Source organism: Drosophila bipectinata, chromosome 2L (assembly GCF_030179905.1).
Source record: "Drosophila bipectinata strain 14024-0381.07 chromosome 2L, DbipHiC1v2, whole genome shotgun sequence".
In the NCBI taxonomy this organism is placed as follows: domain Eukaryota; kingdom Metazoa; phylum Arthropoda; class Insecta; order Diptera; family Drosophilidae; genus Drosophila; species Drosophila bipectinata.
The window spans coordinates 644,190-706,931 of record NC_091736.1 but is presented as its reverse complement, the minus strand read 5'-3'; the positions used below and the strand labels follow the sequence as shown (position 1 = coordinate 706,931).

General features: G+C 50.7%; 7 protein-coding genes across 7 annotated transcripts; 3 read left to right on the top strand and 4 right to left on the bottom strand.

Moving 5' to 3' along the window:
• The first annotated feature begins 2,455 nt into the window (after window positions 1-2,455).
• On the top strand, window positions 2,456-5,960 carry Gs1 (Glutamine synthetase 1). The gene is made up of 2 exons (XM_017250099.3): window positions 2,456-2,753; window positions 4,436-5,960. The coding sequence occupies exon 2, from the start codon at window positions 4,443-4,445 to the stop codon at window positions 5,643-5,645; it is 1,203 nt and encodes a 400-aa protein (XP_017105588.1). The 5' UTR covers window positions 2,456-2,753; window positions 4,436-4,442; the 3' UTR covers window positions 5,646-5,960.
• A 3,473-nt stretch (window positions 5,961-9,433) lies between these two features.
• Window positions 9,434-10,088, bottom strand: ovm (oven mitt). Its single transcript, XM_017249793.3, has 2 exons — window positions 10,002-10,088; window positions 9,434-9,946 (listed from the first exon to the last, which is right to left on the bottom strand). The coding sequence occupies exons 1-2, from the start codon at window positions 10,086-10,088 to the stop codon at window positions 9,446-9,448; spliced, it is 588 nt and encodes a 195-aa protein (XP_017105282.3). The 3' UTR covers window positions 9,434-9,445.
• Window positions 10,089-10,199: 111 nt separating this feature from the next.
• Window positions 10,200-11,978, bottom strand: LOC108131407 (uncharacterized). The gene is made up of 3 exons (XM_070276934.1): window positions 11,038-11,978; window positions 10,454-10,667; window positions 10,200-10,398 (listed from the first exon to the last, which is right to left on the bottom strand). The coding sequence occupies exons 1-3, from the start codon at window positions 11,849-11,851 to the stop codon at window positions 10,206-10,208; spliced, it is 1,221 nt and encodes a 406-aa protein (XP_070133035.1). The 5' UTR covers window positions 11,852-11,978; the 3' UTR covers window positions 10,200-10,205.
• Window positions 11,979-12,125: 147 nt separating this feature from the next.
• On the bottom strand, window positions 12,126-13,600 carry LOC108131406 (uncharacterized). The gene is made up of 3 exons (XM_017250278.3): window positions 12,716-13,600; window positions 12,444-12,657; window positions 12,126-12,390 (listed from the first exon to the last, which is right to left on the bottom strand). Exons 1-3 carry the CDS (start codon window positions 13,530-13,532, stop codon window positions 12,180-12,182), a joined length of 1,242 nt encoding a protein of 413 aa, XP_017105767.2. The 5' UTR covers window positions 13,533-13,600; the 3' UTR covers window positions 12,126-12,179.
• A 1,083-nt stretch (window positions 13,601-14,683) lies between these two features.
• On the top strand, window positions 14,684-15,596 carry LOC108131368 (RNA-binding protein 7). Its single transcript, XM_017250228.3, has one exon. The coding sequence runs from the start codon at window positions 14,767-14,769 to the stop codon at window positions 15,511-15,513; it is 747 nt and encodes a 248-aa protein (XP_017105717.2). The 5' UTR covers window positions 14,684-14,766; the 3' UTR covers window positions 15,514-15,596.
• LOC108131367 (TOG array regulator of axonemal microtubules protein 1) lies at window positions 15,561-24,651 on the bottom strand. The gene is made up of 9 exons (XM_070276912.1): window positions 22,660-24,651; window positions 20,426-20,773; window positions 19,883-20,373; window positions 19,674-19,755; window positions 19,573-19,615; window positions 19,323-19,497; window positions 19,093-19,256; window positions 18,945-19,038; window positions 15,561-17,201 (listed from the first exon to the last, which is right to left on the bottom strand). Exons 1-9 carry the CDS (start codon window positions 24,616-24,618, stop codon window positions 15,650-15,652), a joined length of 4,908 nt encoding a protein of 1,635 aa, XP_070133013.1. The 5' UTR covers window positions 24,619-24,651; the 3' UTR covers window positions 15,561-15,649.
• A 647-nt stretch (window positions 24,652-25,298) lies between these two features.
• ssp3 (short spindle 3) lies at window positions 25,299-50,633 on the top strand. The gene is made up of 11 exons (XM_017250171.3): window positions 25,299-25,968; window positions 26,179-28,455; window positions 28,515-29,958; window positions 30,032-30,289; window positions 30,354-30,477; window positions 31,915-32,054; window positions 46,795-46,940; window positions 47,014-47,106; window positions 47,369-47,460; window positions 49,638-49,964; window positions 50,031-50,633. Exons 1-11 carry the CDS (start codon window positions 25,797-25,799, stop codon window positions 50,139-50,141), a joined length of 5,184 nt encoding a protein of 1,727 aa, XP_017105660.2. The 5' UTR covers window positions 25,299-25,796; the 3' UTR covers window positions 50,142-50,633.
• The last annotated feature ends 12,109 nt before the right edge of the window (window positions 50,634-62,742 follow it).

Below are 62,742 nucleotides of genomic sequence, written 5' to 3'. Positions count from 1 at the left end.
AGTGTAGATAACACATAGTTCGATTCGCACGCTTGGCGGTTCAGGGACATGGGGCCTAAGGTGCCTGGCAGATGACCCCTTCGGGTTGAACTACCCGTGCAGGCAATGACTCATTAGTTCTATCGCTCGGCTCCAATCTACGGCTGATACGGTCTCCATTCCAGTTGATAAACCCAGGTGTACTTTGGTACCCGCGGGTATTCAGCAATAAAAGCATTAATTGGACTCCCAGTCGGCATGGTGGGACTGTGGAGGGGGCTGGCTCGATAAAAAGTATTTTCAGAGTAAACTCATTTGTGGCTTCACTGCCGGTCCTGTCAGTCCTCCAGCCAGCGGCGCTTTAATGGCCAACTTGTGGGACTGCGGGAGAGTGTCGCCAACTCCCCGAACCTAATGGGGCATGAGGTCATTTCCAGCGCCTTGTTTGCTGGGGCGTGGGTGTCCCTACAATTTGGCACCGAAAACAGAGTTCCCGGCCCATAAATTAGCCCGATGGCTGTGGTCTGGACGATAATTCACAGTCGCGTTGTGCTAACTGCCGAGTAATCAAAACCTGAGGCACCGAAAGTGCTGTCAGAAGCAGCCACTGCACTTGGAGTGTAAACGAGACCGTTGCAAAACTAAGCAAAGCCAAACCGGTTTATTGATTCGCCAACTTCCCAATGAAAACGCGATGGAAGCCCCACTTCGGTTCAATTTTTCCACTTATGCAAAACCCACGGACACCCTCGCCGACTACGCTGACTCAGGCGGGGAAATTTCCGTAGCTTTTCCACCGCCCACCTCCTGGCTATTGGGTATTCGAAGCACGAAGATGTCAACAAACCGGTTGCAGTTCTGCCAGGTGCCAGGTTCACCTGTTGCGCCCGCCACCGAGTGATTTCATTGCCCAACTATGTCCGAGTACGAATCCGCGGCAGTACTCCGCAGTGGTGGTGTAACTCACAGGTTATTGTTTTCCAAAAACTGCCGCCAACTGTACTTGTCCATGGTGGAGCTCCGGGCTTGATGTAACCAGCAACAAGTGGCCTTCGCGAGCTCGGGAAGGAGGCAACTGTTTGGCCAGTCGCGGTGTCAACGGGTCGGGTCGGTCGGTCGCTCGGAAACAATGGAGCCGAGTGTGGCAACTGGCGTTTTAGAGGTCTGGTCCGTGCTGCACGGGGCAGGGCCAAAAGCACGAAGCCGACGCTGTCGGGGCGCCTTGCGAAAGAAAACTGAAGCCGGCCGTCCACTGGAAGCGGTGCCACGCAACTGGAAAAGCGTAGTAATCCGAAGCGCTGCAGCGTTGCAGCCCCGCGGTGGAAACTCACAGATACACATGGCCAGGCCGAACAGGCTTTCCTTCTGGCCGCTTTGTTTTGGCTCGGTTACGGCGACCAGCAGCTTGGTTGCGTTATGTCAGCCTGGCCAAAACAAGAAGCTTGTTTTCCCGCCCTCTCGGCTTCCCAATAAGCCATTTGGGGAAAAGGCAGATCTAATCTTATGGGGCATAGACTCAATCGAGGTTTTTCCAAGTGTACAGCCGGAGGTGTCTGGCCATCAGTGCTGGCACTTCTCTTCGCGTAGAAATCACATCTACTAGTCGGAAGCCTAAAAGTAGGCTACACTCTTCTGGCATGATCTTGACGAAGGGGTCTGGGGGCAGTGGGTCCCCCACTCTGTGAGTCAGTATAGACTGCCTTCCCTTTTTCTGTACTTTGTAGCGAGTCACCCCCTGCTGGAAAATCAACAAAACCAGCTGACGCTGCCATGCCACCACTGGCTTCCACCATCCCTCCAGCGGACGGATGAACTTTGCACCAGGCCTGTATCCGAGAGCGAGACCGTGAGCAGGGAGGTGGTGCGCCGCCGCCTCCGAGAGAAAGTGGCCAAGAGAGAGGTCGCCTGCACTTCCTCGTCATGCGTCGTAACTGTTGCTCCGTCCCTGTCCTGCAGCTGCAGCTGTGGCGTTGTTTATGTTGTAATGTTGTAACCAGGGAACGTGGAACTTCTTTGGAACACTCGGCGATGGCCAGGGGGGGTGTTTACTCAGTTTTCGAAACAGTGGTTCAAATAAGAATACGCCTTTGAAACTGTGCTCTCCAAACACTTGATATTTAAAACAAATAACCTCAACCTCTCTATATGACTTTTAATTAGTATTAACCCTCCATTTCTCTCAGTGCATTACAGACCGTGGCGCATCAATGATTACATGTGCCAAAGTAACGGTGAATAAGCCCCCTAATCTCGCAGCCTTGAAACATTCCGCTCGCCCTGGCGCCTCATTCCACTGTGCGGAGGCCCGCTCCTCTCCGCCGCGGGCTGGCTCCCCTGTCTGTTTCGGTCTTGGGGAGGCTCCTCTGCCGCCACCTTCGGGCCTCTATTTCTGCCTCTGCCTCTGCTCTGGTTCGGCCTCTGTTTCGGTCGCTGCCTGCGTCGGCGTTGTCGCAGACACTGCAAACGCCAACGTGATAAAGAAAACCCGAGGCGGCCGAGGCGGAATCGCCTCGAATCGAACTCAACTGAACTGAACTGAAACGAAACGAAAAAAAGTGAATGTTGTCGCTGGCGGTGCTCACAAGCCTTCCAAACTCTGTACTGGTCGGGTGTCCTCACCAGTCGCTCCGCAGCCTCTGAAACAGCAGCAAGTCCCAACCGAGCAGCCACCGCAACTGCATATCCCGAGCCCAAAGTTCACTCAAGACCAGACCTCAACGGCCAGCAGCAACAACTCAGCAGCATAACTGTAGTGGACCGCCGAGCAGAGCACAGTAAGTTGGAAGCGGGGACTGGAACCTCACCCACTCACCCAAACCACTAACCATACAGCATATAGACAACCCATTTCATACAACGAAAATGGACGCGAAAATTTCTTGCTACAGGCCCCAGCAGGCCCCAGAGCGGATTTCTTACGCTCTCTTACGCTCATCGTTCGTTCATCTTACGCTCATTCTCGCATTAAATGTTTTCTGTTTCTCAGTCTCTAAACGGAGCGCGATGAAGAAGGTTGGCCTGCGCTTCGGTTGATCTTTGTATGTATGCGTGTCACACATTCACATACATGGGTGTATGTGTGCGTGCGATTTCGTTTCGAAGCCAGCGCACAAAATTTTGATTTTTCTTACTTTTAAGGCTTGCTACCCTAACAAAATTCGGGTATTCGTTATTTGATGAAATGACGAAAGAAATTATATTATTTTGTATATTATATTTTTTTATTATTTCAGCATACATTTTTAATTTATTTAGGAATAAGATTAAGTGTTAGTAGTAAAATGTTTTCTGTATATATATTTTTACGAATCATTAAAAATCAATATACTGAGAAAGTGTCAGAGTATATTTCGGTCGGAGTCACTTAAAGCGCCGTTTGCTTTTAAGTTTTTGTTGTTCTGCAAGAGGCTTGTGCATGCCTACTCTAACGATGGAATGATTTTTAGGGGAGGGTGAAGACGGGTGAAGAATTAAATTACTTTTTAAAGTTATTATATATAAGGAAATATATATAAGGAAATTATTAAATTAACGACAATAATTTAATTAAATCTCACAATAACCCAAAATATAATAACAAGTGCCTGAAAAATTGTAAACAAAAAAGGTAAACAAGTCCATCAGCTGTTTTCGTGTCTTCACCCTCCCCTAAAAATCATTCCATCGTTAGAGTAGGCATGCACAAGCCTCTTGCAGAACAACAAAAACTTAAAAGCAATCGGCGCTTTAAGTGACTCCGACCGAAATATACTCTGACACTTTCTCAGTATATTGATTTTTAATGATTCGTAAAAATATATATACAGAAAACATTTTACTACTAACACTTAATCTTATTCCTAAATAAATTAAAAATGTATGCTGAAATAATAAAAAAAAATAAAATAAAAAATAATATAATTTCTTTCGTCATTTCATCAAATAACGAATACCCGAATTTTGTTAGGGTAGCAAGCCTTAAAAGTAAGAAAAATCAAAATTTTGTGCGCTGGCTTCGAAACGAAATCGCACGCACACATACACCCATGTATGTGAATGTGTGACACGCATACATACAAAGATCAACCGAAGCGCAGGCCAACCTTCTTCATCGCGCTCCGTTTAGAGACTGAGAAACAGAAAACATTTATTGCGAGAATGAGCGTAAGATGAACGAACGATGAGCGTAAGAGAGCGTAAGAAATCCGCTCTGGGGCCTGCTGGGGCCTGTCGCAAGAAATTTTCGCGTCCATTTTCGTTGTATGAAATGGGTTGTCTATATGCTGTATGGTTAGTGCCCAAACGCAGAAAATTCAAGAAAATAAAACAAACAGTGCCAGGAAAAGTGCGCGCCTGCCACTAATTACATAAAATACGTGCGACGCATCTCTGCCCATCTCGGGTGGCTGCGCACAACCTCGTGTCGATACAGAACTAACCGTGTCCTTTTGTCCTTCGCCCGCCCTCTCCCCCGCAGGATCGACATGGCATTCCGCGTAGCCGGACTCTTCCTGAAGCGGGAGCTCGTGGCCCCCGCCACCCAGCAGCTGCGTCTGCTGCGCACCTCCAACGTGGCCCGCACCCAGTTCCTGGCCAACTCGCCCAACACGGCGCTGGACAAGAGCATCCTGCAGCGCTACCGCAACCTGGAGACGCCCGCCAACCGGGTGCAGGCCACCTACCTGTGGATCGACGGCACCGGGGAGAACATCCGCCTGAAGGACCGCGTCCTGGACAAGGTGCCCAGCTCCGTGGAGGACCTGCCCGACTGGCAGTACGACGGCAGCTCCACCTACCAGGCCCACGGCGAGAACTCGGACACCACCCTGAAGCCGCGCGCCATCTACCGCGACCCCTTCAAGCCGGGCAAGAACGACGTGATCGTCCTGTGCGACACCTACAACGCCGACGGAAACCCCACGGCCTCCAACAAGCGGGCCGCGTTCCAGGCGGCGGTCGACAAGATCGGCGACCAGGAGCCGTGGTTCGGCATCGAGCAGGAGTACACCCTGCTGGACGTGGACGGACGTCCGTTCGGCTGGCCGGAGAACGGCTTCCCGGCGCCCCAGGGCCCCTACTACTGCGGCGTTGGAGCTGACCGCGTCTACGCCCGCGACCTCGTGGAGGCCCACGCCGTGGCCTGCCTGTACGCCGGCATCGACTTTGCCGGCACCAACGCCGAGGTGATGCCCGCCCAGTGGGAGTACCAGGTGGGCCCCAGCAACGGCCTGAAAGCCAGCGACGACCTCTGGGTGTCCCGCTACATCCTGCAGCGCATCGCCGAGGAGTACGGCGTGGTGGTGACCTTCGACCCCAAGCCCATGGAGGGCCAGTGGAACGGAGCCGGCGCCCACACCAACTTCTCCACGAAGGCGATGCGTGCCGATGGCGGCATCAAAGCCATCGAGGCGGCCATCGAGAAGCTGAGCAAGCAGCACGAGCGCCACATCAAGGCCTACGACCCCAAGGAGGGCAAGGACAACGAGCGGCGCCTGGTGGGTCGCCTGGAGACCTCCAGCATCGACAAGTTCTCGTGGGGCGTCGCCAACCGGGCCGTGAGTGTGCGAGTGCCGCGCGGAGTGGCCACCGCCGGCAAGGGATACTTCGAGGACCGGCGGCCGAGCTCCAACTGCGACCCCTACGCCGTGTGCGGCGCCCTCGTGCGCACCTGCCTCCTGAACGAGTAGGCAGGCCGCAGAGGAGGTCCTGGAGGCACCCGTTGTATATAGCGTACCGTTCGGCTACTTTTCGGTTTAAATAGGCAGCAAGGCAACCTCGACAGTTGCTCGTCCAAAATACAAAAAAGACAGGAACAGAAGCAGAAGCAGGAGGAGGAGGAGGAAGAGGAGATGGCACCAGTGGCGTGCGTTAGCATTTAGGCATTAGGAGTGGGTGGGCGGGCGTGACAGAACACCTGAAACTGAGAATTCTGCCATTAATATTTTACTAAGTATGTTTACCGTATCGTTGCTTTAATCTTATTAATAAATACTTGTAACCTACGCTACCGGCTGGTAATATCGTTGACCTCACTTGTTAATCGCCCCGCAGGGATACTGTAGAAGGATATCACTGAAAATATCACTGGAATGTGACGAGATCCATATTAATATTCATATCGCGTTTAGAGTTCATTGTTGAGTAGATTTGATTGAAAACATAATACATAATACATCAGTGTTTGATAAAATTTTAAAGCTACCATATACACGCATATTATGTATGTCTAACGTTAGTACGAGCACCCTGAATTTAAGAATTCCAATGCGATTCAAATAAACAAATTTCGAGTAAAAGCACAAAGTTGTAAACAAACACATTACTAAATTCTAATTATTCGCTATCTGAGGTGGTTATAGCAGGGGCAGGGGCAGGGGCAGGGGAGGTTGGCGGCTGGCAAGCTTTCGAGGCGATTTCGCACCGCTCCGCTGCAGTTGTTGTGAAAAGCGGCAGAATTTTAAAATGTAGAGCAGAGCAGCTTGTTTGTAAATAAATGTGACATCTGCGGCGGTCCAAGGCCCTGTTTTTAATGGAAAGTTTTCCCCCCAGCCTCGCCGGGCTGACACTGAAAGTTTCCAAAGATTAATGCGTGCGTCCGAGACCCGAGGAATACATACCGCCACGAATATGTATATACTTACACCCGTCTATATGTAGGCTGGGGGAAGATATACGGCCCCAGCTGATGGATATATGTATGTATGTATGTAGGTATAGCTTGCCGATAAAGCAGGAAGAATGCAGCGCTTTGCAATCAAATATCCATTGGCGGTAGACGACCCCTCCCCGGAGGGACTCTCACCTGGTCCCGCGAGTGTGCACTTGTTGACACTCGGAGGTGCGGTTTGCTCGCGGATTACGGACTACGAGGCCCTCAGGGTAGTGCAATGGGGTCGCCAGCTCGCCAATGATAAGGCGCCGGGCGCAAACAGATAGTGTAGTAATCGGCAGGGATTACTGCGCTTGGATATCGCCGCCTCCCCCCTCGAGGCGGGGCACATTCCTCCGCCGAACCAAAGATACCCGTTTGTCGTTGCAGCATTCGGTGGGAGGGTGCGGATAGACGCCATAATTAAAGCACATAAACAACCGAAATCAAGAGGCCACAGAACGCGAGAGTTCCGCAGACCAGATCATTAATGAGTCGAGCGGGTTCATTGGTATGCATGGAACGGGTTCCCCATCTTACAATGCAGCAGAGATCCAGTTATGCTGCCTAAGCAGCCGATTAGCATAATGTGGTATTGATAGCACCCAGCTGGTGGGGCGGCTCTGCTAGGCGGTGGTGATAAAGAAGTGTTTTCCGCCGAAAAGCATAACAATCTTATCACGCACCGGGCTAATGACGATAAGTGGCCACTCGTCGGGGAGTGGACTCCCGCAACTGCATAATCCAGACCTCTTTGGATGTATTGGCAGGTGCCTGGCCCACCTTCAGCGATTAGCTTCAAAGTCCATTAGTCTCGGAACCATATTGCTCTTAACTCTAATGTCCTGCTGCTAAAAACAGCTTTCGGAGCCGGCTGATAAGCCCACAGTTGGCCTTGTGCCTGCAGATGCCTGACCACTATCTTCGGCGCTCCGGAGTGCCATTTAACTCGGTCAGCGGAATAGATGGGTCGCCTTATCGCACCGCGGGTCATAAATCATAGTGACGGCGTAGCGGAATAGGAATTACTTTGAAATCTAATTGATGTAATCATCGGGCGGCTGCCAAGAAATATTCCACACTCGCACCTCCGCCGCACTGCCCACCAGAATGTTTAAACAAATAAATATAAATATTCCCAAAGAACACAGCCCACGGCCACGGCCGCAGAGCGTGATGGTCGGAATGCCCACCACAGTGGGCCCCCCGAGAAGAGCGAAGAGGTGCTCGCCTCCGCGGGCAGGAAAGGTGGGACCGATCGCGAATCGAAACTGGGGCAAGAAACCCCTTCGCCCTTGGAGAGGTGAGCAAACTACTGATAACGTTCCGGATTACAGCTCGGAGCCCGTAATACAGCGGCAACGTCACAGACCAAGACCCGTTCTCGGGGAGCTGCAGGTGTAGTGGCATCGTTGCTGGGGGCACTGTTTATTTTTATGTGCTCAAGTGCTTGTTGAGATTACACTTTATAGTGCTGCCCATAGTGGGGAGCAATCAAAGATTTATGACTCGCCGTTCAGGTGATAGAGCCCGGGCAGAAATCGACACCGTCACGTAGCGCCCTAGGGCAGTAATTCCAAGATTTGCGATAGGGAGGAGGACTTACTGCGATTCTTGGCGCGTGTCTTTATTGCGCTTTCTTCGCCGCCCAGACAGCGGGGGCTTTATCTGGCCTATTTATCTAATTTCACGCTGCTCACGCCACCGCCTACGTTCTGGCCGTGACAGGGGCTATATTTAAACCCGTAGAACCCCTATAGGTTATAGTTTTCTGGAGCGGCCCCTGAATCATGCCATTTAGCAGGAACTAAGTTGTGGGACTTGGGAGCTCTAAGTGAGAGTGTCTAAAGAACAGCCCGGTTGTCTATATTAGGTATAATGTGTACCTGATTCTGACTAACCGATCTTCAATATCGTCAAGGAATGTATTTTTAGTTTGGAAATAATGTCATTTTTAGAGGTTTTTATCATAAAAGAGACTGATACCCTGCTGTTGATCCCCTCCCCGAGAATCCCCCGGGATGCGGCGTAGTTCTTTCGCCCCCTAATTTATAGCAGAGGTCCATTGGCACATATACGCTCCCCGTCTACCAGCACGAGTCGCAATATTTGCGTCATCGCCCACACGCGCCCATCAAGTGATCTCCGGTCCGTTCTTCTGCTGATTGGCGCATCGAACCAGGCAAAGTTCACTCCTCCGGCAGTGATTCCGCTCCTAGCCAGCCGGACGATGACGGACGCAGAATCGCTATAATTTGTGATTATAATTAATTGGTGCTGCTGGCACTATCTGAAAAGTTCCAAAAGTCTAATGCCAAAAGTGCGATTGGAGCCCGAAGCGAGTCCAGATTGCCGCTTCCATCAACAAAAAAAAGGGCGAAGACTTGTCCCTGATAAGGGTTTTCCGATAAGGCTTGTTATTTCCACTGCAAGTTGTTTACGGAGGTTGGAAGATAGCAGGGTTGACTGTCCCCCCGGCCGATTATATCCTCAGATACTTGGCTTGGCTACTTTCTTTGTTTAAATATTAAAGTTCGTTCACTCGCAGATCCAGCAATGCAGGCACTGGCGGCTGCTCATCGCCCGAAATTGTTTGGGAAGACCCACAAGTCCCCGACTATTGGCCCGTTGATGATTCTAATTAGTTTCGGGTACTCCGGGAAAGTGAAGTGAGAACCCCCGAAACGGCGTTGCCCCAGCTCCATATGTAGATACTCCAAGAGTGGCACGGGAGTGTGGCATAATTTCGGGTCGCCCTCGGTTACAGATACTGTGGCATAGTTACAGGCTCGCGAGAAAAATGCCCGGTTTGCTTGCTTGCTCGGATTTATTGGCGCCTCATTCGTTGGCCCCGCAGGACCTCCTCACCACCTTGCCGGCCAGGAAGTACGTGGAGAGGGGCCTCACCCTGCCCCGCGGCAGCTCCTCGAAGAGGCCGCCCTTCACCGTGAAGGTCTGCTTCGGCTGGTAGAGCAGGCTCAGGAGCGGGTTCTTGGGGCTGACCCGCATGTTGTACATGGCGTAGGTGCCCTTGGTGAGCGGGCAGCTCATGGTGTAGTTGCTCTGCTTCAGCATGTTGTCCTTCGCGGGCTTGAAGAGCGGCACCGAATTGAAGAGGTTCTGCAGGTCGCACAGCCGGGTGGAGGCGTTGTAGATGGTCCGCGACTTCTCCCGGGACGAGTGCTGCAGAATTAGGAGGCGCGAGATGGGCGAGGCTATCTCCTCGTTGATCGTGGTTACGGACCCGATGCCCGACTGATTCGAGAAGGTCATGTTCACAATGAAGCGGGGGCGGTCGTCCGTCCAGTTGGTGTAGCTGAAGGTTACGTAGTAGCAGCTCTGAACCGGAATGGAGTTAAGACTCTACTGGATTACCTCAGACCTCTTCACGTACCTCCTTGCTCCCTGTCCCTTCGGGCTGCTGCAGCAGTAGCATCATCCAAGCTGCGAGGGTCACCAGAGCTGGCCAGGAGCGGCGCATGATTTCCCAACGACTGAGCCAAAAGCGTGAAAGCAATAAAGCAATTAGCCCCCCATCGAGGTCATTAGCCAATTAGAGTTGGGAATTCAATCTACGATCGATGCGGTTTATTAGGCTTCAGTACAGAATGTCGAACTTCTGGGCCAAGCTCAGAATCTGGCTTAGTTTGCGGGCTATGCGCTCCGACCCGGGGTTCCTCAGCACGTCGGAGAGCTCCTTCTCGCTGGCAGAGTCCGCCAGGATGAAGCGCGTCATGAAGATGGCGTGGGGCACCTGGAGGTAGGCCACCCGCTTCACCTCCGCGCGGAACCTGCGGAGAGATCCCCCATTAGCATAAATATGATAGGACTGGTATCTCCTCCTACTCCGAGTAGCGGTAGCCCGATAAGTCGGCCCCAACGCGCCGCAGACAGGCTTCCAACGCCTCGTAGTAGATCTCCAACATGTGTTCGAAGTGTATCTCGACGATGGCCGTATCAACGCTTGATAGCAGGAACGCGATTATGTCATGCCCCACGGAGTCGTACTGGGCCGTCTGGAAGTCTATTATTTTCAGCCGAGTGGGCTTGTCGGCGGCGTCTGGAAATTGCGAAATAGATTTAATAAGCAGAGGCAATGACGTGTGAATGGTTTTCACTGATAGCCAATATTGGAGAGTATATCAGAATAATTGGGGATTTGTCACGTTGCCAGAATCCGTTGTATAACGTGTATGTGCCAGATCTTCAGCTTCAAAACCCAAAACCCGTGACACCATGTAGGTGGCTTATCTCCGCCAATTAAAGTTCCTAAAAACTACTCTATAGAGCCAATTAATATACTTATATTGCAAAATGGTTGTCTTGACTTGCTGACTTGTAGAGATACGAGATTGTAGTCACGGAAGTCTTAGTCTTTATGGGAATGACAGGCACTTTGGTCGGCTTGGACTACACGCTATCATACTCACCGTACTGAAACATCAGATTGTTTATCCAGTAATCGCAGTGGATGATGCTCGAAAAAGGGCCATCGGGTCTGTCGGGCGGTGAGGCCAAGAACTCGAAGAACTTGTCCGACAGCTCCCTCACCCGGGATACCAACACCGGGTCGTTGTTGGTGGCGCGCCGGATGTCCTCCAGCGTTTCCGCCTTCATGACGGCCTTCCATTCGGGCGCCGCCGCATGCCAGTCGAATTTTTGGAAGAAGGGAATCACCTGCTCCTGGAACACATGGGGCTTCAGCTGCCGCAGGGCCACGGGAAGGGCGTGGAACTCTGCCAGGTACTGAAGCGCCATGCGGCTATGGTCCATGTCCAGAGGTCGAAGCCTCTGCCCTGGAACGAAGTGGCTGCTGCGCAGGTTCTCCAGGACCAACACGGCGTTTTCGTCCACTTTCGAAGAGTTTGGATTTAAAGAGATCCGGGACCCATAGTAGCGAGGAAATCCCGCGAAGTGGCTCTCCTCCTGGATGCCCGCCTCCGTTTGCAGAGCTGTCACTGCCGGCGCCAGGATCTGATAGACCGCGTTCTCTGTGAGGCAGGTGCGTTCGGGCTGGAAGAACTGCCAGAACTTAGGGTCCCTGGGGGGCACCTTGGCCACCAGCTGCTTCTCGGACAGAGACCCGCCCGGAAGCTCCAGCTGAGCGTCGATGGCCAGAAGAACGCTTCCGTAGTTATCGCCCGGCTGAGTCAGGCTGCTCACCCGGTAGCTGAGCAGGCGGGCCCCGGAGAGGTGTGGCTCGAGGACCTGGCTGAAATTAATAATCTCGGGCAGACCCTCCATGCTGCTACGTTTGCGTGGGTCGTGTTTTCACAAATGGGGGCTAGAATCTGGCGGCGTAATCTGCCCTAATCAGAGTGGGCGTAATCAGTACACATCGAAAAATAATAACACCTTGATATACTGTTATCAACCATATACTGCGGACAAGTTCGTGGTGTATTTTCGACATTCACACCAAGAATTACACTACACGTAGTTCCAAAATGACTCTGGTTTTTGCTCGAGTGTAGCGAAAACCCGCTCGTTATGTGATAGGCACTGATAACACTGGATGTGTGAAGTGGGCTGGCGTGTTTTATTCAGAATTGGGAATCGTGGGGGTTAAATATTAGTAGAATACTTTGAACTTCTTCGCCAGCCGCAGAATAGCCTCGTAGTGGGCGAGAATGGTCTTGATGCCCGTGTTCTTGGAGAGAACCGAGAAGTCCACGTCCTTGAAGTCGTCGGGGATGGTGCTGTTGTCGGCCAGGATAACCTTCATCATGAAGATGGCGTGGGGCAGCTGAATGTGTGCCACACGTTGGACCTCGGCCAGGAACCTGAAATCGCAAAGAATGAAACAACGACCTTGAAGGCAAATAGGGTTCCTTACGCCTCGTAACTGTAGCCACTGGTGTCCACACCCACGTCCCTCAGGCTCTGGATGAAGGCATTGTAGTAGATGCTGAGGAAGGAGTAGTAGTTCTCCTCCAAGACCTTCACGTCCACACTGGAGAACAGCAGGAAGATGATGTCGTGCACCAGGGAGCCGTGTTGCGCAATCTGGAAATCGACGATTTTCACGCCGATCGGAGTGCCGTCCTCGTCTAGAGGGGTGTATAGGTCACTTAGGGATCTCACTGACAAGGAAGCTCAAGAACCTACCGTATTTCAGCATCAGGTTGTTGATCCAGAGATCCCCGTGCACGAGCGAGGTGAAGGGCCCGTCCTCCTCGTCCTTGTCGGCCTGAAAGTCGTCGTACAGACTGAACAGCTCCTTGATGCGTGCCACGTCTTTCTCCTCGGTGGCCACCACTTGAATGTCCTTCAGGATCTCGCTGTCCATTGTCGCCTTCTCCTCGGGCGCTATGTTGTTGTTCATGTTGAATTTCAGGAAGTAGGGCCGCACCAGCTCGTCGTACACCTGAGGTTTCTTCAGGCGCAGGGCGAGGGGCAGGGCGTGGTACCGGGCCAGGTAGTGCAGGATGAGCACGGTGTGGGCCAAGTCGTATGCCTTGTGTCGGTTTCCCGGCTGGTAGCCTCGGGTGGTGGCGTTCTCCTGCACCAGCACCGCATCCCGGTCCACCTTGACGGCCCGCGGGTCGAGGGAGATGCGGGAGCCGTAGTAGCGCGGAAACCCGTCGAATAGCTTCTTGGGCAGGACTCCTGCCTGCAGCTGCAGCTTGTCCAGCTCCGGCGAGAGGAACTTGTAGACGGCGTTCTCAGTCACACAGGTGCGCTCCGGCTGGAAAATCTGCCAGTAGAGGTCGTTCGTCAGAGGCGGAAGCTTGGCGATGAGCGGCAGCTCCTTGACGGCCCCATTGACGTCCCGGATCTTGGCCTGCACGGCCAGCATGATGCTGCCATAGTTCTCTCCCGGCTTGGTCAGATAGCGACTGGTGTACGAGTCCAGGGTGGCTCCGGCCGGCAGGTGGGGCTCAATCACCTTCTCCAGGTCAGTGATTTTCGGAACTTCTCCCATTCTTCTGCGACTGGCTGTAGTGCGGCAGCGCTCCCGTTTGGCGACTGACTGGATCCCCCGATTCGCGCTGAGCGTGCTTTTCTACCTTCGACATGAATTAAATCCACTACAGCTCCCTGCGATAGTGTGGTTCTGTCGTTGTTGTTTGCCAAGTAGAGAGCGGCAGGCGAGCGAAATATTGGCTCAAGTGGCGTTGATAACGCTCGCGGAGCGGTGCTCGGTTCATTGTACCCCCTGGGTGCACCTGGGGGCTGCCTGCCATGAAATATTCATCCGGAAGAGCTATCATTGATAGTCTCTCATTCTGAGAAACGTGCCAATTGAGAAATTTTCGAGGACTTTGTTGAAAAGTGATTATATTTTGAGCAGATCATTAATATAGTTATAGGGCTTTGAGTTATTTATGACCTTTTGGCAGTCAGAGGGTGTCCCCTCAGTCGAGCAACTGGCCTCCAACCCCAATTGTCTCTGTCGCTACACACACTATAGTATTCCCGCCCCCAAAGTCCGCAGAATAACACAACGAAGGTTTTTGATTCATATCGGCGAGGTGCGATGCGAGATGAATTGTGCAAAGCTCGTTCTACAAGACCCACTCAGTCGGGGCGGAGTGGGTGGGACCGACAACAATCAGGGCGAAACATCTGCCGCCGGGACGCCTAATTAAAATGTCTTCGTTATCACCCGCTGCGTATGCACCGGGCCCGGAGAACCGACTCCCTCTTCCCCTCTCAAAGCCAGGCTGTTGCTATAAATTTAAATTTAGAAAAGTCACTACTGCAATCGCATAAATCTCAGAGAATCGGAGGTTCTGGCTCTTCTGACCATAGTTTTCTGTTTTTCGTTTTAAATGCTTTCTTAACAAATAATTCTCTTCCTCAGACTCAAGTCGTTTAATAGGGTGAACTATTGCAATTAGATCTTTATTGATCCTAAAATTAGATTTCAATTTCAATATTGAAATCGGATAGATCCTTTAAAGTTTATTCGATGTTTACTAAACCAATTCAAACTAACGTCTTCCCCACTCGAATCAGAGTCTCATTTTCCCCACACATGTGAACTGGTTCGTGTGAGCCAGTCATTAAAACTAGTTCGCGTGAGCCAATCTTGAGGACTAGTTTGCGTGAACTGAACCACGTAGAACTAGCCCAGCCCTAGCGCTTAGTGCAGCCCTGTATCTTCAGCACAATAATAACAGAAAGATTTAAGAATTTTGGAAAACTCGAAAGCGATGGAAATGCAGGCGGTATTGCAACATTTGTACAGTGGAGGCGGTGGGATGCCAATGATGATGCAGCCATACCCCAGCCCCTCTATGGGGATGGGCCTCAACGGCAACGGATTCGGAGTGCCCATGCCGCATCCCTTCAATCCCTTTGGAACGCCACCGAGCGACGCCTTCGATCCGGCTGGAGAAGACCTGGACGACGAGGATGACGAGGACCAGCGCACCCTATTCTGCGGTAATCTCGACGAGCGCGTGACGGAAGAGATACTGTACGAGGTTTTTCTACAAGCCGGTCCGATAGAGCACGTCCGCATCCCCGTGGACAAGATGGGCGGCCGTCAGCGGAACTTCGGCTTCGTTACGTACCAGCACCTGTGCGCGGTGCCCTTTGCCCTTGACCTGTACCAGGGTTTGGAGCTCTTCGAGAAGAAAGTGACGATCAGGCCGCAAGGAGCTGACAAACCCAAGCAGCAGGCGAACTTTCCCCAGGGCCGTCTCGGCAACACCCTGGCGCAAGAGTCGCCCGGAAAGCCCTCGCCGCCCCACTCCGCACGACACGGCTTGCATGGCGCCAAGCCCTATGACCGACACTCTGGTGGCAAGAACGGCGACCAGCGGCGGCGCAGCGACAGCTCGGTGATGGAACGCAACCGCCCGCGGAACCACTCCCAGCAGCACTACCAGAACCAGCACATGAAGGGCGGCAATCGACGGTCGGATCAGCGGCACAACAACCAGCGGAGAATCTAGGACTAGTCTCTATTCCTTTATTTAATCTTAGGGTAGATCTTATGGGCATTTAGTATCTAAATAGATATGTATTAACTTAGAAACTGATTTAATTAACAATACGTGGGATGCGGGTCAGAACCCTGCTCCCGATCGTTTAGCGGGTGATGGCTCGCAGCGATTTCTCAACATTTCGGTACGTGCGCGGAGGTATCACCTCGAAGAGCAGCCGATGGTAGTGGGGGTTGTCGGACAGGGCGCGGAACAGGGACTTGGCGTAGCTGCGCGTCTCCAGGCTGCCCTCCAGTAGCAGGTTGGCGCCCACCACGAAGAACTTGTCGCGGTTCTCCCGGCTCATGGCATAGACGCGCTCGCTGCCCAGCCGCTCCACTAGCCGGAGAAGCAGCTTGGCTGTGGTAGTGCGCACCAGAGCGTTTTGGTGCTGCGCGCCCTTTGTGGTGATAATGTTGAGGATCTTCGGTGGCGGGGAGTGGTCCACCATCGACTCCAGAGCCCGGGTAGCGTCGGCACGGATAAACCGATTTGTGTCTGCGGTGCGATGGAGCAGAGCGCCAACCAGGTCGTCAGATTCCTGCTGCAAGGTAGAGGACTTCAGCGAGAAGAGCTCGGCGGCGGCCTGGCAGGCGGCGCGGGCTACCTGGGAGCGCAAGTTGCGCACTGAGCGGGTCAGCTGGATGCAGAACATGTGCATCTGCTGGTCCAGTGTTTCGGCGTGGTGCCTGATCAAGCGCACCATGCTCCTGAGGCCGAGCATGTTCGTCTCCCAGTTGTTTTCATCCAGCTGGTCGAACGTCTTCAGCAGGGCATCCCGGGGCTTCTCAAAGCGCGCCATGTTCTGCGGAAACAGCTCTGGCTGGGGCATCTTGATGGCCTGCTTCACCGGCGACACGCGGCGGCGCCCCCGCATGAAGCACGACTTGGACTTTTGTTTCAGCGGAGTGTTCTGAGCATTGCCAGATCCGGACTTTGGACCAGAGTATGATGACGCAGCCACAGTGTTGCCAAGCTGGGAGCCAGACTGTGAAGTGTTGTCTGTGGTGCTGGTGTCAAGGGATCCCTGCTTTGAGCCAGGACGGGCTCCGTAAAGCGATTCGAGGGAAAGGCTTCGCGGTTGAAGACCCAAGTGGGGAGACGACGGCCCACTCTTGGGAGCAAAGTGGGCAACTTCGGTGACTGCCATCGACTCCTCCTGCGAGATTTTTGTGGGCGTGGACTTCAGCTCGTGCTGCACTTCCTCGACCACCACGAAGCTGTTGCTCCCCTCCTCAATGTCCTCCTCGATTGGCAGCGACTTGACCGACTGGGCCCTCGACAGCTGTGGCGTGGTGTCCTCCAGCTGGGTCTTGATGCTCTCCGTCTTGCTGTGCAGGCTGTTGACGCTCCCTTGGCGCTTCAGAGACTCCTCTTGGGTGGGTGGCTCTATCTCCCCCTCTTCAATGTCATCCACGACGAGTTCCCCGAAGGCATCGCCGGGACTCCGCTCCAGGCTAAGCATCTCCAGCCGTCCTTCGGCCTGGTTGTTAGAGCCCCTGGGGGAGTTGACGTGGCTGCCGCAGGACTTGGCTGAGGCTGTGGACTTTTGCGAGTAAGTGGTGGACTTCAGGGAGAGGGGAGAGCCTTCGGTCGGCGCCACTTCCGTCGCTATCACCGCCTTCGACCCCGGATGAGCCGCCTTCGAAGCCGGATTACTGTGAAAAAAAGCAAACAGGATGAGTTAGAAGGAGCGAAGGGCTTCTGGACCACTCACAGATCCCCGAACAATATGTAAACTGGGTCTTTTTCGGTGTCTGGCGGAGGGCTGAACACCTCGATGGGCTCAAGGGGCCCACCATCGGCTTCATCCGTCCCGCCGTCGGGATCGACGGGAATCGATTTTCTGCACTTGTGGGCCGCGTCAGTGCAACAACCGCGGCACAGCGTGGCGTGGGCCTCCACGGCCCTCTGGCAGATGCTCGCCCGCACCGAGTGGAGGAGCGTGCGTGTCTTTCGCAGAATATTGACCGGCTGACCGCCACAGGAGAACGCATGCTGCATTTTCGCAGAATCGCTCACGGCTAACTCTAATGATAAGTGTACTGGCCAGGCGCTTTTCTACTCGGAACAGCTCATGCTCGAGGCGACAACTTCATCAAGCCACACGACTTTGCAGACTGTTTGCAGTGGTTGGCCATTCCGAAGGAATTTCCATACACCGGGAACCCACAACAAAGCAAAAGTTGCAAAAGAAAAACAGGACATTGCGTTTTCCAAGCAATCACACGGACACACAAACGGAAGGACCCCACCCCCAGTGGAGTCGGGCTACAGAAAGGGTCGCGGGCCGACTAACCGACCGCGGACTTCCAGACCAACTGGCCATTGGTCCCGCCGTGGCGGGGTGGGGGTCATTTCGACCTTTAGGCGAGCGCCTTGGCAGGAATCTTCGGGCGCCTTCGGGCTTGCTCCCGAAGTCAGCCGGACAACAAGTTTCCACGTCGCCAAAAGGTGTCGTAACACACTCGAGGGGGTACTATATCTGATAGTCCTTAATAGGATATATGGAAATGGTATCCTTTACTGGCTATTTTTCCCAAAAGTTGTATTTCCCAAAAGTGTAGGGTAGTAGAAGAGTCCTCCATCCACTTCCCCCTCGCGAATCTCAAGCTGAGCTTAAATGTAAGTCCGTAAATGTCACTGGAACCCCCCATCGCCTAGCACCTTTGCGTTTCTCAGTATTTGACTTCCTATACAGAGCCAAGAAATTGATTTTTGGCGTCGAAAGAAGAGTTCAGTGCGCCAGTGGTCACTTGAAGGTTCATCGCGATTGACACTGGCGACGGTGACCCGCACCATCAACCTGTTTCAAGGAGGTGGGTGGCTCACGAAGGACTCGAAGTTGGTGATAACATTTGTTGGTTCATCAACTTTATAATTTGCGTATTTATTTTTGAGTTACATGGTGGTGGTCCATAAGTCATATCCTAACATTTATAATCAGATCTTCAGATATGGTTCATGGACATCCTTGACATCTTCATGAGTTAGCCAATTACTATAATTATAAAGTATAGACACCTTTAGAAACTTGTTGAAACCAGCACTATAGAACTAAATGTTTAAAAACCAATCTTAGGCATGTTAATCACCCTTTTGTGGTGACCCACTTGGATTTCAGCAACGCGAGCCCCACTGCGCATTTGAATTATTTAGGTTAGGCAACGCGACACCCCTGGACGGAAGGAGCAGGGGCCCGGTGCAGGGTGCGTGTGCCGGCCGGGTTCTGCTGTCGCCGGCAGAACTGACCGACACCTCCCCCCCCAAGCCGGCTTTCCAATTTAGGTTGCCATTCGCGCCGGGGCAGGACGGGGGGTAGCTCTCTGGCTACTGAATGCCGAATGGGTTCAGATTCCAGTTCCCTAATTGAGAGATATGCCAGGTATGGCGGAACTTACAATGATATAGCGTCAAAGACCTCGGGGTCCAGCGAGGCCTGTGGGTGGCCCTCCAGCTCGAAATGGCGTTGCTCCCGCCTGTGAGGCTCTCCTCCTACAGAAAGGAAGCTTTGTGAAAGCCGCAAGTCAGGATTATAGAAGGAAGTACCTTGAGTAGCCACGGAGCCACGGGTAAAGGAATTCTGGTGTTGTAGCATCTTGCGCACCTGCTGATGCGGCTTGGGGTTGGAGTAGCTGATCTTGGGCTCCTCCTTCGGGTAGCTGCGCATAAAGTTGTTTACAAAGTCCGTGTGCTGGCTCATGGTTGGGAATCTGTTGTGTTTTGCCCTGAATTTGTTACTGATATTTCAAGACCTACTAGACAAGTGGAAGCCGTACCTGAACCCGGGTCCTGAGAACTTGCCTACTGTGCGGGCTGTGAGATGCAAGTAGCTGAGGGCGGCACTCCCGCTGCTGGAGGTGGTGGTCGTGCTGTCCGTGCTTCGGACCTCCATCGAAGTGTCGGAGCACGCCTTGGCCACCAGGCGACGATCGGCGAAGCTGGCAGCGCCTCCTTTTAATGGAAGGAAAATAAAAGCGAGTTATATGGTTGATGCTGATACAGGTTACAGGTTAGGAGACTGCTTACCATTGGCTGTTCTAGCTCCAAAACTTAATCTCTGGGAAAAGTCCTGAAAAAGGAGAAGCCATAAAGATTATGTTCGAAGGGCAGGGGAAATCATAGCTCACATTTGCTGGACTGGTCATGTCCAAAGTTTCCGGAGGGGAGTGAAAAGAGTGTCGATGCAGGCCATCGCTGACTTGGCTGAAACTGCACATGAACGACTTTAGAGCAACCTTCAAACTTTGTTTATAACTTTAGTACTAATTAACTAAAGTCTTAATTAAATTTAGTACATATTATATAAGTAGACTATCTTTTTAATTTTGAAACCCACCTACGAAACTTTTCCTTCGAATCTTTGGCATCTGCTGCCTCCTGAAAGTTCCCGGGTGGACGACTGGCCGCCCGCATGCGACGCCTCTTAATGGTGTTCGGGGAGGCCGAGCCCTCGCCCTGGAAAATCCAGTCCACATCCGCCCCTGAGCGCCTGCCTCCGGGCTGGTCGGCCTGGTTGAAGACAAAGATCACCGCGCTGTCCGGCGTCACAACTGGCAGCTGCAGGCGGGAGAGACGCATACGCACTGCCTCCAACATCTGGGCTCCCTGGTCCACCCCGACGGCCGTATCGGAGACAATGCTCAGGACTTCCTTTACCGAGGATATGTCCGCCAGGACAGCAATCACTTCTAGGGCTGACTGGCGCACTCGCCGCTTGCGGTTCAGCAGGGAGTACACGGCCTGAGCCGTCAGCAGGTTGATGTCGAAGCAGGTGCCGGGGAAGGTCATCAGGGCGCATATGGACATTTGCAGCGCGTGGTCGCGGAACTGAGAAAGTTGGAATCAGAACTGAAGTATGTTTGGCGCAACCATCACTCACCTTTGAACTCTTGGCGTGCAGGAAGTCGGGGTTGGTCAGCTTGGCCACAATAGTCCCTGCCGGCAGCCTCTGCATCAGAGCCTTGCACACCCGGTTGGCTCCGGCACTGCCCTGGCGACTCAGCCCCGTCAGGATCTGGGGAGTGCGTTCCTCCAAGTTGTCCAGGGGCAGGCGGCTGATCAGATTCACCAACAGCTCCCGCTTCAGTTCTGCTACCTCATAGCGCCGTTCCGAAGAGAGAAGCGAACGCAGAAGGCTGTCCAGGTATGGCTGCACCAGAGCCAGGTTGCTCGACGAGCTTAGGGAGACCTCCAGGTCAGCGATGCCTTGCAGGCGGTTGCGCCAATCCTTTAAAAATAGGAAGCAAGTAAGTCTTGATTCGGTTGTTCTGAGTTCTATAGTTCTTGGGGGTTTTTCCCTATATGGCACACAGTTGGCTATAGCTTCCCTAATCTCATCCGATTCTCAAGGGGAGTACCTTAAACGATTTCTAGATCGATTCTCCACCATTCTGCATCAAAATCCTGAGACAAAATATTTTTTAGTTCATTTTTCATGATGGGACCCCTTACATATGTGGTTTTCCCCTATAGGGTCCACAGTGATGGCTATATCTTCCCCAATTCTCATCCGATTCTCAAGCGGAGTACCTTAAACGATTTCTAGATCGATTCTCCACCATTCTGCATCAAAATCCTGAGACAAAATATTTGTTAGATTTTTTGTCCGTTTTTCGTGAGGGACCCCATGAAAATGGTGTTTTCCCCTATATGGGCCACTGTGATGGCTATATCTTCCCCAATTCTCATCCGATTCCCAAGCGGAGTACCTTAAACGATTTCTAGATCGATTCTCCATCAAAATCCTGAGACAAAATATTTATTAGATTTTTTTCCCATGTTTCGTAACACACCGAATAGCCCAATGCAAGGTTCTGCCACTTCTGAGAGATTATCCATAATTACCGTTCCACCTTAAGAATGGAGTGTTAATACTCCCATTCCCTCCGAGAACGGGCTGTGCCACCAAACTCTAAATGCGGCAATATAAATGGTCGACAATAGCGCCACTCCGGGCCGTATTTGGTACGCGCAATAATTTCGGTTAATGTTTTTATATTTCTGTGCTCGGACTGACCCAGTTCTTGACACGCTCTGCCCCGTATCCCATCGGTCCCCTTCTGCTGCAGCCAGCGTCTTCATCCTCGGCTTGGATGGGGCTGTGTAACGTCGATGTTGCCATTTGCAAGCTGGGCGTGAGTTATTGTACTGCGCCCTGCTCTGCTTGACTTTTAGTTTCATATGGAACCTCTGTTCTGGCTCCATAAAATCGCGTGCACTTAAATGATTGACCGGTCGAGCCGGAGAGCCCTTGCCACTTTTGGGTGCAGCGCTCCTCCCCAGATGCACTCCGCCGCACATGCAACTATTTCGGAATCCCGACTGTTTTTGTACGCCACTCAGAAACTTTGTCCTGATAAGGAATGGCACATCTAGCTCCGGTCTGAGTTTCCTATTCCGCTGACGCACTTCTTGGCTATAAGAGTGTTTAATGGAAGGTTGGCCGAATTAAACCCTTCAAATGGGTTCTGATTTGTGACTTTTGGATGGAAATGTTCTGCAACTTTGACAATTCGTCGCCCAAGCACGTATCCTTTGATCCCGAGTCGGGCTTGGATTTTAAGCTGCGCTCGGCCGTGCTTCGAAAAAGCAGAGCACGTCACAAAATTAATAGGTCATTGGTGTACCGACACCATTGAGGCAGTTGGCGGCTTTTGTTTTCCCCGTCATCGATACGGGCGTCGGAGGGGCGCTTATCGCTGAAATTTTCATTAGTAAGCGCCGGTAGCGGCAGCGGTGTAATAGCAACACCGGGTAGTTACCGGACATGAGCCCAGGGGCCGGGGCGGGAACGGGGTCGAGTGGAGGAGCGCTCTGGGGGAGGAGTGATGCGTGTCTCGTTCGCAATAAAGCCGGTCGGGCGGCTGCCATTATGAAGGCAGAATTATGAACGCATATGAAATTGTACATATCCTAGTGACCCAGTTATGCCGCGAGACCCGCCGTTGGGGTAGCGTGTACTGTAGTTTCATTGCCTTACTTTTTGGTCACACAATGGAGTTCCTCCTCCGCTCGTGGGAGAGGAAAGGGGGTGCCATTACGAGGGGATTGCTAATATCGGCCGTTAATTTAACTTCAATTACGGGGCAAGGCTGCACTGCTTCTCGGACTTACCCCGGACCACAGGTCCATGATCGTCTGGTAGGTGACAATGTCCAGATCCTCCCAGGACTTGGGCGTCGCCGGTGACTCCGTCGACACAATTGAAGCACTGCGCGCTTTCCGCTGTTGTGCGGGCGGGGGAGACTCCATCGCGGCCTCGACATCCTCGTGGCGCAGGGACCGTGGTGAGACATCCCGCTGCTGGAGGTTGTGCAGCACCTCGATTTCCTTGTGCGGGATCTTGGGGCTGACCTGGGATGGGCTGGTGCTGCGGCTGCGGAGGAACGCCGGGGACCGGGGCGATATCGTAGCCTTTGCCGACTCCGGCTCCTGGCGCTTGCGGGGACTATCCGTCGACTGGTCGCTGGAAGCAACACTCGGGCGGCGGAGCGATTGGGAACTGAAGGGTCTGCTCGACGAAGGTGGTAAGGGCTGGGTGTTGTCCGAGGGGATGTCTAAAACGAGCTCTGATGTGACGGTGCTGCTTGATGTTGGGCTTAGGATGTTCACTGCTGGTGCCTCCTCCGGCCCCGGGGACAGCGAGGGTGACGGTGACGGCAGCGGAACCGACTTCTCCACAGCCAGTATAGTTATGGCCTCTTCGGTCTGTTCGGAACTCCTCTTAGTTCCGTTGTTCATGGAGGAGGCAGCGTCGCTATCCGGGGTTCGCATCTTCACGATTTCCCCTCCGAAGGTCACCCGCTTCAAGCCGCGTGAGGGCGTGCTCGGCTCGGAGAGGCTCTGCGGCCTCGCGCCCTTAGGTTCGTCCAACTCGGAGTCGCTGATGACCTGCACGATACCAGCCGCCACATGGTGCTGGTGGTGGTTCAAGGCAGTGGGCAGGAGAGGACGGCAGACCAGCTCCGCAGACTCCCTGTCGGATGGAAAGTTTCTGACCGGGCTGCCGGACTCCTCTGTTTCCGTGTCCGCCTCGAGGATGCGCATTGTCACGGTGTCCTCGTTTATCTTTATTTCCGTCTCCATAATGACCTTTCCCTTCTCCGGGCAGTTGTCCAGCTTCTTGATGCTGCTCGCCGAGTTCCTCCAGCTTTCCTCGCGCGGAACAGCTCGCCAAGCTCCTGTTTTCACCTCGTTCAGTCTTGGAGCTCCTGTCACCCCATAGACCTGACAGAGCTGATAGAACCTGGCGAGGGCGTCGCTGCTGGCCAAGTCATTCATGCCATCCTCGAATTCTTGGACCCCCAGAAGCTCCTTGATCTTGGACAGAACCTTGAGGCCGAGCTCCTGCTGGGTGAGTTGGTCCAGGTACTGGACGGCTCGCTCCAGAATCAACTGAACAATGCCACGTCTCCTGGGAGTATGCAGCACCGACTGAAGTAGGGCCGGAAGGGAGAGCAAGACACCACAGCTCAGGCGGCCGGCGACGTCCGACTTGGTAAGCCCGGAATCGAGGATGCGGGTCATGACGGTTTCGGGAACGTCGGTCTCGGCCAGATACACCCGCAGGCAGTCGAGAGCCCCCTTGCGCACTGTGGGGGCCTGGTGGCCAAGATTCCTCACCAGCAGGGCAACGATTTGCTGCGCCTCCATGTACTCATCGGCCGCGTTCTGCATTACCACCAGCACGTCGACGAGGACGCGGAGGGCGTGCTGGCGCACCTGCCACTCGGGATCCTGAAGCCTCTCATGGAACTCTGCATAAATAGCAGATGCGCTAATTGTTTCCGGCAGGCGACGGGTGCGGAGAACGTGCTCCCACAACGGCGTCAGCTGCACGGCTCCGATTGGGGCCTCCATCCGGCGCTGCACTTTCATAACGGACGGGTTCGTGTTGTTGCTGCTGTTGTTATTACTGTCCTTGACTTCGCTGGCGGCGGCGCCACTGGCAGTGCCACTCAGGTAGGTGACACTCTCACTGTCCTCGCTGTTGTATCCGTTTTTAGCCCCGGAAAGCGGCGCTGCGCTGGCGGTAGAGCTATCCTTACGCTCCAAAATGCGGCGAAAGAACATGCTGGGCAATTATCTAACTAACTTTCCGCGTCCGATTCACTAGCCTTTAATTCTAAATTGTCACGCACGCTTGCATCCGGTTGCAAATGCCGTCCTGCACATCGACTGTGGTGGGTCTTTCCTATTTTTACCATCGAATTTTCACTACCAATAAGGGACTACTAATCAGGTTAACTCGCTAGCAACGACTGCCGACATTCCCCAATAGCCGCCCGCTTTTGTAGCCAACTTGGCTACAATGGAAGCTCTGGTTGTTGGGAGGACGCACCACGGGGTTCCCACAACAAGGCGACTGCGCATGTCAGCAGTGGTCACCACTGGTCCCTAACACTTGGCTAAGCAACAGATTGGAAGGATTGAAACCTGGATTAGGACCTGCATTATGTGAAATTCTAGCTAGTACTTCTCTAGCACAGTACTTCTCTAATACCCATCATTATGTTTATCTTTTGGATTTATATGACTATATCAATATCAAAAAATCTCCCTTTCTTAGAAGCGAATGGTGTTTTTATTCAAAGTTCTTGTATTTTAAAATATTCCCAAACTTTCAAATTTAAATTGGACGTTACGTCTTAGCTTAACGTAATACTGCCATCGATGACCCAACTTCCACTTAGAGTTATCCAGCACTGTTTCTTTAAAATCCCTTTACCGATATATCGATAGTTTCAAAAAGTTTCATCTCTACGCGTGTGGATCAGCTGGCGCTGCCCTTGCAATTTTAGCACGAAGTTTCAGACGCCTGTTGTGAGGAATTGAGGAGGAATTATCTATTGGTCAGGCCCCAGGACACCGGACAGTGGGTGCCAGACAATTCCTTGTCGAAAAGCTATTTGCTCGCGAACCTTCGTTGTGGTAAAATGCTGCTGCCTCGCTGCCGTTGCGAAACTTTGCAGCAGACGAGCGGACAACAAAAACAACTGAGAGGCAACGCTTTCAGACAAGGGAGTCGACGAAATCAAGGAATAATCAATTAAAATCGGCTCGGCGGAGCCAGTTTTCCAGGAAGAAGTGGAGGAGTCGGGCTCTGGACAGGATTCAGACAGCCAGGGAGGACGAAAGCCAAAGCTGCCCGAACAGCTGCCAAGTTGTGTGGGCGGCAGTTGACGAAACCAAGGAAACAACAACAGCAGCACCAGCTACCAAGTCATCTCTAGACAATAAAGCGAGTTGCTATGGAGATGCGGGAGGTCTTGAGTCGTGAAGGGCGAGAGGCGAAGAATCTGCTCGTCTACCAGTTCTGCGATGAGACAACAACACATGCCAATGCGGGAGGAGCCGGAACGGGTGCGGACGGCGCGGGAGGAGATGGAGCTGGAAGCGGAGGCGTACTCATGAATGGTGACTGTAAGCATAAACTGTTGATTTTCGAAACCCAGTACCGGTAGCTCAAGCCTTGTCTTCTGAAGGGTTTGTGGGAGTTGTGAGAGCGAACGATTATTAATATTGAAGCTGTTCTATTACCTTGTGTAGCCAAGATAGATGGATTTGAAAATCGAGTACTGGGTTTCCTAAAGTATGGTCTAGTTCCTCAATAAAAATATGCAATATTTTCAGATTATCGCAAACCTCCAATGCCGCCCAAGTCCCCCAACGGAGGGACACTCAAGAGCTATCAATCCCCCACCTCGCCCAGGCTGAAGTCCTCGGGCGACGGAGGAAACAGTGCCCCACGTGTTCGCAGCGCTTCCACAGGGCGGGACAAGAAGTCGGAGTTGCAGGCCAGGTACTGGGCTCTCCTTTTCGGCAACCTCCAAAGGGCAGTGAACGAGATTTATCAGACGGTCGAGTGCTACGAGAACATTTCCAGTTGCCAGGAGGCGATCCTCGTCCTGGAGAACTATGTGCGGGACTTCAAGGCCCTCAGCGAGTGGTTCAAGGTTTCCTGGGACTACGAGTCTCGGCCGCTGCAACAGCGCCCTCAGAGCTTGGCCTGGGAAGTTCGCAAGAGCAACCCCACTCCCCGAGTTCGAACCAAAAGCCTCTGTAGTCCCAATAACTCTGGAAAGTCCAGCCCAGCTCTCTTCCCCGGCTCCCAGTCGGGAAAAACCTCGCCCTGCTGCGACCCGGGACAGATTTCGCCCAAGAAGCTCCTGCGAGCCTACGACCAAGTGCCAAAGGGAGCGATGCGGCTGAACGTCCGGGAGCTGTTCGCCGCTGCCAGTAAGCGAGCCACCCAGGGATCATCCCAGTCGGACACTATCGAGGGCCCCCTGGATCTCAGCGGGGACAAGTCAGCTTACCTTCAGCTAAACACCCAGTACTCGCAGACCGATCTGGAAGATCCCCACTTAACGCTCGCCGACGTGCGGGAGAAAATGCGCAGGGAGGCGGAGGAAAGAGAGGCTCAGGAGAAGCTGGAGAATGCTTCTCTGAAACAAGCCAACCTACCAGAAGCTGAGGAGTCTGTTGAGGAAGTCCCAGAGGTCCAAGTCAAGCCAGAGGAGTGCCTAATCGAAACGGATTCCGCTAATGTCTCGGAAGTGGAGCCCGAACTTCCCGCCAAAGAGGAGCCCGCTGAGCCCACGGCTCTGGAGATGACTATGGCCTCTCTGGATACCATGGAAAATGCTCTCCTTCTGCAACAGGCCAATAAGGAGCCAACACCCCCGAACACTCTTCTCAAACCAGTGGCGGAGGTGCTAAAAAAAGTACAGCCCCCGAATCTCTCGGCGGGAAACGTGACCCAGAATAGTCCGCTGAAGTACTCCAGTGTTTTGAATAGGCCAGTGAAGAAGGGCTCTCAGCCCAGTGGAGCGGGGCAAGGAGCAGGTGCTGTCAAATCCGTAGCCACCAAGCAAGCTCCGGTGAAGGCGAACGCAGTGCCACCGCCAGTTAACGGCCTGCGGCGCCCCAAAGTGGCAACCGGGCAACCAAAACCAGCTCGGAGTACCGCGCAGCCACCGCCGAGGCCTTCCAGCAAGACGGAGTGCTATGGGCCGCCCAACAATGTGGCCTCCAGACTGTCGGCACGCTCCAGAACCATGCTGGAGATCAACGGAAACACAAGTGCCAACACCGCAGCCGGACCCCGAACACTGCCTAAGAGGATTGCCTCCAGTTCCGTTCTAAACACTGCCAGAAAACCCATGGTGAGTTCCAGGCTTAGTTCCCGGGAGGACATTGCCAGCTCCACTTCCACGCTGAAGGCCAGCAACGAGCAGCTCTCCAGCTCTCGCAGCACTCTCAAGCAAGAGGACCGACGTTCCGAGCCCAAGCAGCTCCAACTGCCGACAGACGCCAACGACGGCTGGCTGACCGTCAAGAACCGCCGGAGAAGCAGCATGCACTGGGCCAACAGGTTCCACCAGCCCACAGGCTACGCCAGCCTGCCCACACTGGCCCTGCTCAACGAGCAGCAGAAGGAGCAGGAGATCAAGGAGAAGCAGAAGGCGGGAGACAGCAAGAATCTCGGAAAGAGCATTCCTGGCAAGACCGGGACCTCAGGGGAGGCCAAAGCAACAAAGCCGAAGGCGCCGTTGGCCGCCTCTCGGCCGGAAATCAAAAACGCCAAGGCCAAGGTGAACTCATTCCCCGCGCAAAGGAGCACGGCAGGTCAGGTGAAGAAACCGGAGAAGTCCGACAAAGCCCCGCCTGCGGTGCCTCCGAGTGCCACCCGCAGCAGTAGCAGCCACAGCGCGATCGGCTCGAGCCTGCGCACCTCCATCATCAAGAGGCAGAAGTCGGATCTGACCGGCCTGAAGATGACGTCCCTGCACAAGGAGTACATGCGGAGCGAGAAGAACGCCCTGCGGAAGCTCCAGCAGAAGGAACAGGGCAGCAAGCCGAGCCAGAGCAACAGCAGCTCCTCGTCCGCGGAGACCGTGGTGGAGTGTGAGTTTCTCCCGAGGCGCTTTCCTAGATTCTTTCTTACCATTCCATTTTTCTTGCAGCCAGCCACGACGACCACAGCAAGATCGACATCAAGATCCAGACCAACTGCGAGTTCTCGAAGACCATCGGGGAGCTGTACGAGAGCATCGCCCGCTGCAAGCTGCCCAACGGGAGCCTGAAGCCCTCGAACGCCTCCACCTTGAGTGCCTGCGACGAAAACGACGAGCAGAATGCGGAGGACAACGAGGAGGAGCGCAACGAGAGGATGCTGGTGGAGGTGCAGGAGTCCCTGGAGCGGCAGATCCGAGAGCTGGAGCAGACGGAGATTGACGTGGACACGGAGACGGATGAGACAGACTGCGAGGTACAGTTGGAGGAGCAGGACGAGGTGGGAGACATTGGAAACGTGGAAGACGCGGCTGTGTTTGTGACCATGAGCGACGACGAGAATGCCAGCCTGGAACTTCGTTACCAGGCCTTGCTCTCCGACATGTCCTGGAACGAGAGGGCCGAGGCGCTGGCCACGCTGCAAGCCTACGTGGCTCGGCACCCGGGGAGAGCCCAGGAGCTGCACCAGAAGCTGTCCTCGCCCTCCAGGCGCCGCTCCCTGCAGGAAACTCTGAAGAAGTACCAGGCCAAGCAGGCAAGGGCCCAGCAGAAGCGGAACCTACTGCAGCAGGAGAAGGCGGCCAAGCTGCAGCAGCTCTTCGCCAGAGTGGAGGACGTGAAGGCTGCCCAGAAGCAGCTCATCGAGGACAAGCGCCAGAAAATGGAGGGCAGGCACCAAAGGGCCGCCGAGAACCGCTCGCAGTACCTCAGGCAGATCATCGAGAAGGCGCACGACGAGGAGAAAAAGCTCAAGGAGATCAACTTCATCAAAAACATCGAGGCCCAGAACAAGCGCCTGGACCTCTTGGAGTCTTCGAAGGAGACTGAGGGCAGGCTTCTGGACCTGGAGCAGGAGCGGCAGAAGAAAGTGGAGGAGAAGCTGGCCAAGGAGGCGGCCGTGGAGAGACGGCGGCAGGCCCTCGAAAAGGAGCGCCTGCTGAAGCTGGAAAAGATGAACGAGACGCGCCTGGAGAAGGAGCAGAGAATCGGAAAGAGGCAGGAGCAGAAGGAGCGGGAGCGCCAGGCTCTGGCTCGTGAGAAGGCCAGGGATCGAGAGGAGCGGCTCCTCGCCCTGCAGGTCCAGCACAAGCAGACCACCGAGGAGCTGCAGCGCAAGATCCTCCAGAAGCAGATGGAGTCGGCCCGACGCCACGAGGAGAACATTGAGCACATCCGCCAGCGGGCCCTCGAGCTGACTCTGCCGACTAGGGTGGCGGAAGAGGGAGGCCGGGGCGACCAGGATGAGAACGAGGATGCCTTGAATGGGAACACCACCAGCACCACGAACGAGGATGGGGACGTGTCCTCGACCATTTCGGATGTCGGTGGCATATCGGGACACTCGAGGAGCTACAAGAAGAAGATGAAGAAGCTCAAGCAACGGATGAGCCAGTGGTGGGTTTTTGTCTAATCTTTCCAAGAACCTTCTAGACACCTTAGTTATTTAAACCCCTCTCCTCCGATTTAGCGCATCTGAGTACTTGGACGGTATGGAACCACTTCCCCCCTATGTGAAACGGGACAGCACAGTGCCCAAGCTGCTCAACCTGGTGGTCAAGGGCGGTGGAGCTCAAGGGTTGGACCGCACTCTGGGGAACCTTCTGAGGGTGATTCCCAAGGCCCAGACTTTCGACTTTCAGGCCTTCCTTTGCATGGACGGCCTGGGTATCCTGGCCAGCCACGTGATCAGCAAGGGGCTGGAGGAGAACTCGGAGATCTCGAGAAAGTGAGTAGCCCCGAACCGCAGCAACCTTATCCACATGTTAACCACCAATGTATTCTTCCTCCAGATCTGTCCACCTGGCCGTGCAGCTGTACAGGAACGCCTGCTCGGTGTGTCCCCAGATTGCCCGCCACGCTCTGCTGGGCAACTCCATAACCGCCCTGTTCGACGCCATCAACAAGAGTTTCCAGGTAATCCGCGCACGAAGAAACTTTTAAGAACTTTGGGCCGCCCGGAGAGGCTTCGCCATAAAAGTGTCGCCAAACAGGCGCCCGGCCTCCGGGGCTGGCAGCGCCAACTTCGGGGACACACTCGCACTCGCCAAAGTTGGCAGCTGGCAGCTCCCCAGGCCACGTAGACGTACGTCTCACAAACTCGTACTTGGCTCGCGCTCCAGTCTTTCCCAGCAGCCACTTAACACTTGACCGTGTTTATGCCTCTGTCTCCAGCCAAGGAAGAGGAAGCCCACGTTTGGCAAGGGTCTTTTGGAGCTCGGAAGTTGCTATTTTAGAGAACAATATTGAAGGAATAATATCATCTAGAAACTAGCTCGATTGAAGCTGTAGAGTCTAGACTGCAGGATAGGGTATCCCCTAGTCGACCAAGCCCTCCCTCCTTGGCTCGGCTTAAAGTTTATATAATGGTGGGGCTTTTGTTTTTGCTCGATTGGCTGGCGTTGTTTATTTGCCATTTCTCTGACGCTTTTATTCGGCCCGGCCCTTTGTTTGCTTGGCGTTTTTATTTGAATTTTATTTACTGCCCTCGTGCGCGCGCTGGCCTATCAATTTTTAAGCACTAGGTCGGATCCCCGACTTCTTACCCTCCCCGGGCAATTTGTAAACTGCTTATATGTATATTTTGCGGCTGCCGTTAAATCAATCGTTAAATCGCATAAAAAGCCACTCACCCACCCAATGAAGGTTTCTCCCTCCACTTCTTGAAATCTTTTGTTTAAACTAAGGAGTACCCTCTAGGGGGGAGAGAGGCTTCTTCAACTACCGAAACCAAATACTTCCAAGGCAAAAGCCATCTCAAGCTTCAAGAAAGGTATCTGCCAGTCGGTGCTGTCTCCGGCAGCCTCTTTATATTTAAATCTATAAAAATATTTTTACTGCGAATCGCACTTTGGAGTTGGTGGCATTGTTAACTTGGCCCGTGTTTATTGTGGTCTCTCCCCCTGACCGACCCCCTCCATCGGTCACCTCTCTGTTTTTGTTGATGGATCAGCGCGCGCGCCGCGTGTCATGTAACGAAGGAGAAGACGGCGAAGAAGGCGCAACTGGGGGCCGAGCCAACTGGAGTAGCAGGGGGAGACATCAGTTAACATTTTGATTGATGTGGATGTCTCTCCGAATGAGTGTTGTTGCTGTTTAAATTGATAATTAATTTAAACACGAGGCGCAGCAAAGAGTATCACTGCCCGCCCCGAAAAGCATGCAACAATTGCAGTACGTCCTTTCCTTGCATTAGGTGCTATCTTTACTGGTTACTCCGGAGGATTCCAATGATTAGAAACCTTTCCTTTGAAAAGAAATCCTCGAAAGAAAGAGAACTCCGATTGTGTTCTCCCTGTTCTTGCTATTCATAACAAATTACTATTTTTTTATTTTCCGATTCGTACTTCGCAGTTACCCGAAGAAAAATCGCCACAACATCCGGTCGAGTTGTCCACGGAGCTAATGCTGGCCTGCACGGAGGCGCTGTCCTCCAGTTACGTGAAGAAGAACACCCACCCCAAAGTGCCGGAACGCCTGCCGGACATGATAAAGTGAGTACGAAACTACGAGTACGTGAAAGTACACCACCAACACCAACAACCACAAGTGCAACCACGGTCTACTTCAAGTTACTGTGCAAAGCGTCGAATCCGAATAAGGGGAAATCCCCCGATTTCGAAAAACCTGTTCGAGCCTATGCGCATGAGCAGGACGGCTGTCTGGTTCGGCGATAGTGCCATCCCCTTCGGCGCAAGGGGCGTGTTTTGTGCGAGCGGGATAGCGCAGGAGCTGCGCTGCCTCTGCCGGCGTCGACAGCGACGCTGCTGAGCTGCCGGCTTGACGTCAAAATTTAATATTTGAATATTGTTTTAATTTTTAAAACTTTGCTTAGTTGGTCACACTGAAGATGTGCAACAGCAGGTTCCTCGGTCATCGCATAGTGTGCTGAGGACTTTCGAAGAGGATCTTCAAGATGGGGGGTCTATCAAAAAAACTCTAGATAGGAATATATCTAAAAACGAATACCTTTATGTAACTTGTCCTTGTTTTAAAATTAAAGTAGAACTGTATCCTTTAATTTTCCATCCATGAGTCCTCTTTAAGCTTCTTTATATTGATGGTCTTCCACAAGGACTCTTTTGTAGTCCTGCTCTTTGCTGGCTTTTTGTGCGATTTAATTTCCAAATAAGAAACTTTAATGTAACCTCCGGCTCTGGGCTTCGCCTCCCTCTGTCTCTTGGCCCCTTTGGGCCGATTGTTTTTCTTTAATTTGAGCTCATTTTTGGGTGTAAAAGTTTTAATCGAATTGTTATTGTTGTTGCCTCTATGCCCCAAAATACTGACGCCATATTGTTTGCTCAATGCACAGAGAGAAATCTTGTGCAAAGTATCTATAGAATTAATTGGGAGTTTATGAAAATGGAGGAATATTGTATAGATAGATAGTCTCCTTTTTTCCATTAATATTTGTTTTCAGTTGGTTTTTAATATAATATTTTATGGATAAAAGAAAAGGCTTTCCCATATAATACTGTGTGTGTTCAGCCCCCTCTCCAGCACTAGATAGGGAAAACTTTGTTGTTATGCATTTTCCAATTGTGAATTGGCTTTTGTCCGATGATGTTTTTTTTTATTGTTTGCCTTTGTTTTTTTTTTGTAGGTTTTTTACGAGTCATTTTTTGCTGGCTTTTCTTGTGTGATGTGCCTTTGTTTATCCTTTTTTGTGTGCTCTGGGGGCTCTGACCATTTTTTGTTGCCTTTCCTAGCTTTGTCCTGCCTGGCGTTGTTTTATTTTCATTCTACTCCACTCTGTTGATACATTTTTGTGCCCCTTTTTATGTTCTTTATCAATTTTCGTTTGTTTATATTTTCAATTTGCTTACAAAAGCTTTTCGTTTATTTTATTAGCCAGCCATTGTGTGTTGTTGTGTTCCGTGTGTGGGTGTGTGGGTGTGCAGTCTGTGAGCGAGTCCTTTGCAGCCTTTTGTGGTTGCTTCTTTCGACGGTCCTGCTTAGCCGCATTTATTCCTTCGGCCATTTTTCGTGGCGCGCTTTTCGGCGCTCAATTCAATTACAGCACCATAACAGAGCCCGTGTGGGTTTGTGTGGGTGCTCCAGTGTCTGTGAGTTTGCAAAATCAAATTTTCTTTCGACTATAATTTTGGGGAAACAACCCCCGAGCTCCCCACCCCACTCTCCACTCCTGCACCTTGCGCCATTTTGCTGGAAAAAGGAAACTTGGTCTGAATAAGAAATTCAATTCGCCGCACTTGAATGGGCCGCCATTTTCAGCTGGTCCTGGTTCTGCTTCCGACTTCCTTTTTCCACCGCCATCATCGCCAGTCTGGCCACGAAGCATTCGACAAATGTACATAGCTCAGGCCCTTCACTTTCTAATTCGATTGAAGCTTTCTTTCTGGTCCCCCCCAGCTGCATAATTAAATTTTTGTATACTTTTAATTGCTCAGGTTGCGCGATTCAAAATATTTTGTTGTTGATTCAAAAAAGTTCTCGGGAGACTCGGGTAATTGAATTAAAGTTGACAAAGACGTAAGGAATCCTCTTGTTGTTTCTCCAGAGAGCCAAAGTTAGTTCTCCTTTCAGAGAAACTGTAAAAGTTTCAGGTATTTTTAGCAAAAAATACATTCAAAAGGCTTCAAGGAATGTAGAACTAGACACAATCACTGTATCCTCCCACCAAAGTGCCCGGCCTAGCTCTGGCTAACCATAATCCAGACCATAAATCGTGTCTAAGGACCCCCTTCTGCGAACATGACAAATCCGATTCGCCTCGCTTTGGCACCTTGGCCCAAAAAGAGACGAGCTTCCAGAGCTATCTTTTACAATGTAATTGATTCATAATTAATCAGCGCAGTCATTAGCCCTCGTAAAAAGCGGCCTGCAGATACATTGTAATCACGATGCGATCATCAATCCCGGCTCCTGCAAAGAGCCTTCTCGCAATCATAACGATGATTTGGCACGCGATAAGGCAGACACCCTCGGGCCCGCTGGTCCAGAACGGAAACTCCGGCCGGAACCCCTTCGCTCCAGCCACCCCTAAAAAACGTCATAATGGAATATGCATATACATATCTCTCGGTCTGTCGAAAAAATGCTTGTCGGGCCGCATGTTCGTCCTTTTGTTTGCCTGCCGCTGCTCTTGTGGCTGCTGAAAACCCACTAGCAGGATGTCAACAGGACCTAGGACGAAGGAGGACGGCCTGCTGGCAGACTTTCCGAGCGCCACTGCTGTGCGACATTTAATTTAATTACCCTTTAAGTAACCAGATCGAATGGCCAATTTGGAGTTATGGGCGACGGACTTGGAGCTGCTGCATCCTGCCGGCCTGCAGGATATCGACTTGGACGGACGTGGACCAAGACGTGGCTGTGTTTTTGTGGCTTGCACTTTGCAATCTACAATGTGGTGAGGGCGCTGCTCAGTGCACTGCTCCAAACACCCTACATTTGGGGAATACTTTCCATACTAACTAGGATCTCAGTTCCACTATAACTAATACTAACTAGAACTTAAACTATAATTAATATTTGTATTTAAACACTTAATACCTTTAGAATTTTCTCAGTGGAAACCAAAACTTTCGGTTCAATTACAAGGAAAGTATCTGACATCGAAAACCCTTGCACCCGCATACACGTGCCTGTGGCTTCTATTTCCAGCAGCATGTGAGAGACACTATTTAGACCTTCTACTTAGCCTAGACACACCCTCCCCGCCCTATCGGTTCTCCGGTTTCCTTTGACTCGCTGCAACTATCTGGTCAGATGTATTAATTTCATTCTGGGTCCTTTGTCCTCGGTCCTCTGGGCCTTCTGCCTCCCTCCCAGCCTCATTGTTTGTCAGTTTTTTGCACGGCGTTTAATATCCGATTTCAGCTGTGCTCCCCGGCTCCGCTTTCCCGCCTCTATTGACTCTCCTTGACATAAGGTTGAGGCCCGGGAAAGTCGGTCCTGGTGATGTCCTTTCGCTTTGTTTGGCTCTGACGGAGTTTCCTATTTGCCTAGTGCGGCGCTCCTTTTGTTTGCCACCTTTCCGCCCCCACCACCGGCCTCGCAATCAAAATATTGACTCTTAACGGCGTGTTTATTGATCCTTCGGCTACCCGCGGGCCCAGGGGGTGTCCTTGAGACTGCAGTTTTTGAAACTTGGTTCGAGTTTGAGCGGTCCTGCGACTGTACCCAGCCACCTGGCACCTTTTTGCATGTCATAATTGAATTCAAATCACAAAGCTGTCACAGAACTAATCAGAGTTGTCAGTGGCCCCCTCCCAGGACCTTGCATTTAACAGAACTGTGCTCTCGGTTTCAGTTTCTGTTTCAGTTTCGGTTTTCGTTTTCAGTTGTGCTGCTCCTGGCTGGCTAGAGCAGCTCATCTGCTCGTTTCGGCATTCAAACTGTCAGAAAGTCAGAATCAATTACACTTACAAAGACATCACGGCAAACCCCTGCCCGGAGATCAGGGCGGGGTTGAAGGTTGGTGGTTTGCGAGGGAAGTGGGAGCCGGGAGCCAGGAGCCAGGAGCAGCTCAAAGGAAGTGTAGCCAAAGTTGGCAATGGATTTGCATCAAAATGCATTTGACCAAACAGGCCTGAGCAAAAAACCGGAGGACGAGGGGGGATTGGGTCACTGCAGGGTCTAAGCAGAACTAAGTGGCATAACTTTTAAAACTCCTCAACCGGCCCTCGGGCCACATAACTCGAAGAGGTCATATGCAAAAGTCTGACATATGCGCTGACATTTTGCATGCAAAAAGGCGCAGCAGCTACAGCTCTCCCTTCCGACCACCCCAGCCCGCTCCGGCTGAGCTGCATGTCAAAAGTTTGATGAGTGCCTGTCCAGCCCGATGTCAAAGGCTGGAGCGGCGCACGGCTTTCGGCTATTGAATTACCTGCAGGCCCAGCCCGATCCCGAGCCGGAGACCTCATCGTTTGAGTGCATTCGCTTTGATTTTGCTCCCGTTTTTTTCCTTCAGCCGCTGCTCTGTTTTGGGTTTCCCTGGGGAAAATTCTGGGAAAGCTGGAGGAGGGGTGATGGGCCGCAGCCACCAGCCACCACCCACCTAGAAGAAGTCGTCTCCGGTAGGCGACATATGTAAAATGTGTAAAGTGCAGTGCCGGTTACAGTTAATTTAATGCTCGTCAGATGTGAAGTACTATATCTCCGGGATGATAATGCGCCCCTGCCAGCGGAGTCCATTGCTTTCAGCTTTTGTTGTCCGACACTCGGAAAAATCGCTGAATAGTTTGTGGAGATAACCTCTACGGGTGATTCTCTTCCCTGATTGTTTTCTGCGAGTGGATTTAATGCGCATCGGTAGCCGGCGAACAAAGGGAGTAAGGGGTGATTATGAGGCCGTGGGGTGGGCGGAGAACCCAAACAGGCGCAAGGACAAGGCACAAGGACAACAACTGACGCATCACTCAATCAAATGGCAATTGTGAAGGCTTAACACGAGGCCTCGGGCCGAAGCACAATCGCAATGCCGGCAACCCTCGCCCGGAATAGTTTCTATATGACAGAGCCGGGCAGAAGAGCTCGAAAGGGTCTGGAGCTGCGGCAGAAACTGGTGCAAATTAACACGCTAAGCACTTGAATCCTGCCAAATGTGGCATGAGTAATGCCCTCAAGTGGCCAGCAGATGGCGCACATTACAAGCCACTGCTAATCCTGGCGACTCCCGCCGGCAGGCCGAACGAATGCTGGAGTTTATGACCAAAACTAAAAATCCTCGCCAAAGTATTTTGAAATGGCCGGCAGTAAAGGTCATTTAGTCGCTCCTATGGTTATGATGGCCGTTCAATGGCTCTGCGGAGGTGGGCGCGGCAGAGGACGTCACGTTTATGATTGGGCGGCGACTTTCCATAAATTCTAATTTGATTTCGCCACTAAAGTGCCATAAGAACGCATTTGGTTTCTGCTCCTCATGCGGACGACACGAGCACGGGGATCCTTACGTTGGGCATAATTTTTTACGACGCTCGCCGCCGCCATTCCTTTTCACATTTTCCCCACACCCCCACTCACACACTCGTAAGCTCGTCCTGGAAGACCAAATCACAGGCTGCCATTTCCACTGGCTTTGTTGCTCTAGACTTGAGCTCCCCAATCGTGAGAGGTTCTGGGCGCAGGGTACATGTACTTTTTGAATGGATTCCGATGGGGAGACTTTCGAAAAACCTCCCTTTGGAAACTCCCATGCTTAAACATGTTTAAAAGTTTTCAATAATTTCGAAAGAGTGTCTGAGCTTCGACTAGGCGCCTTGGCTCTTTCCATTTTAATGTCTGTGCCATTTTTTGCGAGCCACCTCCTCGTCGTGTGTGGTCGACTGGCTCTGTGGCTGCCTTCCTTGTTGCTATTTTATTTTATTATATGCACTTTTCTTCTACAAAATGGCGGCAAACGTCGCCGCTCGGTCCTGCCCAGGGTCTTTCTGTTGCCTCGCCGGAGGAGGGGCCGGAGGAGGTCGTTATGGTTGCGGTTATTTGGCGCCATGTTTTTGTGTTACCGCCGCTCCTGGGTCTCCGCTGGCAGCTTCTTCTTCGCGCATCGTTTGAGTTTTACGAGCGGCTTTACTTTCTCGCAGCTATTTCGACTTTGGCTTTTTAACAGCCTCCGAAAGGTTGCCTGGGGAGGTGCCCGAGGAGTAGTTTGGACGGAAGTCCCAGTCCCCCACTGCCCCACGTGTGCTGCCTCCTCCTCCTGGCCGTTCCATGGCCGTTCCCTGGCCGGGCATCTGCGGTAGGCAAAGAATCACCGAAACTCGCCGCCATCTGATGGGTGACAAGCCCCATATGGAAATCGGGCCTGCACTGAGAGAAATCGCTGCCAAGAGGCACTAACATGTGTCTGGGAGAATCCATCAGGGCTGTGAGTAAACCGCTGAAATTTTATTTTCAACGCGCGTGTCGTAATTGAAGACGCCCCGAACTCCTCCGGCAGCCCCCGATGTGGTGCCCCGTCTGTCAAAATATATATTTAATAAAATACGAAAACGTTTACCCCGTTGCCTGTCGGTTGGCGGCTGCTCCCCATGCGATGCTGTATTTCTGTTTTTGGGGTAAATGGAAAACGCTTTGGGTGGCGTTCGTTACTAAGAAAACACAGAAGACACGACGATGACGATGCGGAGATGGAATGGTGACTCGGTATGGCATTGCTCCATAGACGGATAGACGGATAGATGGATAGGCTGATGGACGGGCGGACGGGTGACGTGTTGATGAATTTTCGTTTTAAAAACCTCGCCAGACAGGATCGGGATTATATATCCCACTGGGTGATTGCCACTTCCGTGTTTGTCTTGGTCTACCGCAGCCTGCAGATCCGATGTCCCTCCCATGCGTCCTCAGCGCGTCTTAGCTTGAATTTCACCCGAGACTCTTCCCTTCGGGAGAGTTTTGCACACTTTTCTGGCAAAATCTTGAGGGCTCACTTGACAGCTCAATCTCGGCACTTGCCGGGCGGCACTCTTTAAATCCGGCTTCCCTTAATGCGAGTTTAATCACTGATGCATAATAAAAAGTGAGCAACCCCTGGGCCCGGGAACCGTGTGCATCCCCTTTCAACCGAACTGACAACCGAATGTCTTAATTTATTCATAAATTTTTGTACATGTTTATTAGACTGTGATCCTTGAATAACTCTCATTGTTGTCCTTCGGGCCCTGCACCCCTGCCCCGACTAAACAATTTTCTTGTTTTGATTTATGAATGATAATGCGCTGTGACACATCCGAGCCCAACCGAAGCGTACACAGCCGGGAGGACTGGAGGCCAGGACTCGATTTCGGCATATGTCTGCATTGCGCTTAATTTGCATTAATGGGCGTGGTAATGGGCCGCCTCGTTCGGCGGTTTAATGAGGCGCAGGCCTATAAAAGTTTAATAGATTCCGCAGTTTTGAAAAATGTGCAAGCCCCGCGAATGTGTGCGAAGGGAGGGGTTACATCGCAACTGTCGCGAAAAAGGGTAATTATTTTAACATGGGCGTGGCTCAGGGTCATAAGTCAATGACTAATATGGATAATAGAGTGAGCTCCTTAGGTACTCCTGGACCATTAATCCTCCGCTTATTAGCCCTAGATATGGACTGTTCTGAGCCGAGTTCTGGGCCCATTTATTAGGAGCTTTATTTCTGCTCGAGTCCCGCGAAGCTTCACCTGATAAGCCGATGGCTGACTTGCCAGGATTGGGCTCTTGGTGCATTATTTATGATGGCCGACCCGCAGAAACTGGTATATGAATATGGGAACTCATCTTGGGGGCCACATGCGAGAGCAATCCTTTCGCCGCGGTTTTCTACCTGGGACCTCCGCTGTCTTGCGGTTTGTGGCGCCTCTGCTGGCGGAGGCCTCCCTCCTGCTCCACGGCGAGAAAATCAATTTACGTCAATGTCTGGGCCCGGGCATCCTCGGTCTCCAACTGAATCATCACCCATCATCATCAGCGGCAGTCGCGGCTAAATGAATTAAAAGTGTTGTCGTTGGTGCGGCCCTCTCCGGCGATACGTAAAAATTCATTTGCATTCAGCGAGCAATCGGACAACAAAGTGAAACACCCAGCCCGAGGACGGAGGCGGGGCGGGGGGCCAGAAATTAATTACGATCTCAACTGGAACTCTTATCAGCGGAAGGTGCGGCCCTGGAACAAAAACATCTGCCCCTTTTCCCGGGCCTCGCTTGTCACTTGACTTGTGCTTGGCTTTGTTTTCGTTTTACATTTTTATTTTTGCCATCCCGGGCTTAACGCTTAATTTCGAAAAAACCAAAATTAGTTAAGATTCGAACAAGATTCCCGGCGTCCCGATGACAGCTGTGACGGTGAGTGCGACCAAAACATGGGCTTCTGGCGAGGCGTGACCGTGACTGATGTCCTAGCGAGTCCTCGAGCGCGACCAATTGAATCCGATTGCTTTCCATTCATCACAATATTCCAAATACGCAAAGGGAGAGAATTAATAGTTTTAAACTGAGGACTGTGAGGACTGCACCCAGCCGAAACCTCAACCAAAACATTTATAAATGCAATTAAGGCATTACAGGCCTCCCTCCGGCTATAAATCATAAATCCGCCTAGCCGACACTCCGCGGGGTACACGGCCATTCCGCTGACCGCTTCATCCAAGCCCTCCTCGGAAAAATTAAACAAAAAATTGATAAAAGGTTTGCACCCGAATGCGGTCAATTCAATTTCGATCCAGATTCCTATCCAGAATCCTATTCCGAATTGCATTGCCGGGCAGTAATTGATGGCCGCACGGCGAGCAGCTTCCTTCCAAACAACAACAAAGGGCTAAGCATGAGTAAGTGGGTTATTAGCACCGCAGGACGTCCCGAGTGGCAAAAGGACATGCAGGCCGAAGGGAGCGGACCGCCTGCGGCCGGAGTGGAACCCTTGCTGGGCGTTAGAGAGTCACGTTCCGACTCTGTTGATGTGATTATTGTTGTTGGGGGCGTTCCATATTAGTAATGTAAACAAGCACTGAGAAATATTATTATATCCTTGAAGGGCACTCTCTCCCCCGTAAAGGGACGCAAGTAGATCCCAGCAATTGAAATTCATAAGAGGGACATATCTCCTTTAGCTCCATTAGCCACAATTGAGATCTCTCGCCTCCAGAGTGTCCTGCGCAAATCCCAGCTACATGACGAATCGTCTCAGTTCCGCCGCAGATTTATATTGAAAGTATACATCAAGTCCTGCCGCTCGGGTGACAGCTGCTGCTACGTGCTGCCCTATTAAGCCGATAATTATGATGATAAAATGATGATGATGATGTCACACTGTCGGTGTCTCTTAATTGCAGCGATGCCCTCGCCCTCAGCCACTGATAATGCTACTTAGCTCCACATGCCCACATTTTCGACTCGCCATTAAAAGTCCACCCTCTGCCTGGTGCCGAGTGCCTGCTGCCTGATGCTACCTCCCTTTATGGCCGTAAAGGAGGCGACCAACTTGCTGCATGAAATTATTTTACACGCGCTCTAATGCATAAACATGGCCAACAAAGTTGGCAAAGCCGGGGCATCAGGCAGCGGGCACCAGGTGCCTGGAAACAGCAGTCCCTGCACTCGCACAAAATTGTGTAACATTCTGCTCTGAACTTTGTCACAAACCCAAGGCCCTACCTCTGCCTAGTTCGCCTTTAATCGCACGAGTTATTATCCGCTTGTTTCGGCGAGTGCCTTTTCCAGAGCCCAACCCTGCGCCTATCTCGGGGTTATTCAAATCGCATCGCAGCAAGGGTTGCTCCGGCCACTTGTGGGCAATCAGAGCCCTCGACTCTGCCGGCTGCTACCCTGCAGGCTGGAATACGTGACTGGAGTCGCATTGTTTTGACATGACACCATCCAAATAGGGATGATGTTCGGGGCAAGGTAGCGAGCAGGGCGCAGGCGCGACCGCTCCGGTTTCACCCTTCGGAAGGACACAGTTGCTCTTAATCAAGTGCTGACAACCAGCAGAGAAAACAATTTCAAATTGCATTTTAATAAACTCCGCCTCGTGCGGGGTGGCAGGGAGTCCCTTCCCTGCCACAGCGCTTTCTCTTTATTTTCACTTCCATTTAGTTTATTATACCCTTGCAGAGGGTATTATAATTTTGGTCAAAAGTGTGCAACGCAGTGAAGGAGACATCTCCGACCCTATAAAGTATATATATTCTTGATCAGGATCACCTCCTGAGTTGATATGAGCATGTCCGTCTGTCCGTCTGTCCGTCTGTCCGTCTGTCTGTCCGTCTGTCTGTCTGTTTCTACGCGAACTAGTCTCTCAGTTTTAAAGCTATCGTCTTGAAACTTTGCACACACCCTTCTTTCCTTTGCACGCAGTATATAAGTCGGAACGGCCGGGATCGGCCGACTATATCCTATAGCTGCCATATAACTGATTGATCGGAAATGGTATAACTTTGGTGTTTTTAGAGTTAGAGAGTTCAAATTTGACATGTGAGCTATTTTTGGCAAAACATTACGTCATGCCAAATTTCATAAGGATCGGCCGACTATATCCTATAGCTGCCATATAACTGAACGATCGGAAATGACCCAACTTTCGTGTTTTTTAAGATAGAAAGCTAAAACTGAATACAGATTATATTTTTGGCCAGTTGATCCAATCTACCAAATTTCATTAGGATCGGCCGACTATATCCCATAGCTGCCATATAACTGAACGATCGGAAATGGTATTTGGTAGAAATATCAACTTTCGTATTTTTGAAGATAGAAGTTTGGGACTTTTTTTAGATTTTGTATTGAAATAAATTGGATTATATATTCCTATTCCCATAAGGATCGGCCAACTATATCCGATGTTTGCGATATATATCCGGTTTTAACTGCAAGGGTATATAAACTTCGGCTCCGCCCGAAGTTAGCTTTCCTTTCTTGTTTTATTTTCATTTAACACCTTTCCTTCCTTGCTTTGAATCCGGAATACCCGCTCCGAGTACGAATGTTGTTTTAGGGCCACCGCAAGGCGTTGAATTTTATGCACATGCTTTCCACTCCGATACAGATTCTGATTCTGATTCTGACCTGGATCGGGCGCAGAACGAAAGCCAGCTGGCACTTTTCCAGCCTCCGTTGTTGACTTTGCTTGATTGAATGAGTTCCGATCTGCTGCATTTGAATGATTCCAGTCGAAATTGAATTAGGCTCTAAGCAGATTTTGTTGTGAAAACACAAGCGAGGTTGTGAAAATTATACAAAGAAGTATGAAAACTTTTAATCCATCAAACAAGGCGGGGTTCGCAACTATTCTTAGGCTTGGGATTCAGAGATTCGAGCATTTCTTCGCAGGACTTCGTCACCAAACACAATACTACTTTTACTCCTTCCATGAAAGAAGTAAGATATCTTTCAATTCTTCCGACTTAGGTTATTCCTAAGCTTAGAATTCAGGAATCTTTTATATCTCAGCTGGTGCTTAGACATCAGACAAAGGAAGGTTTCGTCACTAGTCTCTATATTAAGAAGATATTGTGTTTTAAACACCAAGGAGGTTAATCCTTCAGACATGGTGTGATTCCCAATTATTGTTTAGCTTAGGAACCATGCATTTCTTCCCAGGACTTAAGTCTTCAATCGATGCAGGAATTTTCGTCACCAATCTCCTAAACACTTGCCACACAATTCCACTCTGCTCTTTTCTAAAGCCACGTGCAGTGCAAATTTTGTTTTCGAGCGGCCACTTATTTCTTTCATATGCTAATGAGGCGCACGCGTCCGGCATTAAATGTGCTCAGAATGCAAAAAGCGATTAGCAAACGATTCGGATTCGTCGCTCATAAAATGATGCTAAATGTTTGTAAGCAAATAGGAGTGGAATTTCGCAGAGCTGAGTTGTGACACTGCATGCATTGAGCGGCTTTCCCGTCCACAAGTAGCAAGTACAAGTCCTTTTTTCCTGCCCATGTTTTGTCGGAGGAGCAGAGAAAAATCAGCAGGAAGCGAGTGGGGGGATTGTTGTGCAAATAAATGCTAGTTTCCTGATGTTTTGATTTCAATTAGGCGAGTGCTGATTACAAACACTAAAAATATCAAGCAGGACTGCCTGTCCATTATTTTCTGTGTGATTTATCATAATAAACGGGTCGAATCCAATCGAAACGAAACGAAACGAAAGCGAGTCGCCAACAAAAGGAGTTTGGTATTCATCGTTCGATGTTTACAATATAAATGAATGGCATACAGATTTCAGCTATTTAAGTGGCGAGCCATAAACATACACCGATCTAGGGCCGAGTGATTGATATGCCAGGACAGTGTAGTGCAGCACTGGACTGGACTTCTGCTGACCAGTAGCTGGCAGCAGCAGGAGCAGCCTTTCTTATATAGCCGAAAAATCCATTTTGACCCCTTTTGACACAGCCAGAAGTCCTGTTCGTAAATAAAAGCGTCCATTACTCAAACGTTCCCAACACAAACACGAGTCCACACACACGCCCAAGAGGGAGACAAACAAAGCAATGACTACGTGCCATTGCCAGGATGTGTCCCGAGTTGCCACTGTCCTCGGACCAGTGCTGTTACGCCAGGATTTGGCCAAAAATAGCCGAAAATAAGTCTATGAGCCAGACTCTCAATATTATGTAAAGGTCTTCTTGGGGAAAAGTAGGGTTTAACCCTTAACTCTATCATCAAGAGTGGGCATACATACAGGATACTGTATCTATACGAAATATATCCAAATCCCTCCAGATGCCCTCAGAAAAAAGCCAACTGGGCACTCCTGATCCCATGCTGATATCCGCACAGCGTTCTGGCGTTGTCAACTGTAAACATACTTGAGCTTCCTGTTTTGCTATTTGTGCCTCGCATCGCACACAGGACACTTAGCGCAGACAGGCGGACACAAGGACACTGGCCACAGACGCAGGACAACCCACATAATGTTTGCTCTCCTGGTTGGTCAATCCGCCCCTGCCGCCCCGCCACGCTATCGAACTGGCGGACAAAAAGTACTCGGCAAACTCATCAGCACCACAAAAATATCCTTAATAATTTTCTTAAACCAACAAGCATAAAGCTAGCACGGAGCATGAAGGATGCTTTTACCCGGGCCGGTCCACCTCCGACTCCGGACTCCGGACAACTGTCATCGTTTGTCATGTGTCCTGGCCCGGGCCGGGGTTGCGCTTGTGAGAAGTATTTAGTTTGTTGGTTGGTCGCATCAATCCAAACACAAAATGGCCAGCACTCGAGGGACGAGACGGGCGGTATCGGATGCGGCTGAGGTTTCCTTTCCCAGGACTCGGGACCCAGGAGTAGCACAAGGCACCCAGGACCACGGACCACAGATCCCGGGCAGGACGTAATCGTCAGTGCCGTAAAATAAACAGCAGCCGGCGATGGCGACAAAATAAAAATAAAAAGCGACAGCCGGGGAGAACGGTGTGCTCGGCAGGACCCAGACAGGACTTTTTCGGGTGTGAAAAGGCATTTGGTGCAAAGCTCGAAATAAAAATACGAGCAAGAGCCGGCAGAAAAAAATTAACATCCTTGTTAGTTGTGAAAACACGTTCGCTAAATACTCGCGACTCCCTCGTCCTCTCCGCGCCTCGTAATCATCAGGGAAGGTCCTTCAGAGGACGTGTGTGTTTGTGTGTGTGGGACAGGCGCAAATATTTTAACAAGTGTCAGATGCACACGCTACTTAACTCAAGCCTCTGCCGCTCCTGTTTAATAAACAAAATAGTTGCAATTGTCAGGGAAGCAGCGCAACCCTTGGACCTCCTTGGATTGGCGACTAAAAAGTCCTTTATAGAAAAACCCTCGCTCCTTTGGCGATTAAAGGTGTCCTTTCCCGGGCGCTTGTAACTCGGGCATATGTGTGCATCGATTTCGGCACTTAAGAAGCATAATCCGCTGTAGCGGGATTCCTGAACTCGACACTCGACAAAAGTATTTAAATATTAAGGTCTTTGGTTTTAAACTCCCAAACATTATCGAAGCAGCTTCTGTAATTATTTTCCGCAGTGTAGAGATAGAGAGTGGAAGGGTCGGGCAGGAGGGAGGGTCACCCAGGACCGATTGCATGCATTTCGGCATTTTGGGCTCGCATAAGCTGGATTAAAATCAAAACAGATTTGCGCTGACAATGACAACAGGCAACAGCTACAGCAAGGACACGACACGGCACCAGGACACGTTAATGCTCACTCGGAGGTTAAACAGGACACTAGTCGGGTCTGGCCGCCCTCCCCCGGGCCTGAGTCCCTGTTCCTCCTTGATATGTGAAATGAAACACCTTGCAACGGGAGCAAATGAAATGTCATTCAGATGCTGATTACTCCGGGACGGAGGGGACATCGTCCGGAGAATAAGGACGCAGAAGGATGCCGTGGGAGGGGGTGGGAAGGGGGAAATGAATTTAAATCGTTTTCGAGTGGTTGACATGCGTCCGGGTGCTTTGTGTAGCAACCGTGATGAATTCGGGTGGCCTTCAACCGCTCCTGGTGATTAACAAGTGCGGACTGTTCTGCCAGGAACAGGAAGACAGGCAGCTAGTTGGCCAGATTGGTGGACGACAAAGGACGACAGGGCTATCAGCATATGGCCATGGGAAACCACGATCCTAACAACTGAAACCGGGGAAGCATGGATGATTGAGGTTTAGTGGAGTGACTCGCAGAAGCGGTTCGGGCGGAAGGGGATTAATAGTTTAATCTGCTCAGGATGTGCATTGTATTCATTAGTCCTTTATCCTCCTAGTTTATAGCCAATATTTAGTTTTAACGACATGCCGTCCTCCATTGTCTTCCAGCTACGCTGTTGTGACGGGCCTGATCGAAATCCTTTCCCGTCGCAACCAGAAGGTGCGGGAGTCGATCGAGAACAACCAGAGTGTGATGCTGAGCCTGCTGACCACCTTGGGCTTCTTGTCGCGCTTCCTCGACGTCTGCCAGCCAGGTGAGTCCAGAGAAGAAGTCACACCTGGCGTGTTTGCTTACTTACCTCGCTTCCTGATCCCTTTATTCGACAGGACCTGCTGACCCGACACGGCTGCTGGCCGCCGCCAAGTCCACGGAGCTCTTCGGCACAGTGGCCATGCTGAATGGCAGCGTTGTGCCAATAGGTGAGTCGAGGCCACGACCGAACAGTAGCGGCCGAGGCGGGGCGGGGGAAGGTGCTAATTGGATTTCGATGCACTTTTCTGGCAAACCCACGCAACGTGATCTCCTGGCTGCGGGGGAAATTAGTTTTGATTTTCCTCCGCGACCTTTGATGTTTTATGATTGAATATCCGCTCGAGCATCAGCATCCGCTCCCCCTCCGGACAGAGCACTTCCCGGACAGTTTTTGTTTAACCGTTTCCCAACTCTCCTCTGTTTTTGCAGGTGAATGCATTCCTCCGCGCACGACCGCCTTGGCGGCATCCACTTTTAATCTCTACGTGTCCCTGGCCTCGTTGGATGTGAACACTTTCCAGGTGAGTTTCCTCCGGCTGCCGAAGGAAGAAGTCTTTGAGGAGTGCGTCTTCGTTTAAAGAAATCAAAAAGTCAGCCAGTCCTTAACCCAGTGCGGAGGGACAGTGGCTCGACCGTTGGGTTAGGAAAAGTAGCGACAATATTTCAAAACTGTGCTGGGGGATTTAAGAATCCATCCGGATCTGCTGGATGGGGAAACTGCGCCCGAGAGGTCTTCACTTTCTCAATACTTTCGACCCACGGTCCCTGGTCTTGGCCTCCTCTGCTCAGGCAGTGGAGCGCAAAGGAAATTTCATTAGAATTTTGCAGAAATTTTTTGCCCTCCCCGATGTTGTTGCTGGCGGTGTGTGAGCGAGCGTTTGGCTTTTCTTTGCTTTGCTCTTGTAAAGTCTGTCGAACGTGAAATCGCCTGGCGAAATTGAGAAAATCAGCAGCGACAGCCACTGGGAGGGAGGGGGGAGTGGCAGTGGGACTGGAAAACACGACCGAAAGTTAGTGCAGACGTTTAAAACTTTGCAATTGCGGCTTGCAATCTGCGAGCGGAATTCGCCAGAGTGATTTGCATATATTGTCGAATGCCATGACAGCCACGAGGACTGTGTGTTTTGCGAGTGTGGTGAGAGAGGGCGGTGGAGGGGAAGGGGGAGTGGCTTTTTCCGGGAAAATGAATAGAGCGAAGTGACATTTGCTTAACAGACAACACAGCGCCAAATGACAAACACAACATGAGGCAAACGCCATTGAACCGCGATGACATTTCGCTCTATACAGCATGTACCTGCGAGTTCAATGGAGACGCCCGGGAAGCAGCAGGATACGCAGGACGAAATGGAAGATGGGTGGCGTACGCAAATATTTTGACACTTTACTTGGGGCAAATGTCAGCAGTCAGCAGTCCTCGGTTCTCGGTCGTCTTGGTTGTGCCCTGAAATATTTATGGCGACCGTAACGAGACGCACCAAACCAAAGCACAACCCACTGGCGCTGGCGCTGGAGGTGGAGTGCTAGCTCGGTTGGCAGCCGAAAACCGCGCAAATGAAACGGAATATCGGAGTGGAGCAATCGGGAATCTAACTGAGACTTCAGATTACAAATTCCCACTCCACCTATAGGGCCGAACACTCGAAAAGATTCTTGTCCAAAGGATGGGGTTCTATTTCAGATCCGTGCTTAAAGTTTAAAATGTATAGTGCCTTTGTTTGCAAGACAGAGTCAATTGAATCGCTTTTTGGCGGAGCTGGCGGCTTAATTTCCTGTGTAGCATTCGGAGCAGTCGGCAGTCGAGTGTGGGTCTGTTGCACGTGTCAATATTTAGCCGATGCAGGATAACCAGCCTCCCTCCCTGGCAGCCAGGCAGGCAGGCAGGAGAGTCTACGCACTTGACAAACTAATTTGCTGCACAAACTTTGCCTTTGCTGCTGCGGCACTGGGATTAGAGCTATTTGTTTTAAATTACCACAAAAATAGATAAGGGTTTCGGCTGCTCATCACCCGCCTAGCAGGGGAGTCTGCCTCTTCGGCAAATAATTTGATTCGGTTTTAATCAGCAAACTCAATTTTGAAGAACCGCTCTGCGCCGGGCTTGTTTTTACGCAAATATTGACTTTGTGAAATGAAATTTTCAAGTTTAACCCAAGTCGGGCCAAGGCCCACGCAATTTCAGATTCCAGCTCTCCACGGTCCCTTTTTTTCCGCTCCGGCCGCCGAAAATCCTTGCCGCTCGCTCATATCCTGCCGAGGCGGAAGTGCGACGAGGGCCGTTGTTCTAGCCAGCCAGGCATGTCAATTGTTTGGCCAAATATTTGCCCAATGCTCGTACTCGCACTCGCACTCGAACCCGAACAAGTAGCCAGTTCCAGTTGTTGAATCGAGTCGAGTCTCGGGCTATGGCTCTGGCTCTGGCCTGCCAGGCAAACAAATTAGAAGCGCCGTCCCTGTCGATCCCATATGCAAATAAAACTCGAATATATATGCAGGAATACATAAACAGCCGTTCCAGGACGTGCCGGCCTTCATTTCCTGCCCTAAACAAGTGCCACTCTTTGGTATTTGTATTGACTTAATTAAAACATTTGCTCAGTGATTTCGGCTTCGGTTTTCTGTTGTTTTTCCTGCCCAGCCCCATTGTTGTGTTTTGCCAATTAAATGTATCTCTCTCTTCGTGCTTTGTGTCCAACAGGAGACCCTGTCGGTGGAGGGTCCTCTCTCCCTAAGGCTGCTGGACGTGATGACCGTCATCCTGAACTACAGCGTGGCGAACGCCCAGTGGGTCAAGAACCACGAGAGCACCACCATGCTGATCGACCTGATCGCCACGCTGGCCTTCTTCTGCGTCAACAACCGCCGGCACCAGGACCTGCTCATATCGGACCAGTTCGTGGTGCTCTTCAAGAGCCTGGCCAAGCTGTCGGCGCAGTTCAATCCTGTGATCTACCCCTTCCTGGTGACTGTGTGTTTCAACAACGCGCCGGTCAGGGAGCTGGTTTCCAAGGACTTTGATTTGTCGGTAAGATATCTCCTCCGCCACTAACATTATTCCTCCTATATGTAAATCCAAATCCCATTCATATAGTTCGTCGACGAGTACAGCAAGTCGGATGTGGCCCAGAAGAACCGCATCATCAAGCTGATGCACACTCGCCACAAGGACAAGGTCCTCCAGGGCCCCAGTCCTCCGTCGTAGAGGACAGCCTTCGAGTCGCAGCTCTAACTCCAAAGTGATATTATTTTCAAAGAAAATTAAATGGAAAATCAAAAGAATCGGAACTCGAACATTCTCAAAGTGATGAGGCCAAGCGGCAGGATACTAATCGGAGGACTTCTCGCCAAGGCACACGGAATACCCTTATCATTAATTTATGCAACACTACCGTTGACTTAACTAGTTTACTAAACACCTCATCTCGCACTCACACATTCGCTACTCACATTCACACGAAGTCAGACTCGCATAGAATTTATATCCAGTACTACGTATACCGTTTAGTTTATGTTAGTGCAAAGTATTAACGTTAGTTTAAGCGCTTATCTACTCACACTCTTTCGGGCACTGCATCCTCACCAGCACTGACACCAGGAGAACTCGGAAAGGACAAATAAATCAACTGCGCAATGTATTTTTGTAGACATTAGAGTTTTGTGCTAAAACATCAATTAATAAAAGAAATGAAACCAAGACAGATGTAGTTCATAATTCCCACAGAGTGGCGCACTTAGGAGGTGCCTAATGCAGACAAACGACGTGGAGTCCCAAGCCCAACCTGAGATGGAGATGTGGCAGGTCTACCCCCAAAAAAAAAAAAAACGAATTAAGACGACAAAAATAATCATTCGGGGCGTTGCCGGGGGGAGGGGGAGTCCTGTGGGCTGCAGATTGCTGGCGAGCTGAATGGAAAGCGAAACAAAGGCGAAACTCATCAGTGTCGGCATCGCCGGGACACCGCGCAGTGTCCTTTGTCCTGCCGAAAGCACGGGGGCGTAGCCGAGCCGGAGCGTCCATTGTCTCGATTGTCCTTGCTGTTGCACCTAGCCCGGAATTATGTGTGTCACACTGACTGAGAGGCAGGAGACTACGACATCTAATTTCTTTGGACATTATACGTGTGGGTTTTTTAATGCTGCCATATGCACAACCCCCGGCCGAGCCGCTGCCTGGCTGGATTTTTATTTTGCCAAATTGAAAGAACTCGAACAACAACAAGAATAATAATAATAAAAGGCCTCAAGACTCCTTCTCTCTGGCGACAGATTGAAGTCACTCGACTCGAAATAAAATGCGACAGCCCTCAACAGTTGCACAATCAAATGGGGACAATATGCGGCATATCCTGCAGCATTGTTGACGATCGACTCGACTTGGCGTCGGTCCTAGTCCTACAAAGGCAAATCACATTATTGTGGGACGAAGGTAGAGGGTATGTCGGTAGTCACATGTCCTGTTTCGGTTTTTTATTTCCCCTTTCTCTGGCAAACATCGTTTTTAATTTGAAGCCCAAAAGCAATGAACAAATTGGTGTTAGCAGAAGCCAAGTGCTTGGGCACAAAGAATGGAGGCATGGCAGGAGTGGGAGTAGCAACAGTGGCGGAAAAAGCGAGGAGGGACGGGGCTAGTGAACCTGCCACAAATGAAAGTGCGTCAATCAACCCTTCCATCGCTCCATCGAAGGCCATAATTGCTATGTAGATGCCGGCCATCCGACTATCCGGCTCTGTCCACTCCACTAATTGCCGCAAGTGACTAAGCAGACGACATCGTTGAGCGGCAACGTCAATATATCACAAATACCATTCACCTTCTCAATCAAAATTATGACCGACCCGGCTACCCACTACCGACTACGAGCCACCCCCGAGGGAGCTGCGTTTTGTGTAGATTAGTTTAGCATAGTCAGGGGCAATTAAAATGAAAAATGTCCTGGAGGTTGCGTGCAGCGGAGTCGTAAGGCCCGGGATGGGAACCTGGAGTCCGGGGGTTGCTTTGGGGTTGGGTTGCCCGGCCGGCCAGCTTTAAGCCGCCAAAAAGTTAATTGCAACTTAAAGAGGCGCAGCCGACCAACTGATTTCCAGGCGCGGCCCCGGCCCGGACGAACAAATTTCCGGCCGCCACACAAAATATGTTGACCGAAGGTGGACAGAAAGGAAGGCAGTGGACATGGAAGGACATGGAAAACAACCTTCCCAAAACATTGATTTTCGAGGTACTGGCAGCCACAAAATATAGGTATAATGGGTGTCGATATGGACGGGCTTGTAAAGATCACAGTCAGCTCCCAATTAACAAAAAAAGGATAACGAAAATAAATACCAAATACCAACAAAAAAAGGGGAAAGTTGCGCCTCCCGACTGTCCTTTTTTTCTGTCTATTTGCTTTCTTTTTTTAGCGCCTGGACTTGCGGCAGGATACGCTTCTAATTTGTTTACAAGCGTTGGCCACCTTTCAGGGTGCTGGCCTTCATTACACGCAGAGAAAAATTGTCCTCTTTAAGGTTTCCAAAGGACACAATATTCTAGGAAATTAAGCTAAACTTATTCCCTAAAAGAATGTAAATCGCATTAGTATTTATTTGAATGTATTATTGAAATGGCCCGATGTCCTAAATATTTTTGAAAGGACATCTCACGGCTCCTGACGTGCCTTGGGCACATTATGCGCGATGCATGGTGTCCGATAAGGACTCGCAGCGCAGGACAACAGGCCCTGTGGGGGTTGGGTTGACTTTCCGACTGCTCCCGGCTCCGGGACAAATGATGTGAGCAACAATGGCATTGCGTGATGACCTTATGATGACACCCAGCTGATTATAAAGAAATATCCCGGACTCGGTTGCGTGATCGCCTCAAATTCAGCGGAAATGTTTGCAAGCAACGGTAAATTATGTAACACACGCGCAGGACACTGGGGGAGGGGCAGCGGCGGCGGACTCGGTTCGCTTTCGAAATCAGCGGAGCGCAGTGGCCTAAGCCCTGTTCCGAGTCCCTGGACAATGAATGTCCTTAAGCGGCTTTGCCGATGCTCATTTGCACGTATAACTCAGCTCCTCTCGACTGGAGTAAACTGGCTCGAACCCAGCCAGGCGTCAAGGCTTAGAGCTACACTGGAAGAAGTCGGCCGGCATTAGAAGTGGAAGGACAGTCCGTTCCGTTCGTGAGAAACTGTGACTGCGACCGGAAGCGTGACTGCGACTCGGCACGGACACAGATGCAGAGATATGCTCTACGGATGTCTGGTGTGCAATGTGTGTGTGCAACTATTTGTCCTCGAACCATTTCTCGGAGCTTTGCTTTCAGCTGCAAATTTATGGCCACATAAATAACATAACAGAAAAACCAGTGGCAGTGGCAGGGCCGGAAAGAGATGGGGCCGGGGCGTGAAAGACCAAACCAAACAGCCACAAAACTAGACTAAGCCGAAGGTACAATACTCTCTAATATGTATCTTGTGGTATCCTGACAAAGGTGGAGAGTAGTATCCATTCCATACCCTCTTTGGAAAGACCAAACCATACAGTCCCTAGCAATAGATATAGTAAGATACCCCTAGTATCTGTGGTATCATGCTAAAGCTTCACATTTTATAAATATTATCCATAAGCTAGATAGTAGTGACAGTAGAAAAGTAGTGTCCATTCCGTCATACCCTCTTTGGAAAGACCAGACCGTACAGCCCCTGGGGCCTGGCACAAAAAACCTGCTGCTAGCATTCATTCATTTCATATGCATATTTATAGCTTAAATAAATAACAAATAATACGGCCATACATTCTGGCACTCTCTTTTGTTTTAATAGCCGGCCAGAGGCGGAGCAGCCCGCCAGAAGGAAGCCCCGGCCCCCGCTCGGGGGCCATCATTTGCGTAGTTCGTTTCGATAAATATTAAATATGCATAAATAAAAATCAGCCGACAAATGAACAGCGAAAATGTTTGTTTGATGCCAAAACCCGAAAACTAGTCGGGAGGCTCTCGGGGGAAAAATCATGACAGTTTTCTGGGCATAAATCACTGCCATGTGGCCTAGGTATCTGCTGCTGTCCCGATAAGGCCCCGGAAGATAGCACCAATTTGTTGTGGCTAAATCTTTATCAGCTCCCAGCCGGCTTTCATGCAGTTTTTCGAGTGCCTCCGGGAGATAAATAAAAACCATGTAAGTGGTTAATTAAGCGCGTTTTGTCCGCGCGACTTTGCTCACAAATTGTAGCATATGTTGTGGGGTACCCCGATAAGATAGACCCCGATAGGGCCGACAAAAATGTAAATTAATGCAAAAGATATAGCCGGGAGGCATGGCCTAGTATTTATGAAATTAAAAAGCAGAGTTTCTGGCAAGGCTTGGAGGGAAAGCGATGACAGGACTCGCATCAGACCACATCCTCGAACGAAAGACGTTGTAAGGCATTCAATTTTCATCGTTTCCATCTCGGATAGTCGGAGGAGAGCACCGCCCGTCACTCGGATATGCGCTCAGATATGCACATTGTACAATATTGCATAAATTATTAATGGCAAGTTTTATTTATTTCCATTTTTTGCAGCCATAAACTCGTACGTACGTATTTTTACATATTTGAAGACAGTTGGCAGTCAGCAAACAACGCTCGCACACAAAAACAGATGCGGGGGATATAGACGGTCGGTGGATCGGTGGGTTGGTGGGTCGGGGAGTCCGTCAGTCGTCGCTCGTCATACTTCCGTGTTTGCATTTAATCATCGAAAGCCATGCAGCAGCAGGAGCAGGAGCAGTAGTGGCTCGCCCACACTCCTGGATAAAAGCCACAACCCCTTCTCCAATCACCCACCCACTTCCAGAGCCGGAGCCAGAGCCACTTTCAACTTTTATGGTATTTGCATTTGCTGGAAGTTATTCTTCGTTGACTCGCTTCTTCCTGCCGGCAATATTATTTTCATTTTATTACTTTGGCTGACAAAAAAGGCCACCAGAAGCACTTGATTAATCCGGGCTGGGGGCTTTAATCTTAAGGATAGAATCGGAGCTCCGGGCTGGCCAAAATAGTCGCCAATCGGCATGATTCGACTAGTTTATTTTGTTCTGTCACCCGGACTGCCGTGAATTGCTTGTTTTGGGCCAAGCCCAGTCAGCTTATCGGAGAAGGCCCACTACCCCCATTTACCTATTTCCCAACCAAAATACTCCATCAATAAACCAGGGCTGCTCCAGGACACTCGAAATCGAGGCACAATGAGGACGACAACTCTGTCAATTAGTTATCATGTTCGGTGTCAGCACAATATGATTTTGATTTAATTTTATGGCCCAGAGGCACGAGGTTGGGCAGTGGTTGGGGATCCCCAAATATTGTCCGGTATGATTATTCTGGATCTGCTGATAGCAACGAAAGCAAGCTCCCACATTCCATATGCCAACCAGAATGTCGGAAAGAGTTGAATATTCGGGCAGTCAGACTGCAGAATGCCATGAGGGGCACGGTTCGAAATGAAACAACAGTTTCGAAACTAAAATTCAGGCATGAAAGCCCTCACTCAAAGGTGCTCTGTGTTTCTTTCAGTGCATCGAAGCCACAACCCCCCGGGATACACAAATATCTTGTACTGCCCACTGATCCTTGCCGCACCGCAAACTGTTCCAGTATTTTTGCGTGTTTATGAAAAATTAAAAATGAAAATCTGTATCCTGCGTCCTCGTTGCAAAAGCCACGCGCCACGCCCCCAAAAGCGCCGCATGCCACATGCCACTGCCACTGCAGCAATAACAGCCATGGCCGTCCTTTGTCCACTAGACCGTTCCGTATTTTGATTAAACTTGGCTTTTACGTTGCATTGTTGTTGGCCATTGTTATTGTGACTCGGGGATGTCACAAAAAGCGGTCTTCTGGGACTGCCCCACTAGGTCCAGTTTGGTTTTCAATTCTGGTAGTTCTCTGGTATTCTCTAGTACTATTGGGTACTATCTCGAGGGAGGATAGTATCCTAAATATTTTCAGAGAGTATATCCATAGTCGAGTCTTCAGACCGATTTCGAGTTTTTCTGGCCTGACTCTGGCTTCGGGCTCTCTATTTGTTCTTATTGTTATTTTTTCCATTTCTCCTATTTTTTACTTGCATTTTGCATTGTTATTGGCCATTCTCTATATACGTGAGTATAAATATTTGTGGGGAGGTCTGTGTGGGCAGAGGGGGAGTCTACTTTGTTGTTGATTTAACGCTGCATAGTTTACTGCGGGAGGCTCCAGCCCCCCCACGGACTCGGACCCCATTCCTGCGGCTGTCCATTTGTTCTGAAACTCTGCCTTTGTGTGATTTGTATTTTTTCCACCGCGTCCGATCGCTTTTTGGGAAGGGCCGCAGACTTTTTGCAACTATTTGCCAGGTACATGGGCATAAAATAATTTGCAAGTGATTCCAACATTAACGAGAAGAATGAAAGCATTAAAAATGCAAAAAGCGTTGGCTCATTCATAATGCATCAGCGAAATAAGAGAAAGAAGGGAGTGTATTGGCCAAAGGGTGGTTGGTTTGCGGATGGCTTGGTCGGGTTCGGGTTTGGGTTTGGATCTGGGTGGCTCAACTGCAATTGCATGAATAACATATGACGGTGGGAGGGAGGGGTGAAGGGAGACGGGCTTCCAAAGCCACTTTAATCAACTCTTCTGCGGTGCATTTCAAAGCAAATGTCAGCCAATCCAGGCGATCCGAGTAAAGCCCCCGAACAAAACCAAAACTGAGCTGTCAACGCCTCCCCAATCCAATGCCAGCCCCCGTCCCCATCCCCGCCCCATCCCATCTGTCCCTCATGGTAGATTACACAGCTTTTCGCTCGCTGTCCTGCTGCGCCGTTCCTGCTGCCGCTCCAGCTGCATGCAAATCCCTTTTTGACACTTGACCGGTCGACCAGAGCAGGTCAAGCACGCCCCACCACCCGTTCGGCCCGTTCTCATTTCCTTGATGGCTTCGTGGGTGTCATAATTTGTAATCCTGCAGCGCTGCCTGTTTAATTTTCACACCTTTGTGCTCGTCGGGCAGCAGCTCAACTGCTCAACTGGACACACGACCGACGCGGCTTAAAGGGCTCAACTGGACAGGACTCTGGTCATCCCAGCACGGTGGAACACTTGACCCCGGCGAGCAAGTTAATCAGAGGACAAGAATCATTAGAAAATTGCACGCTTTTCGGGCTTAGCAGATGGCTGTGCGGGGCTCTGAAGAAAGCCATTTTAAATAATAAACTAAAATTCTGATAAAATATAACCATTAGGTGTAAGTCGTAAAAAATCAATTTAGAAATGGGCGGAAAGCGTACACTCTTCATATATTGTGCGCAGGTTTATGACTGACAAGAGTCGTCGGTGCGTCAGACTTTAAGAGATTTTGGTGGCGGGGTTAAGTAGATACATTTGGATATTCCACACAATCGTTTAGCACGATAATCGAAATGGATTTGCCCCTCGAGTGCTTGCCTCTTGTCTGTCTAATGCAGCACCCCGCGCCCAGTCCCTCCCTCGGCCAGCGGAACAAAGCCCGGTTATGGCGAACCACAAACTGGCCTGCACTGGAAACAACTCCTGAAGTGTTTCGGGTTCTTCAGACTGGTTATTGACAGAGAACACAAACACACTAGCAATGTTTCTCCCAGTGCTGCAGAGGACTCGGATCAGAGGAGAGGAGACTGCGTCTCAGCCTGGCGCTCGCCATCATCAAGTTGGCGTGTTTATGGGCCAAGCGGCACAATTAACATGTCGCGGCTTTTAGCGTCTGTGGCAGCAACAGCAACAGCAACAGCAACAGCGGCAGCAGTCGGAGTCGCAGCAACAAAAGTAAGAGCCACATCGGCAGCAGCAACAACTCGGAGGCAGCTTGCACAAAATGACATATGAGGCGCATAATTGAAACTTCAAAGGAGCAGGGGCGGCGTCGCATCGGCATCGGCATTCGGGGCATAAATTAGGTGGCTGATCGGTCCGGTGCGGCCTCTCAGACTGTGCTGCCTCGCAAAGGTGAGGAGTCGCTCGACGTCGAAGACGTCATCGTTTTAGTTCCATTAGCGACGTGTGGCAGCGGCACCGGCAGCCACATTAGCTGCAGTAGCCCCCCTTTGTCGTGCCGCGCCCTTCCATTAGCACAACACACATCCCGAATCCCGTAGTTGGCATAGTTGTTGCAACATGGAAATCAATAAAATCTGCGTGTGCGGTGATCTGTTATGGCGTCCGGATCGGGAAGTGCGAAGATTCATCTCCTCAGCAAACAGGGATCTACGAATTCGGGGTCCCAGACACTTCTAGTGTCTTCTCCTAGTGGCCGCCGCCAAGTTCAAGGGGAGACCGACCGCGGAGGGAAATGAAAAATGTTGTCTCACTGTCGGCGTTCGAGTTCCCCCGATTTCCATATTTTGCGCCATAAATTAAGCACTTGAACCACTTAAGAGAAAACCCCAATTGTTGCAACCAAAGATAAGAAAATTGAGCGTTTTGTCGAAACCGGAAGAAGATATAGCAGGGCCGCGTGTGGGAAAAGTTCTCGCGGAGCGGAGGAAATCAGAAAAGAAAAGCCCGCAAAGGGCGGGCAAACACGCAACAAATCTGTCGGTAACTTGCATTTGCTGGCACACTCGGCGGGCCGAAAAATCCATATGTGGAGGCACCTTCGAGCCAGGCCAAGACACTCCGCACAGAGTTCCATTTTCCTCGGCTGCCAGTTGGCAGACACTTTGCTGCAGCTTAAGCACCGCCAGACACGCCAAAGGCAAACAAAGTCAATAGCCAGACGGCTGGGAAGCTCAGCTTCGGAGCTTCGAAGTCGGGTCGGGCTCTGGGGAAGTTCCAGATAGAGCACAGAATACAGAATCCCTTACAGAATCCCCAAAATATAAAGTGTATAACTGGGAAGGAGCTAGGCACGGACTAATCCAAGCCCTACTCCTTTTCAAACCGTCTCTGAAATCCCGCGTACTCCAGCAGTGGATGGAGAGTATAAAACGGTTCATTCCGCACGAATGAACGCCTTGGCTTGGTTCAACTCATTCACGAACCCCCCAGCGATCCTGGCCCAGGGACTGGACGGACAAAGGATGAGAGGCAGGACGGCAAAAGGAAGCCCAAGTGAAGCGTAAACATTTTACACTTTTGTGTGCAATGAAAGCGACGCCATCTTGATGGGGATGTGGATGTGGATGTGCCTGGGGATGGGGAGAGGCCGCCCGAAGAACGGGTTTAGGCCCTCCCCAAGGACTTCGAACTGGGCATGCGATACTGGAGCGCATAAAATCACTTGAGCTACGCCCCGCTCCTGAGCTCCCCTGCACTTTCGGCCGCGAGCCTTTCACTTTCCTATCGCGCCTGCTGCCCCATTCGTCATAAATTCGGTTCGTTATGGACTGGCTCGTAAAGCGCCTGAGAAATGCGACAAAAATGCAACAGCACACGCCAGGGGCATATGGTCTTGCTCGGGCCGGGATGGCACTAAGTGTGGTTCGGTTGGCTCGGCGGTTTCTGGTGTTTTCCTGGTGGCTTCGCTTCATCTCGGCATCCTGGCCAAGGGAGGCAGAAGCAGCAGCGGCGTAAGCCAAAATGCAAATGTAAAGCAACACCTCGCAGCGCCCTGTGCTGCCACGCCCACCACGCAAAACATTTGCATTAATCATGTTTGCGTTGCATTATGCAGCAGCATACAGTGCGAAATGCCAGGAGCCGCCTGCCCTGCCGGCGGAAAGGGGCGTGGCCAGGCTTTAAGCCCCTCAGCACACACACTCCACACTCCACCAAGGGGGGAGCGCCGGAAGGGATCTCCGGGCGGGGGACCGGGCAGAACCTCATGCATAAATATTTTTTTGCATAAACAAAAGTGTTGAAAATGCAATTTGCTTGGCTGTGGCGAGGGGATGCGGTCTGGAGCTTAGAGTGAGGTCAAACCCACAATAAAACCCCAGAAACTAAAACATACAGAGATGCACGAGAGTGGGGATGTGAAAACAAAAACAAACCGGCGGCAGTACACTTACAATGGAGGGACTCGGCAGCAGGGATGGGTGGGACACCGAATAATATTCAAGTGGAAACCAAGAATAATTTATTTATAAAATATAACATATTATGTCAAATATATGTTCCCCAAACCGTGGGCCACCAAAAAGTCTCGCCCTGCTTGGACTGAGTCCGACCCATGCGACCTATGCCGCGTATGCGTGGGCTCCCAGTCCACATCGCGTATACGCACTGTAGTCACACCCCCGGGAGAGACTGAAAAGCATAAGCACTGGCGGCGGAGACGGTAACACATTTATATGGCAAACTGTTTTTAATGCTTTTAATGCGCCAAAGTGTTGTTTCATTTTCATTATTTGCACAAGCTGCCACACATTTAAATGCCGGAGCTCCCCCGCCGCCCCCTGGCAGGGTGTGTGTGCAGCTGTTGAGCTATAATCATAATTTCATAAAGCACATTTTCACAAAAGCTTTCAGAACCCTAAACTGCATTGTAATTACAGCGAAAGCGCTGGCAGGCGGGCTTGGGCGAGGGGATTGGACACTGCAGAGGGCGGCGCGGGGGTGGGGTGTCGCCACAGAGGACCAAAGGACCCGGCGTACTGCGCGCATTACGCTACTGCGCGCCAAAGTCAAGGAGCGAAAGGATAACGATAACCAACCCAGTTGTTTGTTGGTTGCCACCAGAGTTGGCACTCTGCTTTGAATCGAGCGAACATTTCTATAAAATATTTCCTTTAATTCAAAAATAAATAAAGGGTTTTAAAATTAAAGTCGAGTGTATTACTTTCCTACTATCCTTTAAAGAGAAGTTACAATTTTTTCTATAAAATCGCCATTTCTTTGGGATTAAAGTTGCATTTCTGATTCAGGGACTCATTACGGGGACAAAAGGGACACAGCACCGGTTAACATTTGTGCTGTGTGTCCTGTGTGGATGTTCCGTGTTGATTTCAACGCATAAATATTTCAAAAGGTTCAAACAAAATGGCGTCGACGCGCAATAAATACTCCCTGCGTATGAGCGGCTGTGTGTGCGGCAGGGTAACCCTCTCCGGCAGTGTAATAAAAGTGAATTTATGCAATATTTCTGCGCCTTTGTGCCAATAAAATTTGTAATTCAGCGAAACAGCAAACACCGACCAGCAAGCGACGACAACACCGACCAGAGTGTCGTCCTCGCAAGTGTTTGTTATGCTAATGAGCTGCCGAAAAGGCATTAAGCCCAATCACACCGAGTTCCAGCCTGGGCTCCGAGTCTATTAAATAATAATTAACAACTTTTGCCGAAAATGCAGTCACAGATCCATATATCCAGTTAAAAGTCTTTAATAAAAACGAATACAAATGTAGCATTTTAGCAGAAAACATTATTGTTTTCGGTCTAAGAAATTGATTTTAAAGGTGGTATTGGAGGGACCCATATACATATGGTGGTTGGCGATTGCTTCTTCGCTAATACGCAATCCCCGAAAAGATGTTTTTCCCGAACGATATTCGTCAACCAATTCGAATAAACTTTTTTATAGGTTTTTTTCAAATTTTATCCACGCAGGCCTCGGAAAATCAATAAAACCATACATATATTGCCAGCTTTCATCCAATCTTCGAGAAAACTACCTTAAACGATTTCGTATTCTATTCTCAACCAAAATATATCAAATGGTATATCAACGTTGAGAATGGTGGCGAATCGATGCAGAAATCGTTTGAGGTACTCCGCTTGAAAATCGGATAAAAATTGGGAAAGATATAGCCATCACTGTGGGCCCTATAGGGGGAAACACCAATTTCAAGGGATCCCATCACGAAAAATGGACAAAAAATCTCAAAAATATTTTGTCTCAGGATTTTAATGCAGAATGGTGGAGAATCGATCCAGAAATCGTTTAAGGTACTCCGCTTGAGCATCGGATGAGAATTCAGGAAGATATAGCCAGCACTGTGGGCCCTATAGGGGGAAACACCAATTTCAAGGGATCCCATCACGAAAAATGGACAAAAAATCTAAAAAATATTTTGTCTCAGGATTTTAATGCAGAATGGTGGAGAATCGATCCAGAAATCGTTTAAGGTACTCCGCTTGAGAATCGAATGAGAATTGAGGAAGATATAGCCATCACTGTGGGCCCTATAGGGGGAAACACCAATTTCAAGGGATCCCATCACGAAAAATGGACAAAAAATCTCAAAAATATTTTGTCTCAGGATTTTAATGCAGAATGGTGGAGAATCGATCCAGAAATCGTTTAAGGTACTCCGCTTGAGAATCGAATGAGAATTGAGGAAGATATAGCCATCACTGTGGGCCCTATAGGGGGAAACACCAATTTCAAGGGATCCCATCACGAAAAATGGACAAAAAATCTCAAAAATATTTTGTCTCAGGATTTTAATGCAGAATGGTGGAGAATCGATCCAGAAATCGTTTAAGGTACTCCGCTTGAGAATCGAATGAGAATTGAGGAAGATATAGCCATCACTGTGGGCCCTATAGGGGGAAACACCAATTTCAAGGGATCCCATCACGAAAAATGGACAAAAAATCTCAAAAATATTTTGTCTCAGGATTTTAATGCAGAATGGTGGAGAATCGATCCAGAAATCGTTTAAGGTACTCCGCTTGAGAATCGGATGAGAATTGAGGAAGATATAGCCATCACTGTGGGCCCTATAGGGGGAAACACCAATTTCAAGGGATCCCATCACGAAAAATGGACAAAAAATCTCAAAAATATTTTGTCTCAGGATTTTGATGCAAAATGGTGGAGAATCGATCCAGAAATCGTTTGAGGTACTTCGCTTGAGAATCGGATGAGAATTGAGGAAGA

Coding starts and splice junctions, on each gene's coding strand:
- Gs1 (XM_017250099.3), top strand. CDS start 4,443: ATGGCATTCCGCGTAGCCGGACTCTTCCTGAAGCGGGAGCTCGTGGCC.
- ovm (XM_017249793.3), bottom strand. CDS start 10,088: ATGCGCCGCTCCTGGCCAGCTCTGGTGACCCTCGCAGCTTGGATGATG. Junction 9,947..10,001: donor AAGGGACAGGGAGCAAGGAG/GTACGTGAAGAG, acceptor ATTCCGGTTCAG/AGCTGCTACTACGTAACCTT.
- LOC108131407 (XM_070276934.1), bottom strand. CDS start 11,851: ATGGAGGGTCTGCCCGAGATTATTAATTTCAGCCAGGTCCTCGAGCCA. Junction 10,668..11,037: donor CAATCTGATGTTTCAGTACG/GTGAGTATGATA, acceptor CGCAATTTCCAG/ACGCCGCCGACAAGCCCACT. Junction 10,399..10,453: donor TCGGGCTACCGCTACTCGGA/GTAGGAGGAGAT, acceptor ATCTCTCCGCAG/GTTCCGCGCGGAGGTGAAGC.
- LOC108131406 (XM_017250278.3), bottom strand. CDS start 13,532: ATGGGAGAAGTTCCGAAAATCACTGACCTGGAGAAGGTGATTGAGCCC. Junction 12,658..12,715: donor CAACCTGATGCTGAAATACG/GTAGGTTCTTGA, acceptor ACACCCCTCTAG/ACGAGGACGGCACTCCGATC. Junction 12,391..12,443: donor AGTGGCTACAGTTACGAGGC/GTAAGGAACCCT, acceptor TTGCGATTTCAG/GTTCCTGGCCGAGGTCCAAC.
- LOC108131368 (XM_017250228.3), top strand. CDS start 14,767: ATGGAAATGCAGGCGGTATTGCAACATTTGTACAGTGGAGGCGGTGGG.
- LOC108131367 (XM_070276912.1), bottom strand. CDS start 24,618: ATGTTCTTTCGCCGCATTTTGGAGCGTAAGGATAGCTCTACCGCCAGC. Junction 20,774..22,659: donor TCATGGACCTGTGGTCCGGG/GTAAGTCCGAGA, acceptor CTATTTTTAAAG/GATTGGCGCAACCGCCTGCA. Junction 19,498..19,572: donor TGGAGCTAGAACAGCCAATG/GTAAGCAGTCTC, acceptor TTCCATTAAAAG/GAGGCGCTGCCAGCTTCGCC.
- ssp3 (XM_017250171.3), top strand. CDS start 25,797: ATGGAGATGCGGGAGGTCTTGAGTCGTGAAGGGCGAGAGGCGAAGAAT. Junction 28,456..28,514: donor CGCGGAGACCGTGGTGGAGT/GTGAGTTTCTCC, acceptor TTTTTCTTGCAG/CCAGCCACGACGACCACAGC. Junction 32,055..46,794: donor CGCCTGCCGGACATGATAAA/GTGAGTACGAAA, acceptor ATTGTCTTCCAG/CTACGCTGTTGTGACGGGCC.